Here is a 72,089-nt window from a genome sequence, read left to right as displayed (position 1 = left end):
TGATTCCTGTCGCACACTACAAATACTACTACACTTCCAAGTGTACACTGGACCCTTAGTACGTCTCCCTAAAACTCCATCAGATAACACCTCTTCTGGTTCTCTAGGCACAAGTTTCTCTTTTTCAATCGGACAACCGTCTTTCACTTCAGACGCTCGACCACTGGTGTCAACTGCATGCACTAAATCATTCTCCTGGAAGTAACTCTCCTCATTAAAAAATGGCTCACAACTTGAACTGTGCATCCATTCTCCAGAAAAAACTTTACAAAAATTAGTCTGATTAATTACTCTTTCCCATCTACTGTTTGATTTGAAAACATCAATTGTCTTGTTAAGTGTCCTAATTCTATTGATTATTAAAATTAATAATTTTTTCTTAACTTCAAAATCCTGATCAACAATCTTCTCTACACTTTTCTTTTTCTTATAAAAAGCAGCTCTCTGTTTACCTTTCCTAATGTTTTTTAACAAATTTAAAACCACCCTATTGCGAAACATTCGTCTACGAATGTCTCTAAACTGATTCTGCCTTCTATTCCTATACATATTATTCTCTCCTGCTCCAGTTTTAGGATTCTTTGAATTTCTCTCCTTCCTTTTCAATTTTACTCTCTCATTTTCTTTTTGTACATGGTGTCCATTATTTTTTCTGGATGTACATATGTTGCATTAAAAAGACTTAGTTGTCTTACCAGGAGCTTTGTTCCTGTTTTTTGAAGTATCTGTTGTGGAAGAATGCTGTAATTCCGTTGCTATTTTTGATTTTTCCCGATTGCGTTCTTTCTTTGTCCTTTCCTTTGTGGGCATCTTTGCTTTTTCTTCAAATAACGATTTCAATCTGTGTTAAAGAAAAACAGTACCACATTATAGACCACTATTACCAAACAACAAAGCAATGACAAAAAGCAAACGATCAATACAGGGTTTCAGATCAGGTGAGGATTCTCCAGTGGTGCACAAAAGGTGAGGAGTGTATAGAAAAATATAGTGGAAGACAGCTTTGTCCACAACTACAAAGAAGATCAGACCTATGTCTAACTCCACTGCACTCTTATACACAGGCTTCACCACCTATGCTTCCCAAGAAAATATTGAGTTATATAGTTATATAAAATTGTATTTTATAAAATTGTGAAGCTCCATGAGAAAGCGTTTGCCTCAGTCTTATTCCTGTTGTGAGGCAGGTGCAAGATTTTGCCTCAGTCTTATCCCTGCTGTGAGGCAGAGGATTGTAAATAGGATCTGTGCTGTGTTTCCTAAATGTGATGTCAAAAAGGATTTTGGAGAAAATTATTGGTTTTTACATTTTTGATTATAATGTGGCGCAGAGGTTTAAAAGTGACGCATCTACCTACATGCATCAATTTTTAAATATGCAGCAAAAATGTACTTGTTTGGGTTTTCCTGGGGAGCGTAGTTGGTGAAGCTTGTGTCTAAGAGTGCAGTGGACTAGGCTTCATGAAGCATATACCTGTCTGCATTCTTAGACGCAGGTGTCAATTTGACTCTTTACAGTGATGTTAGCTGTGTTTTAAATCAGTGTAGGAATCATATTGAGTTTGTTTGCATAGAGGAATTGTATTTTGTAAAATTGTGAAGCTCCATGTGAAAGCGTTTGCCTCAGTCTTATTCCTGTTGTGAGGCAGGTGCAAGATTTTGCCTCAGTCTTATCCCTGATGTGAGGCAGATGATTGTAAATATGATCTGTGCTGTGTTTCCTAAATGTGATATCAAAAACGATTTTGGGGAAAATACATTTTCGCATTTTTTCTTCTCCACCTCTCTCTAAAGTAAGTTGATAATTTGTAAGGGGCACTTTAAGTTAATTTGTAAAAACGTTTTCTGATAATTATTTACTGTACCTCTGCTATAGTTGTAGATAGAGATAGGCTCCTCTGTTATATTTATTGATTGACTGCTATAAATATGAATTTACTTACGCTTCTTCACAAGCACTTTTTTTTATTTCTACTTCCTGCCTGTTACCATACACTACCCAAAGTTAACTTAACTGTTAAAAAAACAGAACTACCTGTCTGAACTTAAACACAACACTGCCCTAAATCTACTGATATAGTTATTTTTTATGCAATTTACAGCAAAAAAATGGAAGGGAAGCAAGAAAATATCAATATTTCCTTCGAGATTACATCTGAGGAGATTCTAAATGAAGATTTTTTGGATGAAGATTTTATGGATCAGTCTTTGGATGAACAATTTATTGAATGTTTACAAGACATAGAAACATGCATGTTTGAGGAGATTCCAGATGATGTAATGCTGGAAGTTTTATTGAACTATGAAAATTCTGACCAATACATTTTTATTTAATAATTAAAAATTGTTTGAGACATTATTCATTTTTATATCTAATTCATGAAGTGCTACCAAAATAATTATGTTTATATTATAGTATAAAGTGAAACTTACAATATACTGTGCAATTTTAAAACATCATAAGGGAGCAGGGTAGACTACCCATGATCCCGTATGTCTTCTCAGGGAGTACTTAAAGGATCTATTTCTGCTTTCCTGACAGACTATGGAATGGATTCCATATACCAAAATAACTTCTATAACAACATGCAAATTATCTACAGAATAAACGGTGTACATTGAATTTAAGACTCTGCATTGGTACCTACATGTTGGTACTTAAATCACCCACACAACACAACAACTCTATTCAGAGATACCCTACCTCTAAGCACTTTAAATTATTATTTTAGTGTTTCACTGAGTTTTCCCCATGTGTGGGGGTGGGGGAGGTGTGTGTGGGGGATGTGAGGGGGGTGTCTGTGAGGTGTGTATGTGTGTGTCTGTGTGTCTAGGGGGGACGAGGTGTATAGGTGTGTGGGGTATATGGATGTGGGTGGGGATATTGGTATGTAAGGTGTGTGTGTGGGTGTGTGGGGTGTTTGAGTGCAGGTTGGAGTGTGGGTGTGTGAGGTGTGTGGGGGTGTGTGTGGGTGTGGGAGGTATGTGTTTAGGATGTGTATGTATGTATGAGATGTATGGATGTGTCCGTGATTTGTCTCTGTGTGTGTTGGGGGGAGATGTGTGTGTGGGATGTGTGTGGTGTGTCTGTGAGATATTTGGGTGTATGTGCATGTGTGTGTGTGTGTGGTGGAAGAGGGGTGAGGTGTGTGTTTGAGTGTGGGTGTGTGGGATGTGGGTGTAGCTGTGGATGTGTAAAGTGTCGATGTGGGGGTGTGGGGTGTTTGACTGTGGGTAGAAGTGTGCATGTGTGAAGTGTGTGTGGGGAGTGTGTGGGTGTGTGGGTGTGGGGTTGTGTGCATGTGGGTGTGTGTGGGACACACTTGTAGGTACCTAAAACAGCCACAGAACCCAAAAGCTCTTTTCAGAGCTACCCTACATGTAATCACTAAAAATGATTATTTTACACTATTATTTTCACTATTTTTCACCTAAATACGCTCCCTCGTACGCTCCCTGGTGCGCGTACCGGGCGCTCCCCCCGCGAAAATCGAAAAAAAAAAAAAATATTGTCCCACGGGACTCTTTTATGGCCCCCACATCAAACCTAGGGGGTCAGGGGGGTCTACCCTGCCCCCTTTTGCTTATTTCCCCCTTTGATTTTTGCCACCTCTTGTATCTCAATCCTACCGAGACACAAGATGGCGGCCGCTGCTGACTGTTTAGAATGTTTACAGACAACCGAGAACCAATCAGCTTGCCGTGCGCAAGTCGCGTGGCGCGCCCGGAGCGCTCCCCGGTACGCGTACCGGGGCGCGCTTACAGATATATAAATTTTTTTAAACCTAAATTACTCAAAATCCACTGGAGCACATATCTTGAGACATAGCAAAGGCACATCGGGCTACCAGTCCCTACAATTTTGCCAAGTTTGGTGAAAATCCATTCAGCCGTTCGAGCAAAAACTGCGACTGACCGCCCTATGGAAATTAACATGGGGAAAACACGTTTTGGGACCCCCCTTTTATCTCAGCCCCCGCTTGACGAATCCCCCCCAAACTTTCAGGGAAGGAGCGGAGCGCGGCGAGGCAAAGTTGCTGAATGCCTGATATGCAGTCTCCCAAGATGGCCACCAGAGACAAAAGAGCCCAAATGTAGCCCAAATATCAGCCAGATGTAGCCCAACTATAGCCCAATGACAGAATGTCCCAGAGTGTTCTAAAGAACAACTAGAACGCTAACAGTCTTACTTATGACAAAAGTATGGCACACCTGAAGGCATCTTGATTGGAATAAAGTGGTAACACTTAATACATTTAATTTGAAAAGGAACAAAATGAGGGGTTTCATTTTGCCATATATATATATATTCACTGAAAAAACCATAGTTATAGACCATATATAGTTAGGAATTAGCATTTATAAAACCTTATTTTACTTACACAAAACCATTGAAATTCGCATATATAGTTAGTTGCACTAACTATATATTTCGCGCACCCGCAATCCACTGCTGATGACGTCACATATTACATCATTCATGACATGGTCAGTGACATCACTGATGACATCACTGATGACATCTCAAATGACATCACTGATGACATCACTGATGACATCTCATTTGAAATGACTGATCACATCACTGATGACATCATTCATGTGATAATGTAAATGTAAATGTATGAAACTTATATAGCGCAGGACTTACCCTGGGGCATCTCCGCGCTTGCTTAGGGAACCCGTCCTGGTATTCCCCTGTGAGAAACCCCGGCAGGGTATCCACAAGGTGAAAGCCAGGCATCCCGCCGCGAGGGGCCGATGTGGAGATTAAGCAAGCTATTGCCCAGAGTCGCAGAGTGTGACCCCGTGAGTCGAGTAGGCACCGGAGCGAGAATTGTCGAGACCGTGGAATTTATGAGCCCGAGACCCGCCGAGGCAGGGAATCGAACCCTGGTCCACGGTCGATCTCAGATTCCGGGTCTGCCGCCTCTAACCACTGAGCCACACTTCTCCACTAATACGATGAACTTCTTCAGACTCTAATATAACCTTATATACACTCAGTGTAAACGGACACTCACAGACTGTCACTCATCCATGGAGTTACTCACACACCTAGTCAGTCATGCAAAGAATGAATCACACCTCCATTTCCTCAACTATACAGTTATACACACCTTACTTATTCAAACAGATACTAAGACATATTTACACTCATACAATCCCTGATACAATTTCATAATGATCCATACAGCCACTCACATATTCACTGGCTCTTATGCACAGTTATTTATATATGTCAACTCTCACATATACTCTGTTTTACATATGTCTTTACTTTGACATGTAGCACTGAGATATCCATTCACTCACCAATACACTCATGCACACAGTCAACCGCCCATACAGCTGTTTCCACATGCACTTTTGAACCCATACATCTAGTGAATCAACTGCTCACACATCTGTGCACAGAGTCATACACCTCTCAACCACCCACACACACACTCAGTCTCCCATACAAATACTTGGGCAACTAATCAATAACCCATATAGTTACTCATATAGCTACTGATCAACACATACAGCAGTTTACAGAACAACAGACATAATGATGCACAAATTAAGACAGTTTAGTCAGTAACCCATGCACTCAGTGAGACATATTTAATCACTCACTCATACAGTCAGTCATGCACCTACTAAATCCTTTACCCAGACACTTCTACATCCACTCATTCTTCAATATGTAAGACATATTTAAACTTTACAGAAACATAAAAACACTGGATGTTGTTTTCAGTGATGTCATCAGTGATGTCATTTGAGATGTCATCAGTGATGTCACTGACCATGTCATGAATGATGTAATATGTGACGTCATCAGCAGTGGATTGCGGGTGCGCGAAATATATAGTTAGTGCAACTAACTATATATGCGAATTTCAATGGTTTTGTGTAAGTAAAATAAGGTTTTATAAATGCTAATTCCTAACTATATATGGTCTATAACCTATGGTTTTTTCAGTGAATTTTCAAGCTTTGTAAATGCTAATTCCTAACTATATATGATCTATAACCTATGGTTTTTTCAGTGAATATATATATATATATATATATATATATGTATGTATGTATATATATATATTACCTACTGGCGGTCGCCAGTAGGTATATATAGTTAGGATTTTTTCTCTATGGGTTTTTTGAAAATTCTATGTCTAATAACTTTGGCGTTTGTGGACGGAATCGGCTGAAATTTTCAGGAAAATGGCACATTTTGTTTCTGAGCAGCCCTTGAAAATTTGGGGGGGGTTCGTCCAGTGGGGGCCGAGAAAAAAGGGGGGTCCCAAAACGTGTTTTTAACATTGAGTTTTCCATAGAGCGGTTGGCCTCACTTTTAGCCCGAACGGCTGAATGGATTTGCACGAAACTTGGCAAAATTGTAGGGACTGGTAGCCCGATGTGCCTTTTGTAGGTCTCAATATATGTGCTCCAGTGGATTTTGAGAAATTAACGTTTAAAAAAAGATATATATCTGTAACAGCGGACCGGTTAGCGCTCTGGTTCGCGGACTTTTCGCGCAACGGAGCTTTGTGAAGCGAAGCTGATTGGTTCTCCGGCGTCTGTCAACATTCCAAACAGTCCGTAGCGGCCGCCATCTTGTCTCTCGGTAGGATCGAGAGACAAGAGGAGGTCAAAACAAAGGGGGAAATAACTATAAGGGGGCATAGTAGATCCTCGCTGACCCCCTAGGTTTGATGTGGAGGTTTTAAAAGGGCCCCGCGGGGCAAAAAAAAAACAAAATAATAATAATCGAACGGCTGAATGGATTTGCACGAAACTTGGCAAAATATTAGGGACTGGTAGCCCGATGTGCCTTTGCTAGGTCTCAATATATGTGCTCCAGTGGATTTTGAGAAATTAACGTTGAAAAAAAGATATATATCTGTAACAGCGCTCCGCTTCGCGTACTTTTCGCGTTACGGAGCTTTGCGAAGCTGATTGGTTCTCCGGCGTCTGTCAACATTCCAAACAGTCCGTAGCGGCCGCCATCTTGTCCCTCGGTAGGATTGAGAGACAAGAGGAGGCCAAAGCGAAGGGGGAAATGACCATAAGGGGGCATAGTAGATCCTTCCTGACCTCTTAGGTTTGATGTACCATTTTGCCAAGTTTGGTGTAATTCCGTTCAGCCATTCAGGCTGTAGACGTATGTAAATGTCCTATGGAAAATTGCATGGGGAAAACACATTTGAAAGTGTTGAAATTTAGAACCAATTAAAATGTTACTTTGGTTTTGTATTTGTGTGTGATGAAAGTTAATTGGTTATGTATATATGTCAAATGAGAGGAAACCACAGCCATTTTGTGATACTACTGTCTGAGGTACATTTGTGAGGAATTTTTGGTGGTGAATTTCTGGTGTTTGATTTACACAGTACTAACACTTCTGCTACTTTTAAAAAGGTGAGTTGTTAATTTGTAAGGGGAACTATGTTGTACACTTGAAGATAATTTGAAAAATGTTTTCTGTTATTTATTTGCAGTCCTTCTGTTATACTAAATACTTGATGAAGTTAGTTTTATATTATGTATTACTAAAAACGATAAATGAAAGTGATTATTTTTTTCTGCAATTTACAGCAAGCAATTTCAAAATAAAATGGCTCACAATGAAGAGACCGTGGCAATTTCTTTTGAATTGTCCACTACATTGATTGAAATTGAGAGCACCAATAATGAAATATTGTCACAAGGAGGACATGACTTGTATGATTCCATTAGATTGATTGAAATGGACAGCACCAAGAATGAAATATTGTCACAAGGAGATGACTTGAATGATTCCACTACATTGATTGAAATTGAGAGCACCAATAATGAAATATTGTCACAAGGAGGAGATGGCTTGTATGATTCCATTAGATTGATTGAAATGGACAGCACCAATAATGAAATATTGTCACAAGGAGGAGATGACTTGAATGATTCCACTACATTGATTGAAATTGAGAGCACCAATAATGAAATATTGTCACGAGGAGATGACTTGAATGATTCCACTACATTGATTGAAATGGACAGCACCAATAATGAAATATTGTCAGAAGGAGGAGATGACTTGAATGATTTTTTTGATCAATCTCTTGATGGCGAATTTATCGAGTGTTTGGAGACCATAGAGTTACAAGAATCATCATTGCAGACTTTTAATGAGGAGATTCCAGATGAGATGATTGAAGAGGAAATTACTGATGAGGACATGTTACTAGTTGTTTCAAATTTAGAAAATTCTGAAGAATAAATTTATATTTAGAAATCAAAAATTGTTTGAGACATTATTTATTTTTATTTTTAATTTATGAGGTTGTAGCGAAGTGATTGTAGTATAAAATGAGACTTATAGTATAGAGTGCAACATTTTTATGTTACATGGTAAGTTTACTCATATTTACTTCCCTTCTGCCACTATATTATCTCCAATGTGTATTTGACATGTCTTCTTCATCTCCGGCCTCCTTTCTCTCACTGTGTGTCTCCGATGCATCTTATCGCTGGTATTTTGTGTAATTACAGAAGAGAGTAAAATAAAATAGTTCGGAACGTGAAAAGGGGGCAAAGTAGAGTACTCCTCACCCCCTAGGCCTTTTTAGGCGGTCCCAAAAGGATCAGTTTCTGCTTTCCTGAGAGATTATGGTATGAGTTCCATATACCACAATAACTTGCATTACAACATGCAAGATATCTATCTCCTATTACCAACTTTTGGAGATATTCGCGCTAAGCGCGAATATCTCCAAAAAGTAACACCTGCCCTGAGCAGTTCTTAGCCATGTTATCCAATGGGAGGTGGATAACATGGCTAAGAGTATTAGCTCGGTAATGCATGAATATCGCTGAGTTTTTAGCGATATTCATGCATTGCGGCCGTTTATTATCGCATTTGCGATAAACCTTGATAATAGTAAGGTTTATCTTCGATAATTTCTGACGATGCTTAGTGGTAAAAAATTGGTTGGTAAGCATCGTTAGCGATAAATATCGCTTAACTTTGGTAATATGCCCCAACGTCTGTTAACGTTCGATTCGAAGGAAATGAGGAAGTGTTGAAAAACATTGTCTGCGCCATCTTGCCTTTTTTGAAATGCCACACTTTTGTCGTGCACGGCAGCCATTTTAGATGTCTTGACCAGACCCACTCTCTGCACGCTGTCGATTCGTAGCATGGCTCCTCACCCTCGTAAGCATCTCCCCCAGGCACTGGTCACCACCGCTCTCTGTCTTATGCATGGGCAATAAACCTTCCCCCATCTGCGCTGCTCTTCCCTGAGAATCACACTCTGTGCCCGCCCGACACCTCCCTTTCGCCCTATTCACTACCGCACCCTCTGACACTCCTCTTCCTCTGTGTCCGAATGTCCAGGCCGGTCCTAGGCTATCAGCTAGCCCTGCAGATGTAGTTTATGGCCCCAGCTGTAAAGAATCACCCCTCTTCAAAGGAGTTATAGTAGATCAAGGCCCACACCCGATGTGATCCGTCACAGCACACGCGTTCCTACTATCTGAAAACCATCCTGTATTGTGATTGGGGAGGGGACCGAGCCTGAAGCGGAAGATTCCAGGAATGACTCTTTGTACATCAAAGTTTTTACAATTATGTGTCACATTAAAAATATATAGCACTCCAACAAAGTAGTAGGAATATAAAACTTTAATAACATATAAATATATACAACAAAACAAAAACAGTAAAAACATTTAAACAACGAAGAGACCGTGGCAATTTCTTTTTAATTATCCAATAGATTTATTGAAATTGACAGCACCAATAATGAAATATTCTTGTCAGTAGCGGTCTGTTGTGCAAATAGTTCCAAGGCAGCAGAACGCGCTGAAATCTAGATGGCACGAAAGTGATGTCTAGTAAGTTGCCGCCCAGCAAAAAACGGCGTGGGGCGCCGCGGGGGTGAGTGAGTCCAGTAGGCACCACAGCTATTCTTACCGGCATTGCAGAATTACTGCTGGGGACAATGCCTGTGCTGTAGCAGGGTCACAGCAGAAACAAAAAGGATTCTGTTGAAGATGTTGTTGGTTTCAATTTGAAAACAGTTCTGGTGTCAACTGCTATGCTAATGTAGTGGTTAATGTTTTGTTTTCTCTAGAAAATGTAAAAGAGGGGGAGGCAGTCCAAAGTTCCGTTAAAAGGGCAAAGGAAAGGATCGGTGGTTTGAACTATCAGTCAAAAAGGGGAGGGGGTGCAATAATTTTTCCTACCGGGTCACACTGTGCTTTCACCGGAAGTGAGGTCTGCAGGATTGTAGTAATTCAAAGTGAGGCTGGCGCCAGCATGGGAGCGCCGACGTCCCGCGGATACAGTTTCGTCACTCCACGGGCGATCATGGCAGTCATTCCCCATCGGGGGTCGGAGACTCCCGCGGCTCCTCTAGAATCTTCAAGGTCGTGGAGGACTACGGTGGTGGAGTCAACCAGTGACCGGGCCATTTCTTTATGTTGGGCCCGCTCTTGCCAGGTCGACAGCCATTTTGAGAGTTCGGCAGCTACCGGCGATCGCGGGGTCACATGAGCGGACGGGCTCCACCCTGCCGGGCGAGACGTTGCAGCATGGCCACAGTGGAAGAACCGTTATCTAGGTCGTTCCGAAACTGTGCAGCACTGTAGTTGTTAGGATGCCACCGCCTGGAGCGCTGAGGGTGCAGCTGGGAAGCCTCCACCTGGGGAGGCGGGAGAGGCCTGTTCGCACCGTCTCTCCCTCCCAGTGCACCCCACGGCGTCTCGCTTGAGATTTGTTATGGCCGGACCAGGCGATGAGGACGAGGGGGGGGTCGGAGGCATGTGCAAGACATCCCCCTCCAGTGTTGTCGCAGCCATTATAAAAGAAAGAAGTGTCCCGTCCGTCTTCGGGCCGGGCTTCCGGTGGATGTCGGCCGGACGCCCCTGGCTCTGGCCCCATGAACGGGTTTCTTGGTTTATCGGCTGCAGCCGGATCCCGTCGGCCTCGGCCCCCCGACCGTTGGTGGTCGGACCGGAAGAGCATGTGGCGGGACTACCTGCAACTCTCAAGGGCCACCGCGGCCGGACTGGGAGAGAGAGGGGAGGGTCGAGGAGACATTCCCCCCCCCTGCAACTGTTCAGCGTTGTAAAGGCAATCCCCTGGCCGGGTCCCGCTGGTCTCGGCCTCTCCTCCGGCTACACCCTACGTTAGGATCTCCTGGCCGAGGCGTGGCAGCAGGACCTGCCTTATATGGGCTGCTCCCGGCTGGGCGTAGCCGGAACCCTGCCCCACCTTGGAAGTTTCCAGAGTGGGGGTGGATGTTCTACTGACTTGCATTTTCCCTAGTCTATCGATTTTTTTGGCGTGGCAGGCGGTGGGACAGCGAGGGGTGATTTGGTTTCTCTTACTGTTTTTCTGGTCTCTCACCACTGGCATATTTTAACGTTTTCTTGTTTCTAGGACATTAATAGGTTTTATCATTACGTTATGTTATCGTTTCTTTGTTCGTTGTTTAATAAAAGTTCATGTTCATCAGTGGCCTACTGATTTTCGTTTTCCTATTTTTTTCTTTCCAGGTTGTTTCATGGTAAAGTTTCTGTTAACAGGATACAGTGATCACTTCGTTATTATTGCATATGTCCTTTTCACTAGGGGTGCTCTCTGGTCGGGCCAGATGACGTATCTCTAGTAAATGGTCCGGGTGAAAAAGGTGCATCAATCAGTGGGCAGTAGATAGGCATGACAGATTACAACGGGGGAGAACGGTCCGCATTACGTACCCTTTCACTACTTGCAAAGATTTTCCTACGTTTATTTGCAAACAGGGAATACCTCCAAAAAGAACTAATTCCCAAACAGTCAATGTTCGGACAATCAATCAATCAATGAGGAATGAAATAGGTACGACGTGTTAAAGGCTTGCGTTACCTACCCTTCACTATCTGCAAAGGGAGATAGAATATTCCTATTCTTCCTCGTTTGCAGGTAGAGAAGATCGTTAAGAGAATTAACTTCGAACAATTCAATGCTCGATTGAAACAATCAACAAGGGGTACTGTGAACACAAATGAACGCCGCTTATATACATACGCATTGCTATTTTCAACAGGTTGTTCCTAATGTTTCTATTTTAGCGAGGTCAAAAGAGATCCCATTAGTGGCCTACTGATTTTGCTCGATTCCTTTTGTTTTTTTACACGATTTTTCGCTATCTGCAAAGACTAAACAGAGTATTGCGACTCTGTGCTTGTTTGTAAATAGAGAATGAACCAAAGAGAACAATCAATCAAATGGAGAGAGAAGCAGGCACGACGGATTACAAAGGGGGAAAGGGCTGCGTTAACTACCCTTCACTATCTGCAAAGAGAGAGTACTCCTAATAGAAATGAGGGGTGGGGGGCAGCAATCAAAGCAGATCAGTGTGCATAGACATCTCAAATGACATCACTGATGACATCTCATTTGACATCAATGACCACATCACTGATGATATCATTCATGTGACAATACAATGCATCTCCTCACATTTTAATATAACCTCTGTTTCACCCAGTGTTAAAAACAGAGTATAATTTTTGAAACCATTGACACACCAATACTAGTTACTACATACGTACTCACTGATTCCTACGTCTACACACACATTCACTCATTCACCCATACAATCATTCATACATACAATCACTCATGTTTACAACACAATCATATGCACTCATACACCTATACAGACACTCACACTCTGCCACTCATCCATGGAGTTACTCACACACCTAGTCAGTCCTGTAAAGAATCAATCACACTTCCATTTTCTACTCTATACAGTTAAACATAGAGCACCTTACGTTTTCAACCATATACTAACACATACTTACTCTCTTATACAATCATTGATACAAGTACACATTGATCTGTACAGAGTCACACACCTCCCATCCAGCCACACACACACTCAGTCTCCCATGCAAATACTTGGGCAATCAATCAATAACCCATATAGTTACTCATATAGCTACTGATCAACACATGCAGCAGTTTACAGAACAACAGACATAATGATGCACAAATTAAGACAGTTTAGTCACTAACCCATGCACTCAGTGAGACACATTTAATCACTCACTCATACATTCAGTCATGCACCTACTAAATCCTTCGTCCAGACACTTATACATCCACTCATTCTTCAATATGTAAGACATATTTTAACTTTACAGAAACATAGTCACTGGATGTTGTCATCAGTGATGTCACTGACCATGTCATGAATGATGTAATATGTGACATCATCAGCAGTGGATTGCGGGTGCGCAATATATAGTTAGTGCAACTAACTATATATGGAATTTCAATGGTTTTGTGTGAGTAAAATAAGGTTTTTTAAATGCTAATTCCTAACTATATATGGTCTATAACCTATGGTTTTTTCAGTGAATTTTCAAGGTTTTGTAAATGCTAATTCCTAACTATATATGGTCTATAACCTATGGTTTTTTCAGTGAATATATATATATATATATATATTCACTGAAAAAAACCATAGGTTATAGACCATATATAGTTAGGAATTAGCATTTAAAAAACCTTATTTTACTCACACAAAACCATTGAAATTCCATATATAGTTAGTTGCACTAACTATATATCGCGCACCCGCAATCCACTGCTGATCATGTCACATATTATATCATTCATGACATGGTCAGTGACATTACTGATGACATCACTGATGACATCTCAAATGACATCACTGATGACAACATCCAGTGACTGTATGTTTCTGTAAAGTTAAAATATGTCTTACATATTGAAGAATGAGTGGATGTATAAGTGTCTGGATGAAGGATTTAGTAGGTGCGTGACTGACTGTATGAGTGAGTGATTAAATGTGTCTCACTGAATGCATGGGTTAGTGACTAAACTGTCTTAATTTGTGCATCATTATGTCTGTTGTTCTGTAAACTGCTGCATGTGTTGATCATTAGCTATACGAGAGGCTATATGTGTTATTAATTGGTTGCCCAAGTATTTCTATGGGAGATTGAGTTTGTGTGGGGGTGGCTGGAAGGTGTGTGACTCTATGCATAGATGTGTGAGCAGTTTATTCACTAGGTGTATGAGTTCAAGAGTGCATGTGGAAACAGCTACATGGGCAGTTGACTGTGTGCATGAGTGTATTGATGAGTGAATGGATATCTCAATGCTACATGTCATAGTAAGTACATATGTAAAACACAGTACATGTGAGAGTTGGCATATATAAATAACTGTGCATGAGAGCCACTGAATGAGTGAGTGGTTGTATCGATCATTGTGAACTTGTATCAGGGATTGTATAAGAGAGTAAATATGTGTTAGTATATGTTTCAATAAGTAAGGTGTGTTTAACTGTATAGTTGAAGAAATGGAGGTGAGATTGTTTCTTTGCATGACTGACTGGGTGTGTGAGTAACTCCATGGATGAGTGGCAGTGTGTGACTGTCTGTATACACTGAGTGTATCTAAGGTTATATTAGAGTCTGAAGAGGTTTATCGTATTAGCACAAGAATGATGTCAAATGAGATGTCATCAGTGATGTCATCAGTGATGTCATTTGAGATGTCATCAGTGATGTCATCAGTGATGTCACTGACCATGTCATGAATGATGTAATATGTGACATGATCAGCAGTGGATTGCGGGTGCGCGATATATAGTTAGTGCAACTAACTATATATGGAATTTCAATGGTTTTGTGTGAGTAAAATAAGGTTTTTTAAATGCTAATTCCTAACTATATATGGTCTATAACCTATGGTTTTTTCAGTGAATTTTCAAGGTTTTGTAAATGCTAATTCCTAACTATATATGGTCTATAACCTATGGTTTTTTCAGTGAATTTCAATGGTTTTTTAATAGCAAATATCATAAGCTGTCGAATGTCAAGTACGTGGTAAGTGAAAACATTTTCGTGTTTATGCACACTGATCTGCTTTGAATGGTGCCCCCCCCCTCATTTCTATTAGGAGTACTCTCTCTTTGCAGATAGTGAAAGGTAGTTAACGCAGGCGTTTGCCCCCGTTGTAATCCGTCGTGCCTGCTTCTCTCTCCATTTGATTGATTGTTATCCAAGTATTTACTGTTTTAGAATTAGTTCTCTTTGGTTCATTCTCTATTTACAAACAAACACAGAGTCGCAATACTCTGTTTAGTCTTTGCAGATAACGAAAAATCGTGTAAAAAAAAAGAAAAGGAATCGAGCAAAATCAGTAGGCCACTAATGGGATCTCTTTTTGACCTCGCTAAAATAGAAACATTAGGAACAACCCCTCATGACAAATACAAAACTAGTGAGATGAACTGAACTCCACACAATGATGGCTGCAAAACAGCTCGGCTCCGCCACCCACCCCGCCCAAAATAACGATAAAGAACGGCTGCCATGATTGGTTGCGGAATGACCACGACGGAGCTACGAAATGGTGCTGCTCTCATGCTAACCCCAGCTTCAATCTGAAACATCCAGAAACACTGTAGACTACCAATTCGATCAGTTGCGGTAGCGCCCCAATGTAACCCGGTAGAGAAGAACTAGCCCTCCCCTCTTTGACTGATGGTTCTTGTTGCCTGTCCCTTCTGTTGCCATTTAACAGAACTATTTAGCCTGCTGAAAGGGGTTGTGTTCCGACCGCTGGTTGGTGGAGACATTTTGACTATATTCTGTACCTGCATTGTCGCGTAATGCGTCATATGACGCGCCGCGTTAGCGCATCCGGAAGTCATCCGGGGCGCGCAGCGCGTAACGTAAGCATAACAAGTCATGTGACTTGTTAATAAAACTTTTCATTGGTTCATTTTACTTTTCTTATTGTAGTGATAAAGGCTTGGTCATATGACCTAAAAATTACGCTTTTCATTACTTCCGAACATTATTTTTTCTTAAATATATGTTATAATGTTCCAGGCTAATGTACTTTCCCGGAAATTTTACAACTGTCCTGCAAGTAAAATATATTCTTTTTTCGAGAAAAAGAGCGTTTCTTCGTCCCATGACGGAGCCGTTGAGCAAAAGAGGGTCGACCTGCTGTCTTAGTCGCCGATACGCCTGAATATGAGATTCTTATCGATCACTTTATGTTGCAGGAATAGAAAACACAACAGCCCTTGACCATTTATCTTTACTGCGTTCCTTCGTATTATACCTTTTACCCTTCATGTAATTGGTCTGCTTTATTTCACTTGCCTTTTAATGATTCTAAAACAGTCACTATTATTAAAAACTTTACCAATGTATATACTACTACCATGTTTTCTTTTAAAAACCTTTATTGTGAAAATGTCATTATACAAATACGAGCCTATAACGACGTGGGTCTGCCACAGAGCAAACTGTAATCGTATATGATGAATAGACATTTACACTGTAGAGGAACGTAACGGGCGGGCCATTAGGTTGCAAGAACTAAGGTGTCTAACAGTTACGGAATCGGTGGACGTACATTTTATAATTAAAATACGACAGGGCCAGTTACAATAAAATTATCTAGATATACATTTGCGGGCAAGTACCATGGGTGACGTTAATTCGAACTTTCAACAGTACAGTAATCAATAACACATCAGAACTTAATATCAATAGGGATGTCGAAATAGTCAATCAATTCTCGTCCCCGCCCGCCATGTGCTTCAAAACTGCATACGTATCTCGTGATTTCAAGGTTCTGCAACCAGTACACAACAAGGAGTTACGAGTCCCATTTATTCCGGCGCCATTTTGGGCGAGGACGGGCAGGTCCAGGATATAGTCAAAATGTCTCTACCAACCATCGACTATGATGATGTTCATATGCTGTATTTATTAGAGTAACACTCATCTGTCCACATGAAATTAATTTGCCACAATCTAAACATGTCATTTTAATCTTTCCAAAGTTCTTCTAAATATTTGGGACCGTTTCCCTTGCCTCTGAAGCTCTCAGTGCCACTTCTTTGATGAATGTACTAGCAGGTCAGGGGTTCTCCTCCAAATCTCTCTTTTATGCAGCACTATAATTAATTGGTGCCACCTCTCCATATGACGATGCATGGTATAGTTACCACAACTATATTTTTTTTCGGTTCCTCTGGAGAGTTCATCGTGGCAGATGAAGCGTGTAACGTACCGGGCATTTACCTTTTTTTGCATGTACAGGAAAATGAAAAAAAAATCGAGCGTCCGAGTTCTAAGGTGTCCCAGGGCCATTTTAGTGGACCAGGCCCAAATCCAAAGAACAGGCCGCCATTTTGAGAGTCCTCTTGCAGCCACCTGTCGCTGTAGCATCAAGAGCAGCCGAAACTCAGCTGAATGGCAACTGAAACGGTAAAGGGGCGCCCCACTACAGCAGACGAGCCTCCACCTAGGAAGGCCCATTCACGCCGGCTCCCCCCCCCTTCGGGCACCCCACGCCGTTATTCGGAGCAGTATTGTAGGATGGCCACACCAGTGCGGCAACTTGCTAGACATCACCTCGGTGGTAACCGAATCTCAACGCCTTGTGGTGTCTTCTATTCAAAAAACATTGTTATGCTGCCTTCGACCTATTCGCCGCAAGTGCGCACACAACTCAACTGCATAGCTTGCTAGACACCACCTCGGTGCCATCCGGATCTTGGAATGTCAGCACCTTTTGGTGTCTTCTCTTCAGAAAATATTGTTGCGCTGCCTTTGGCCCCATTCGCACATCAGTCCGCTACTGACGCCATCTCACAGGCTAATGGGGCGCCCCACGCCGACTTTCAGCATTGTAGAATGACCACACCAGTACAGCAACTTGCTAGACATCACCTCGGTGCCATCCGGATCTCGGCGCCCCACTGCAGATGAAGTGCCTCTCAACTATGAAACCACCACGGTGACATCCGGATCTTGGCGCGTTGTGCTGCCTTCGGCCTATTCGCACATCGGTCCGCTACTGACGCCATCTCACAGGCTAATGGGGCGACCCACGCTGAGTTTCAGCATTGTAGGATGACCACACCAGTACAGCAACTTGCTAGCCATCACCTCGGTGCCATCCGAATCTTGGCATCTCAACGCCTAGTGGTATCTTCCATACAAAAAATATTGTTACGCTGCCTTTGGCCCCATTCGCACATCAGTCCGCAACTTAGACATCACCTCGGTGCCATCCGGATCTTGGCATCTCAGCGCCTTGTGGTGTCAGTCAGAAAATATTGTTGCGCTGCCTTTGGCCCCATTCGCACATCGGTCCGCTACTGACGCCATCTCACAGGCCAACGGGGCGCCCCACGCCGACTTTCAACATTGTAGGATGGCCACAGAAGTGCGACAACTTACTAGACACCACCTCGGTGCCATACGGATCTTGGCGCGTTGTGCTGCCTTCGGCCTATTCGCACATCGGTCCGCTACTGACGCCATCTCACAGGCCAACGGGGCGCCCCACGCCGACTTTCAGCATTGTTGGATGGCCACACCAGTGCGGCAACTTACTAGACACCACCTCGGTGCCATCCGGATCTTGGCGCGTTGTGCTGCCTTCGGCCTATTCGCACATCGGTCCGCTACTGACGCAAACTCACAGGCCAACGGGGCGCCCCACGCCGACTTTCAGCATTGTAGGATGGAAACACCAGTGCTGCAACTTGCTGGACACCACCTCGGTGCCATCCGGATCTTGGCGCGTTGTATTGCCTTCGGCCTATTCGCACATCGGTCCGCTACTGACGCCGCCTCACGTGCCAACATATTTTCTACGCATTTTATACCCTATGCCGCATAACAGGTCATGTGACTTGTTTATAAAACTTTTCATTGGTTCATTTTACTTTTGGTTTCCTAATGATGGAAGGCTTGATCATATGACCTAAAAACAACACTTTTCATTGGATGAAAACTTTTTTTTTTTCCCAAACGATGAAAGCCCCACCTTGTTTCTGGATGTTTCAGACTAAACTGGCGTCAGCATGAGAGCACCACCATCTCGTAGCTCCGTCGTGGTCATTCCGCGAGCAATCATGGCAGCCGCTCCCCACCAGAAGCCTGCAGGAGTCGGGGCCCCCAAAACTTTTGATGAATTCTCAAGGCGGAGGGGACGCTTTCGAGAATGGGGTCCAAGACCTAGCAGACAAGCGTCCGATTTCCAAGGTGTCCCAGGGCCATTTCAGTGGACCAGGCCCAAAAAGGAAAGAGCCTGCCGCCATTTTGAGAGTCCTGTGACAGCCGCCTATCGCTGCACCGCAAGAGTGGGCGCAACTCAGCTGAATTGCGGCTTTTGACACAGTGGACCAAAAACGGACGGAATGGCAACTGAAACGGTAACGGGGCGCCCCACTACAACAGATGACAGTACACCTGGAGAGGCCCGTTCACGCCGCCTCCCCCGGGGCGCCCCACGCCGTTATTCGGAGCAGCATTGTAGGATACCAAAACCAGTGCGGCAACTTACTGGACATCACCTTGGTGCCATCGTTCTGCTGCCTTGGAACTATTCGCACAACAGTTTGCTACTGATGACCCACCCCCCGCGACGCCCCACGCCGTTATTTGCTGGGTGGCAACTTACTAGACATCACTTTCGTGTCATCTAGATTTCGGCGCGTTCTGCTGCCTTGGAACTATTCGCACAACAGTTTGCTACTGATGACCCACCCCCCGCGACGCCCCACGCCGGAAATCTGGACGTTGTGCTGCGTTGGGACTATTCGCACAGCCGACCGCTACTTCGTTGTTTTTCCCTAAAAATGTTTATATGTTATTACTATTTTTGTTTTCTTGTATATATTTATAAATTATTAAAGTTTTATAATCTTACTACTTTGTCGGAGTGCTATATATTTTTAATGTGACACATAATTGTAAAAACTTTCATGTACAAAGAGTCATCCCTGGAATCTTCCGCTTCACGCTCGGTCCCCTCCCCAATCACAATACAGGATGGTTTTCAGATAATAGCAACGCTTCTGCTGTGACGGATCTCATCGAGTGTGGGCCTTGATCTATTATAACTCCTTTGAAGAGGGGTGATTCTTTACAGCTGTGGCCATAAACTACATCTGCAGGGCTAGCTGATAGCCTAGGACCGGCCTGGACAATCGGACACAGAGGAAAAGAAGTGTCAGAGGGTGCGGTAGTGAATAGGGCGAAAGGGAGGTGTCGGGCGGGCACAGGGTGTGATTCTCAGGGAAGAGCAGCGCAGATGGGGGGAGGTTTATTACCCATGCATAAGACAGAGAGCGGGGGTGACCACTGCCTGGGTGAGATGCTTGCGAGGGTGGGGAGCCATGCTAAGGATCGACAGCGTGCACAGAGTGGGTCTGGTCAAGGCATCTAAAATGGCTGCCGTGCACGACAAAAGTGTGGCATTTGAAAAAAGACAAGATGGCGCAGACAATGTTTTTCAACACTTCCTGATTTCCTTCGAATCGAACGTTAACAGACGTTGGGGCATATTACCAAAGTTAAGCGATATTTATCCCTAACGATGCATTGCAAAGATTTTTTTACCGTCAGAAATTATCGCAGATAAACCTTGCTATTATCAAGGTTTATCGCAAATACGATAAAAAACGACCGCAATGCATTAATATCGCTGAAAACTCAGCGATATTCATGCATTACCGAGCTAATGCTCTTAGCCATGTTATCCACCTCCCATTGGATAACATGGCTAAGAACTGCTCAGGGCAGCTGTTACTTTTTGGAGATATTCGCGCTTATCTCGAATATTTCCAAAAGTTGATAATAGGAGATAGCGATGTTAGCGACTGTTTCCAGTCGCTAACATCTTGGCATGCCCACTTTGCATGTCATTAGTGATAAATATCACTCACATGCAAAGTGGGGCCCAAGATGGTCGCTATCTCCTACTAGCCATCGCTAACTGGTGTTAGCAACAGCTAGGTAATACAGATATAATTTTATCTCCGCGAAGCGGAGCGCTGTTACAGATATATATCTTCATTTTGAACGTTAATTTCTCAAAATGCACTGAAGCACATATATTGAGACCTAGCAAAGGCACATCGGGCTACCAGTCCCTAATATTTTACCAAGTTTCGTGCAAATCCATTCAGCCGTTCGATTATTATTATTATTTTTTTTTTTTTGCCCCGCGGGGCCCTTTTAAAACCTCCACATCAAACCTAGGGGGTCAGCGAGGATCTACTATGCCCCCTTATGGTCATTTGCCCCTTCGCTTTGGCCTCCTCTTGTCTCTCGATCCTACCGAGAGACAAGATGGCGGCCGCTACGTACTGTTTGGAATGTTTACAGACACCGGAGAGCCAATCAGCTTCGCTTCGCAAAGCTCCGTAACGCGAAAAGTACGCGAAGCGGTGCGCTGTTACAGATATATATCTTTTTTTGAACGTTAATTTCTCAAAATCCACTGAAGCACATATATTGAGACCTAGCAAAGGCACATCGGGCTACCAGTCCCTACAATTTTGCCAAGTTTCGTGCAAATCCATTCAGCCGTTCGATTATTATTATTATTTTTTTTTTTGCCCCGCGGGGCCCTTTTAAAACCTCCACATCAAACCTAGGGGGTCAGCGAGGATCTACTATTCCCCCTTATGGTCATTTGCCCCTTCGCTTTGGCCTTCTCTTGTCTCTCGATCCTACCGAGAGACAAGATGGCGGCCGCTACGGACTGTTTGGAATGTTGACAGACGCCGGAGAACCAATCAGCTTCGCTTCACAAAGCTCCGTTGCGCGAAAAGTACGCGTCCTGGAGCGCTGCCCGGTCCGCTGTTACAGATATATATCTTTTTTTAAACGTTAATTTCTCAAAATCCACTGTAGCACATATATTGAGACCTACAAAAGGCACATCGGGCTACCAGTCCCTACAATTTTGCCAAGTTTCGTGCAAATCCATTCAGCCGTTCGGGCTAAAAGTGAGGCCAACCGCCCTATGGAAAACTCAATGTTACAAACACGTTTTGGGACCCCCCTTTTTTCTCGACCCCCCCTGGACGAACCCCCCCCCAATTTTCGGGGGCTGCTCAGAAACAAAATGTGCCATTTTCCTGAAAATTTCAGCCAATTCCGTCCACAAACGCCAAAGTTATTAGACATAGAATTTTCAAAAAACCCATAGAGAAAAAATCCTAACTATATATACCTACTGGCGACCGCCAGTAGGTAATATATACATATATATATATATATATATATATATATATATATATAAAACCACAAGTTGCCTCCAAATGATGAGTTCACATCACAGCGTGTTGAATCCATTTTATTCCAAGGATTGTCTGAGCCAAGTTACAGCGCACAATTGTTGCCAAACGCGTTTCGGGCGTATGGACGCCCTTGATCACTGGCTTAAGAACCCCAAAGCAGAGCACATCACCTGAGCACCATAAATGTTCCGCCCATGTGGGCGTGTGCCGCAAAGAGTTCTGGTTACTGTAGGCCGCTTGTTATTAAACCCCAGTGGGCGCCAAGGGGTCCCCAAATTCAAAGTCTCACCCATGTGGGTATGCGTTGCAGCGAGGCCCAGGTACGATTCCATCCTCCTCGGAATGGACACGCTGTTCCAGGAGTGCTTCTTTGCGTATTTGTCAGGACCTCCGTGCAGTGTATCAAGAGGCCCGAGGGGGACAGCATGCCCATTTCAAGGATGACGTCATGGTGTGCAAGCTGGGCTGCAGTGCACATACCCACTGGGGTAAGATAAACATTTTGGGGATTGACGGCGCCCATTCATGGTTTTACTAAGAGCGGACTGCAAGAACCATAATCCCATTGAGCACACGCCCACATGGGCGGGATATTTAATTGTGCCTACGGTCTGCTCTGCTGTTACTCCCTTGCCAGTGATCAAGGGCGGTCCACGCCCGAAACGCGTTTGGCTGATATTTGTGTGCACTTGCCTACCTTGCAAATCCTTGAAATAAAATGGACTTTACATGCTGGGATGTGGCTTCATCTTTGGAGGCAACTCGTTGGTATGATGTATAGCGGCAGGCTCAGCCGCGATGAAGCCCCACTGCGTATTTGTCAGGACCTCCGTGCAGTGTATCAAGAGGCACGAGAGGGACAGCATGCCCATTTCAAGGACGACGTCATGGTGTGCAAGCTGGGCTGCAGTGCACATACCCACTGGGGTAAGATAAACATTTTGGGGATTGACGGCGCCCATTCATGGTTTTACTAAGAGCGGACTGCAAGAACCATAATCCCATAGAGCACACGCCCACATGGGCGGGATATTTAATTGTGCCTACGGTCTGCTCTGCTGTTACTCCCTTGCCAGTGATCAAGGGCGGTCCACGCCCGAAACGCGTTTGGCTGATATTTGTGTGCACTTGCCTACCTTGCAAATCCTTGAAATAAAATGGACTTTACATGCTGGGATGTGGCTTCATCTTTGGAGGCAACTCGTTGGTATGATGTATAGCGGCAGGCTCAGCCGCGATGAAGCCCCACTGCGTATTTGTCAGGACCTCCGTGCAGTGTATCAAGAGGCACGAGAGGGACAGCATGCCCATTTCAAGGACGACGTCATGGTGTGCAACCTGGGCTGCAGTGCACATACCCACTGGGGTAAGATAAACATTTTGGGGATTGACGGCGCCCATTCATGGTTTTACTAAGAGCGGACTGCAAGAACCATAATCCCATTGAGCACACGCCCACATGGGCGGGATATTTAATTGTGCCTACGGTCTGCTCTGCTGTTACTCCCTTGCCGGTGATCAAGGGCGGTCCACGCCCGAAACGCGTTTGGCTGATATTTGTGTGCACTTGCCTACCTTGCAAATCCTTGAAATAAAATGGACTTTACATGCTGGGATGTGGCTTCATCTTTGGAGGCAACTCGTTGGTATGATGTATAGCGGCAGGCTCAGCCGCGATGAAGCCCCACTGCGTATTTGTCAGGACCTCCGTGCAGTGTATCAAGAGGCACGAGAGGGACAGCATGCCCATTTCAAGGACGACGTCATGGTGTGCAAGCTGGGCTGCAGTGCACATACCCACTGGGGTAAGATAAACATTTTGGGGATTGACGGCGCCCATTCATGGTTTTACTAAGAGCGGACTGCAAGAACCATAATCCCATTGAGCACACGCCCACATGGGCGGGATATTTAATTGTGCCTACGGTCTGCTCTGCTGTTACTCCCTTGCCAGTGATCAAGGGCGGTCCACACCCGAAACGCGTTTGGCTGATATTTGTGTGCACTTGCCTACCTTGCAAATCCTTGAAATAAAATGGACTTTACATGCTGGGATGTGGCTTCATCTTTGGAGGCAACTCGTTGGTATGATGTATAGCGGCAGGCTCAGCCGCGATGAAGCCCCACTGCGTATTTGTCAGGACCTCCGTGCAGTGTATCAAGAGGCACGAGAGGGACAGCATGCCCATTTCAAGGACGACGTCATGGTGTGCAAGCTGGGCTGCAGTGCACATACCCACTTGGGTAAGATAAACATTTTGGGGATTGACGGCGCCCATTCATGGTTTTACTAAGAGCGGACTGCAAGAACCATAATCCCATTGAGCACACGCCCACATGGGCGGGATATTTAATTGTGCCTACGGTCTGCTCTGCTGTTACACCCTTGCCAGTGATCAAGGGCGGTCCACGCCCGAAACGCGTTTGGCTGATATTTGTGTGCACTTGCCTACCTTGCAAATCCTTGAAATAAAATGGACTTTACATGCTGGGATGTGGCTTCATCTTTGGAGGCAACTCGTTGGTATGATGTATAGCGGCAGGCTCAGCCGCGATGAAGCCCCACTGCGTATTTGTCAGGACCTCCGTGCAGTGTATCAAGAGGCACGAGAGGGACAGCATGCCCATTTCAAGGACGACGTCATGGTGTGCAAGCTGGGCTGCAGTGCACATACCCACTGGGGTAAGATAAACATTTTGGGGATTGACGGCGCCCATTCATGGTTTTACTAAGAGCGGACTGCAAGAACCATAATCCCATTGAGCACACGCCCACATGGGCGGGATATTTAATTGTGCCTACGGTCTGCTCTGCTGTTACTCCCTTGCCAGTGATCAAGGGCGGTCCACGCCCGAAACGCGTTTGGCTGATATTTGTGTGCACTTGCCTACCTTGCAAATCCTTGAAATAAAATGGACTTTACATGCTGGGATGTGGCTTTATCTTTGGAGGCAACTCGTTGGTATGATGTATAGCGGCAGGCTCAGCCGCGATGAAGCCCCACTGCGTATTTGTCAGGACCTCCGTGCAGTGTATCAAGAGGCACGAGAGGGACAGCATGCCCATTTCAAGGACAACGTCATGGTGTGCAAGCTGGGCTGCAGTGCACATACCCACTGGGGTAAGATAAACATTTTGGGGATTGACGGCGCCCATTCATGGTTTTACTAAGAGCGGACTGCAAGAACCATAATCCCATTGAGCACACGCCCACATGGGCGGGATATTTAATTGTGCCTACGGTCTGCTCTGCTGTTACTCCCTTGCCAGTGATCAAGGGCGGTCCACGCCCGAAACGCGTTTGGCTGATATTTGTGTGCACTTGCCTACCTTGCAAATCCTTGAAATAAAATGGACTTTACATGCTGGGATGTGGCTTCATCTTTGGAGGCAACTCGTTGTAATGATGTATAGCGGCAGGCTCAGCCGCGATGAAGCCCCACTGCGTATTTGTCAGGACCTCCGTGCAGTGTATCAAGAGGCACGAGAGGGACAGCATGCCCATTTCAAGGACGACGTCATGGTGTGCAAGCTGGGCTGCAGTGCACATACCCACTGGGGTAAGATAAACATTTTGGGGATTGACGGCGCCCATTCATGGTTTTACTAAGAGCGGACTGCAAGAACCATAATCCCATTGAGCACACGCCCACATGGGCGGGATATTTAATTGTGCCTACGGTCTGCTCTGCTGTTACTCCCTTGCCAGTGATCAAGGGCGGTCCACGCCCGAAACGCGTTTGGCTGATATTTGTGTGCACTTGCCTACCTTGCAAATCCTTGAAATAAAATGGACTTTACATGCTGGGATGTGGCTTCATCTTTGGAGGCAACTCGTTGGTATGATATATATATATATATATATATATATGGACAAAAGATTCTTCTCGAAGATAAGAAAGAAGGACCCAGCAGGGGAACAGTCGGAAGCCACTTTATTGCAGGAAACACACCTTGGGCGAATGCATTTCGGCTTCTCTTTAAGCCTTCGTCAGCGCCAGGAAACTGTGAGAACAGGTACGCAAGTTCATGGTTCACTGTGGGTGTTTTTCAAGTGTCCTGTCTGCGCCGCATTGGTTACTGCCAGACCCGTCCCTTGGCTGATGCTTGGATCCACCTGCTGTGCCTAATCGCAGTGCAAGCGGACTACAATACCCAGAATACTGTATCGATTCCAGGTAGGTCCAATGCGGTAGTAATGTCATTTCTGCAAACAGGGCCCCACGAAGATGTCCAATGCCGTTCTCTACCTGCAAAAGGTGCCCCCTCAGGCCCCCAGACCGCAACAACCACCACCGTTACATCAGAGTCAGATTAGCGGGGGCGAATGTGAGAATCACCTTGCCCAATGAGGAGCCGGATGGCGCCTTCACCGCTCGCTTCTTCCTTTGCTGGGGGATGGTGGGATTTCAGCCTATCCAGACACCTGAATAGCAAAAGTTTCACCGAAGCAAAAAACACCAGTAGGGCTGAATCCTCTTTAGCGTTGCGGGGGTTCCTTGAACGCGCATAACTGGCATCCGCGCTATGGATATGGACAAAACATTCTTCTCCGAAGATAAGAAAGAAGGACCCAGCAGGGGAACAGTCGGAAGCCACTTTATTGCAGGAAACACAGCTTGGGCGAATGCATTTCGGCTTCTCTTTAAGCCTTCGTCAGCGCCAGGAAACTGTGAGAACAGGTACGCAAGTTCATGGTTCACTGTAGGTGTTTTTCAAGTGTCCTGTCTGCGCCGCATTGGTTACTGCCAGACCTGCCCCTTGGCTGATGCTTGCATCCACCTGCTGTGCCTAATCGCAGTGCAAGCGGACTACAATACCCAGAATACTGTATCGATTCCAGGTAGGTCCAATGCGGTAGTAATGTCATTTCTGCAAACAGGGCCCCACGAAGATGTTCAATGCCGTTCTCTGCCTGCAAAAGGTGCCCCCTCAGGCCCCCAGACCGCAACAACCACCACCGTTACATCAGAGTCAGATTAGCGGGGGCGAATGTGAGAATCACCTTGCCCAATGAGGAGCCGGATGGCGCCTTCACCGCTCGCTTCTTCCTTTGCTGGGGGGTGGTGGGATTTCAGCCAATCCAGACACCTGAATAGCAAAAGTTTCACCGAAGCAAAAAACACCAGTAGGGCTGAATCCTCTTTAGCGTTGCGGGGGTTCCTTGAACGCGCATAACTGGCATCCGCGCTATGGATATGGACAAAACATTCTTCTCCGAAGATAAGAAAGATGACAATGCATTGTAATAGCATATGCGTTGTGATAACCACATTGTAAGGCCATGTATTGTAACGTGATACATTCTCCAGCACTCCCATCTTTGCCTTGATGGCTTTAATTCTCAGCCCATCACCAGAACTAAACAACATCAGTACAAAAGACACCCTTGCTAAGCCAAGACCCAACTCCTAATAATCACCTCGCAGACTGGTATAGCAAAGATGAGTGATGAGGCAGGTATTTTGAGAAACAAATATATGTAGTTGTATCATAGCAGTTCAATCAATCAATGAAATCGGCTTTATTCGATTTATATTAATCAAAAAAGTGCAGAATAAATATTCACATCATAAAACATCTAAGAAAACATTATATTCTGAAAAAAAATACTCCTATAAATAAACATTACAGCAACCCCCCTCATTAATTTGATTCCATAAGAATATTTAATTTCATTTATATGTCAGTCCCCCTCACCCATATCTCTTTCTGATTACAATTGATCCTTTTATGGAGTTAAAAACTGCACAGCAGGTACCCATTGAATCCAAAGACAGTAAACACCCAGAAACTTCTAAATAAGAACAAGGACATAAAGGTTTTAAAATTGGGAGCAAGTATCTAGCTCTGGGCGACTTTTACAGCGAGCAAAACGGGATAACGCGCAAGGTGCTCTGTAATGTAAAAATATCACAAGGACAGGGGCATGATGTATTGGACCAAGTACATTGCTGGAGGTAAGCTGTTAAAAAAATAATCAAAGAAAGGAAAAATCTACCCAAAACCTATGTTGAGAATTCTTCAAATAGATCAAGTAGGAGCAAGGAAGATTAAACGAAATAGTTAAATCTTAACTACTCACAGATTTTAACTGCTCCACTGCACGTCCATTAATGGAATTCATTTGACTTGTGTAAGCATTTTCTATTATAGTTTTAGCTTTACTGTATATTTATTCCTTGCAACTAGACTCATGCAATATTCTACTCACTCCTCCATACTCATCTTTACACCCACAGTAATCTGCCAATTCACCTCTTTACTCATACATATCCTGCCATACACTCAACTATTTTTCCTTTCAGTCACACACATCACCCACACCTATGCATCCATCCCGTGGTTTAACTAAACTTGTGGGGGCCCACCTGCAGAGTTCACGGAGGGGGCCCACTATGCTCGGAACCCAGTCAGGAGCTCTCACACAGGGGCCCGTCAACCCTGTGCTCAATGCCAGAAGTGGCCCCCTGCAGCTCAGGCCCCCTTGCCCCAGGAGGGGCTGTGGGGGCTATTGTTACGCCCCTGCATCCATCCACCCAACCCCATGCGTTCCCATCCACCCACACTCATGCAATCATCCCTCAAATCACTACCAACCATTTATCCACTCAGCTTTGCCACAATGCTCACCCATCCTTTCACTTGCCTACCATTGTTTTCACTCTCAGTGACTCAATCATCTATTCAACTTTATATATTACCACTCACCCATCAACCCATCCAGGCATTTTACCAACATCCAGAAGGAGGGTGGGATCACACTCCTTCACATCCCAGCACTCAATTTGCTCCAGTGCTTCAATGTAAATGAAGTGCATGATAACACTTACTTCAGTAGTAGTCCTTAATTTTTTACCCTTGTTGCAGTGAGTGGTACGGAGACCTGAGAAGACTTTGAGCAGCATTTTCAGCACCCCCAAAATGACATGTTGCTCTCTTCTCTCTAGGGAATGTGGACACCTACAGTTAAACAACCCTCAATCTGTGCATGAAAACCAAGCTGGTAGGGGGTGCTACTAAGTGCTTATTTTTTCTGTGAAGCCTCTGTCAAAGTGCACACATTTTGAAAGATCAGGGGACAGAAGTCCAGTGCTTACTTTGTAAAATGAGTGCCAGTGCCCACAGCACTGCTCAGAAGCCCACAACAGGCACAAGTAAATGTCAGTGCCCAAGGCTGTGTGGTCCTGAAAACATCTCAAGCATCTATAATCCACTGTCAGACGCTGCCTGCCCCTTTATTAATCTCTGTGCAGGTTTTCCCTTGGTAATGTTTTTCCGTCTTTCTCTTCTTCCTGTACTCTCTTGCTCTCCGGAAATGCCTGACAAGGAAAAATAAGTGCTAGTCCCCAAAAATGAGTGCCTGTGATTCCCACCGGTTCAAAATACGCACTGACAAGCACAGGGAAAGTATAATTTGTCTAAGATCAAAATGTTTTGTAAAGTTGGAGAGCTGATATTGAAAAGGAGTACTGCTTGATCCAAAGGCTTGTTCTTTACTGTTATTGTACAATTTGTGAATAAACCATGAGAATAGACACTGTCTACCCACCCTCCCACTCAGGAATAATCTTTTCAGATTTTTTTTAATTCACACACTACAAACACCTTTTAGATTTAGTCAGCATTCTCCCAATCTTGGATAAAAAAATATAAGAAGAGGAATGAGTTCCAAGGGTCATTATATTACCCTCCGTCTTCCACTAACACAATGAATGCTTGCATTCTGCCCCCTCAGACACAAATGCAAGCATTTCTGTCTACTTCTTTTCGGTTCCTCTTTCACACTCTTTTCTTTTCACAACTCACCCCTCTTCTCTTCTGTTTCTACTACACTTTTTCCTTATTCAAAATTATGTTATGTTTTCCTTTTAACATTTTCCTCTCTACTATGACTCTAGTCTTGCAGTCTCTCTATGAACATTTTACACCAATACTTTTTCCTCACTCATCTCTTCATCTCCTTTACCCTTCCCTGTGAAATGTATCTCCTTAACCTATGCCTCTCCTCTTTCTTCCTCTGTTCCAGTATTTCAGTGCCCATTTATCCCATCTCTACACCTATTCCCCTCCTGTTCCAATCATCTACCTCTTCCAGTTCTCATTTGAGATATTCTCTCCTCTCTCTCTCTTTTCTTTTCACTTTTGCTTTTCCCTTCCTCTCTCCTACTTCTTTTTCCGTGATTCTCCTCTCTCTACTCTTTTCTGTCTCTTCTCTCCTACACTTTGCTTTTCGTTTCTCGTCGCCCTGCCTTCTCTGGCTCTCTCCTCGTCTTCTACGTATCACTTTCTTTCTTGTTTTTCTACCTCTGACCCCCTTTATTTTTCTGTCCATGTAGCGGGCACCGAGAGGCCCCCCCGTGCCTAGGGGAGAGGGGCCTTTAGTGGAATTACGGGCAAGAGGCGGCAAGAAAGAGGCTGGTCCATTAGGCATGTGGACATGGGTAGTGGGAGGGGTTAAAAGGAAAAACGAGAAGGTAGGGCGAGCCATCAGTGCGTCACCTAGGGGGTGCCTATAAGCAGCAGGGGGCAGTTTTGGGAGCGGGTGCCTCCATCAAGGGATATTAAACATGCATTGCGTTGCAGCATAAATTAACCAACAATAACAGACTGAGGCGAGTACAAAAATAGTTTTTGCAGTAGTCTCCGGTGATAAGGAATGCTGGGTGGGTATAATCCAACCACACTAAATTGGGGGCTGTAGAGCCGGAAATGGAAAGGGAGCAGCTACTGGGGGGAGGGTGAGAGCACCAGTTGGCTCCTCGCCCTGTGGCGGGGTCCCGGCCAAGAAAAATGTCATGGACTCCTTTTTGGCGGGCACTGCCTCATCCTGGAACAAGGAGGGCAGTCAATGGGGCTCCGGGCTGGCAGGAGAGGGGGACGTCCTGCTGGTGGTCCTGGACTCTCCGTCCCTACCCGAGATGCCAGTGCCTGGGGAAAGCTGGGGCGCAAGGAAAGGCGCAAAGCAGTACCAGGTGGCCGCGTCTAGGGGGTAGACGACTGGTGGTCACCTGGAATGGAATGGAAGCAATGGCGATGGGCTGTGGCCTGCTGGTACAACCCACATCCAAGGTGGATCTGGAGATACTGAATTGTAAATACAATTGTAAACGGTGGTGCAAACGAATACTGCATGAACCTATGTTTATCAATGTGTGTTGGATTGTTTAATAAAGTTGGTCTTATGTTGACAATGCATCAACAAATAATAAAGGCTATGCAGTGAAGACCAGGCACTTTGTATGGTGCCTTTTGTGGGGGCAAAGTATGGTGGGACGAATTGCACGTTATATGCCTACTATACCCATTCCCCAACTCTTCTCTCGTTGCCCATACTGGTGAGGGGAAGGCTCCGGCTGGCGAAATGAGCACTGTGCTCCCGTTCACTGTGGAAGAAAACACAGGCCGCAGGTGCACGAGGGCGAGAACCTGCTCTTTGTAGACCGACAAGGGGGAAAGAAAAACAACAAAACACCCAAATCAACAATGGCAGTTCTGAGTGAGGCTTGGGCTAAGGAAGGGATGGGGAGTGACCATGACAAGAGGCAGATGAATGTGCTGTGAACGCTACTTAAAGGTGGGGTGTCATTTGATTAGCATCTTTAAGCATGAGATTAAAGATTTGAACAAGAGGATAATCCGTGTGTAGCTGTCGGTATCCGAGGCTAAGAAAGGATCAGACACTGGCTGAGATAATATCCGCACAGAGCCCAGCCGTGAATGAGGGGGCGGGAGGAGCCATAGCACTACCCCTCTCAGCAGAAAACAATCCATTGCAGATACAGCCTGCAGGGCAGCCAACCCTCTGCCATGAGCGGGAGTGGCAGCCCTCCTACCCCCTCTGGGCAGAAGCCGAGCAGTTGCATGGGGCGATGGGGGCTGCCGTCTCTGTGTAAGAAACAACCGTTGCACGGCAGAGGTCAGTCAGGCCATTTGGGCTGGAAACCAGTGCATGGAGCAAAACAGGCGCATCGCTTCTGCAATTCCCCATCGGTCACTACTCTTACGTCCTCGGTGCATGCATATACGGGGGCATGTAGCTCAAGCACAATCTGTAATCCCTGTGTTCAGGGCAGCTGGACCCTTAATTCACTATGCAAGAATATAGCCCTAACATGATGGGGCAGTCAGACCTCTCGACTCTTGTGGGGCAGGATAAACTACACCCTACATCTCAGGTTACTTACAACTTAGTCTCCGCTGTAATGAAAGCAGGTGCCAGACAGGTGACCCCTGTTACAGGGGGCTCCATCCTCTGCCATGTAGTGAAATGCTATGCTTCTCTGGCCTCTGGTTGGAAATAGGACTCTGCAGATGAGGGCTCATAATGCCTTAGCGACATGAAAGATGCGGTAAGTAAGCACTTCAATGTGACCCCACGGTGGCATACCACATCCTAGAAATCGCCAAAACAAACAACATAACTACGTCCTCCACACATAGGTTTGGGATCTGCGGTTGACTGGCAACATATTTATATACATGTAAATATTTCCTAATTTCCAGAGCGTACAGTGCAAGAAATTCTCTTGTTTCCCCGACTCTTCAGCTGACTTGATGTAGGAGGATGACGGTGAGTGCCACTGACAACCTCGCCTTAACCTTCCTAGTCTGTCTTCTGACCATCAGAGAGGAGCTGGGAGCACGGCCCCGCCTCGACTGCTCATGAATATTTATCGCTGCAAAGTCAGTGCTCACAGAAGGGAGGTGCGCCTGCAGGGCTGGCAGAGTCAGGCAGCAATGAGTAGATGCATTTTTATACAGCGCGTTCCTGCCTTTGGTATGGTCCCTGAACACTTAGGAAATCTGGGTGCCCTTGACGGTTCTGGGAGTCTCATTTACCTGACTCAAAGTGTACACTCAGAGCCATTAATACACCCCAAGCAAACAAGCGGAGATAAGGAAGACCACAGTACCTCCTGTTAAAGATAAAGACCTGGAATTGACCATATATAGAGTTTTTGCCATGTCTAGCAACGTTTTAAAGGAACCCATGAACTGTGACATCCATATTTGACAAGGCCCCCGGGACCTGGCCCACCCAGGGGGCCTCATTAAAATGAAGCGTGGCAGCCTGCGCTTTGTTTTTTTTAAATTTTCTCTGCTGGATTTGTGCACCCAGCGCAAACAAAAAGCTTTTTGGGGCCCTGGGCGTCCATGTGGGACCCCCTGAGTAGGCCTGGGGGGTCAGGGTGTTTCTACCCTGCCCCCTTTTTTTTGTTTTTCACGTTTGTTTTGCTGTTTTCTTGCGACTCGATTCTTCCAAGTTACAAGATGGCTGGCAACACTTCCTGGTTTGGAGTGTTGACAGCTAATTAGAATAAAGCTTGTGGTCGGAAGGTCCGCGGATCCACTGCGCCTCTAGATATCAAAACTTACACACCATTTAAAAAAGGATGCTTTCTGAACCAAGCACTACCTTTTTGCCAAGTTTGGTGTAATTCCGTTCAGCAGTTCGAGCTGTAGCCGTGTCTAAAGTTTCCTGTGGGGAAATTGATTTTCTGACCTCTTTTTTTTATTTCTCAGGAACTACTGAACGGATTTACACCATTCAACAAAAAGGTCTCTTTCTGAACCAAGTGCTACATTTTTGGCAAATTTGATGTAATTCCGTTCAGCAGTTCGGGCTGAGGCCGTGTCTAAAGTTTCCTATAGAAAATAACATGGAGAAAAAATGTTTTTAAGAGCCCCCTTTTTTCTCAACCCCCGCTTGGTGAATCACCCCAAAACTTTCAAGACAGGAGCTGAGCGGAGCGCCCCACTAGTTTTGAAAATTTCGCGAAGATTTGTCTACCGGCACCAAAGTTATTAGGAGAAAAAAAAAAGGCTATTCCTATGGAAACTAGGTCCTAACTATAACTATCTCCTGGCGACCGCCAATAGATTATATATATAGAGAGAGAGGGGGATTTACTACTAAAAATTAAGTTTAGTTGACATTTAAAGTTAGATGAAAAAAGGCAATACTATAGGTTGTATTAATAAACAATTTAACAGCTTTAACTTATTTTTTAAAAACATATGAAATATTTCAGCTAATTAAGGCCATACCTTTTAACCGAGTTTAATTCAAATTAGATAAAAAGAAAATTGTTAGTGAGGCTGCATATTGTTTAGAAATGTATCTTCATATATTAAAATATTATATGTAAATTGTTTTAATATTAGAGATAGAGTTTAAGGAGTTATAGTGGTTTAACTTTAATTTACTAGTTACTGGAAAGTTTTAATTATTCCAAATAATTTTTCTTTTATATTTTAGAATAAAGCATATTAAAAAATATATTTATTATACTAAAGTTTACTCAATTTCCCTTTTCTTCATGATGGGGAGATCTCCACCCAAGTGGAGCATTGTTACTTGTAGTCATTTTACACATGTAAATTAATCCATAGGCATCCACCTCATCATTAGAGCGGGTAGAGACATACAAATCTACACCTAGTTGTAAATATCCACTCAGAAGTGCTGGATAGAAAATAAGTGGCGAGTTACTCCTAGGTGTAGGGGTTAATCTACACATGAGAAACTCTCCTCTTGTAAATGTAACTTTGCTAATTATGTCCTATGTTTTTAAGCAACGTCGCTAAGTTACATTGAATACATTACATAAAAGAAAGAAATACTGCAATTTAAAGTACATAGGTGCAAGATTATTGACCTGGCATGCAGCAATCCACAATGCCAGTTGATAGTAACAGATTCTTTAAAGTCTTCTCAGACACCAACTGCTCCCTCCCAATACCATTGCAGTGTGGGGTGCCACAGGGTTCTTCCCTCAGCCCCACACTGTTTAATGTGTACATGGCACCCTTGGCAGAGGTAGTAGCCCCTTTCCGAATCCAATTGGTGAGCTACGCTGACGATACCCAGCTGGTAGTCTCACTCACCCAGGCAGACCCCCCTCAAAACAATCTCTGTAGCTGCCTGGTTGAAGTCGCAGGATGGATGGATGCCTCCCAATTAAAACTGAATGGAGGAAAGACCGAGCTGATGTTGCTCGGAAGAAAGGCCTCCTTTGACACCCCCTCCATGTGGCCTCCCTGTATGGGACCCGGACCCACCCCCAAAGCGGAGATAAAAAGCCTAGGGATCTGGCTTGACACAGAGCTCTCCTTTAAAACTCAGGCGAAAAAGACAGTGGCTACGTGCTTCGGTCTAATAAAAACAATCCGGAAAATTCTCCCCCAGTTGCCGGAAACTGCGAAGAAAACCATAGTCCAGTCCCTCATTCTTTCTAGGCTGGACTATGGGAATGCTCTCTACCTAGGAGCCCCCGCCTCAGTGATCCGCCAACTGCAGATAGCTCAAAACTCTGCAGCAAGGCTACTCACCTTAACCAGCCGTCGTATCACCGCAGCCCCTGCATTAAGGGCCTTACATTGGCTCCCCATAAAGGAGCGAATCCATTTCAAGACCCTCTGTCTGGTCCACAAAACACTTCAGGGGAACGGCCCCCCCATTTTGAAGGATATGATCAAACCATACATTCCAACCAGGCACCTTCGGTCCAACCATCAAAACCTCCTCATAACGCCCAGGACCAATAAAGCCCGGTCTGGGGACCGCCTTTTCTCCCGAAATGCAGCAAAACTATGGAACGCCCTACCATTATCACTCCGTCTAGAACCCAGCCTTCTGATGTTCCGAAAACAACTAAAAACGTCATTGTTTCCCAGGCCATAAACCATCCTTCTCTTTTTTCTAGTCTCTGCATCAACTTCCATCTTTTTTTAAGCGCTGGGATGCTCCCGAGTAGCCATGCGCTATATAAGAACCTTCCAATTCCAATTCCAATATACCAGTCAGTAAGTCAAACTCACTTTATTTGAATATTCAAAATCATAAAAGCATGTTAAAATACCCAACATGTAAAAAACATATAACACTCAAAATCCATCATTAATAAAATACAACTCTAAATATCCAGCAGTGAAATATAATATACATAACATAAAGGGGGAATCCATTATACAGAGAAATGAGTAATTACAATTTAATTTCTTTTTCTCCTTGCTCTAACTGCTGCAACTATAAAACTAGCGATATTAAAAAATCTCCCACGGGCTATTCAACATCTGTAGATATGTTAAGGCTGGTCTAACCTGCACAAAGCCTTTATCTTTTAAAATGGGAAAAATAAAACACTTCCGAATCTGCAAGTAGTGGTCACAAAACATTACGAAATGCAGAGTTTCTTGCCTCGAAAAACTATCACAAGAACAGGGTCCCAGATCCTCTGACTTGTTCCAGCCCAAGGGATCGGCCAATAAAAAGTGTAAAAAGTTAAACCTAAACCTCATCAGGAGAAAGCGATGTGGAGGCTTAGTGACTATATCCAAATAAGGCTCCATCATTAAAGAAGTTTTTAAGATCTGATGGGCACGGACTGTTGGTTTGGATAGCTCTATTGCCTCTCTTTCTGCGGTTGCCAGAAGCAAAAACGAAGTCTTTGCCAGATCTTTTTTACATATTATTTCAGGGTTGTCAAAGACCTCTGATGAAAAACAGTTATTGATTTAGTCAGTGGTTTCCTGGTAACAGAGGAAAAAGGCTGTAACTCACACAAAGTCTGTGCTTCAAAATGAGTTTTGATTCTTTAGGTGGAGAAAGTGAACAGTACTACCGTAATGCTAGCACGACAGCTGCTGGCCCTTCACAGAGGTATTTTTATCACTGTCTGAAGGAAAGCCTAAGAAAAGGTTAAATTCGATCACTACCATCAACAATGTGAAACCCACGCAGATAACACAGTATTTGGGCAGGTGATTCATTAGCTACGTTGGCACGCATTTATCAGGGCTCCAATAAACTCAATGACGTGAGTAAGAGAGCCTTGAAATGCAGCAGCAGAGGCATTTTAATATTATTTATCAGGTGAGTCAGAAGATTGAGTACGGCCTGGCCTTGATGCATTTTGATGCTGGCAGGGAAACAACAAAGGACAACAAACTGCCTAGTGATAGAAGCAATTGGGCTCATGGTTTCCATCATGCATCAGCTTCTCAATACAAGGTAAAATAGTTCTCTCAACCCAAATTAAATTGCTACTATTGTTTGCTTCAGAGAACAGGAACAATGCACTTTGCCATGATTTGAGGATGTTACATGGATGTCAGAGATTCCGGTGTAAGAGCTTTGCCTTAGACAACTATGGACATATTTAAAAAAGGCTGGCACCACCTCTGTGTCACCAAATTTGATGCGATGGCGATGCAGGTGGTACTGTATATTTACAATCTGATGCATGTGGCCAAATTACGTCAGTTTTTAAATGTTTGCCTTGAAAATTGCTGCGCCAAAACTAGCTGTGTCACGCACAAATTAAAATATGCACGGTAGGCATTGCGCTGAAAGTTTAACGTAAAACTAACACATCGATAATTATGGTTTTGTTAATGTGTGATGCTTCATCGGCAAGCGGCACACAAAGCCTGTATTGTGTAAAACTTTCTGTGCATCGGCAGCCCAAGTGTAGGAAATGACGCAGTGGCTGTGGCACATAAACCCAAGCCACACTAAACAATTTGACAAGTATAACTATGCCATGCAGGTCGTCATTCTGCAACTGATAGCTGCGAGGGGACCCCCACCACATAGGATGAACTGGAGAAGGGAGCATGTATTTTGCCAGCGGATTTGACAGCATACTTGCATGTTGTCTAAAGTCTCAGGAGCAACAGAGGAAGAAGTTTTTAGAAAGGCAATGTGGGGTATGCAATGTCATTGTAGGCCCCAAACATGTGTAAATGTCAATACTAGACAACATTGTGACACCAACAGTACAAAACACATATATGTCTCAGGCATACTGACATTTAAGGTAGAAACATACACATAGGTTTCAAGCCACATTGACATATGTAATTAATGTGATAGATCACCAGTTTTGTGGTGTAAGTTTCCCAACTTAAAAGCACATATTTCCAGCAATTATTAAAATCGTCAAGTCTAACACAATGCAGTCAACCATGTCATACATCAATCATGAACATAGAGTAAAATGCAACCTGGCCAAGGCAGCAAAGGCAGCGTGGTGTACTCAGGATACTAATCTCTTTTTTTTCTTTCTTTTTTTTCTTAAGCAGTTCCAGAATATACAAATGTTAGAAAGTATAGAACAATGATAAAATCAGCAAATTAATACATTAGAGATTAATGATAAAATGCAATTGTGCTATATAAAGAAGAAGAAAAAAAGCCGAAAGGAATCTCTTAGAAAAGATACAGTACTTTGAAATTTTAAAGGTCAGAAGAAGAAGCAATTAGATTCAAAAGAATTGTTGGTAAGCCAGAAATGGACAGTGAGATTTAGAATATTTACAAACAGGTCAATTCATTAAAGGTTGCCCCCGATGATGCTAATCAGTATTCTTATTGATACCCTCTTATGGCCCCCTTACATTTCTGGTCCAAGCAGCAATAAGTGACCAGACCTTATGGCCACGAGTTCCCGCCTGTCTACCCCTGGGGGAAAAAATTGCTTTTTCTTGATTATAAACTCCCAGAAACCTGGCGAGCGACATCTGAAAGGTTGGAAGTTTCATATCTTTCCATCTTGCTGCCAGTAGTATCCTATATACCGCGGTCCCCAGAAAGAGACATGATTCCGTTTCTAAACTTAGCCCCAATGTACTATCGTAGCCAAGGATCAGCAGCGTGGATGATTGAGCTACTCTATACCCAAATCCTTCCACCCAAAACCTTGACAACTCCTTTTTTAGCAAGGTTAGTTTATCACATTCATAAAACATATGAACAAAGGTAGCTGGCCCTAGCCCACATCTGGGACAGTAATCATCTATCCTTTTCCCCCATGAGAACAATTTGGCTGGGGTAAAATATAAGTTAAAAATAGTCTTATATAATTCGGCTTTTAAGCTTGAGGATAGAAGTATTTTAGATGTTAGGGAAAGGCTCATATAAATGTCAACATTGGGATCAGCAAGCTTCAATGCCCAAGATGACTCCGTTTGTTCCAAATCACCGGTGGTCTTATCCAGAACCAAGCTGTATACATTTCCAATTCTAGTAGATTTCCTAGCTATGGTATCTAAAAGTGGTATCCTTTCAAGTATGATCCTAGGGGTCATTAGGATATTTTTAATCTGAACACATTTTAAATAATGACTGTTAGGGATTTCAAAAGCACTCTGTAGCACTGAAAACTGAAAATCTGATTCTCCCCAGAAAAATCCCCAATTGTTCTTAGACTCATACTTTCCCATTTTTTAGCAATATCATCATTAACCTGTAAAGGCAATAGTGATGAATGCCAAAGGGGAGTGTACCTATTAAACTTCGGGATTACCATGAATTTAGAGACCTTCTTCCAAACTTTCCATACACTAGTAATTACTATAAACTAAACCTTTTTATAGTAGCTTGGCTCTACCTGTTTCAATAAAAGCCCTTGGGCTTTCTTTCCAATTGAAAGTTCATATATGGTGGGTATTTCTAGATCTGGCCTGTTTCCACTAGCATTCCCTGTAATAAACAGAGGGGTCATTTGATAGAGAAGGGCAGCCCAATAATACAGAGTGACGCCTCATGAGAACAGTCCAGCCAGAACTGCCAAGCCATACCTTCCCTGGACCGGAAACAAGCTTCCGAGGACCGGTTTCTGGCATTACAGCCATCTTCAGCCCGGCTTACTTGAATCCAGTGGCAAAGTGAGCAAGGGACTCAACGTCTGAGCATACCCTGCCAATTTATGGCGAACAAAGCAGGGTATGCTCAGACGTGAGTCCCTTGCTCACTTTGCCACTGGATTCAAGCAAGCCGGGCTGAAGACGGCTGTAATGCCAGAAACCGGTCATAGGAAGCTTGATTCCGGTCCAGGGAAGGTATGGCTTGGCAGTTCGGGCTGGACTGTTCCCATGAGGCACAGGGTCTGACTGATTTGCATATGGCCATGTCTGAACTGGGGTGGCAGAGTGGGCTAAAGAACGGTGATCGATATCGATTAAACCCAGATCTGTTGACTGGGTGTGAGTGTTTGATTGGTTCAGATGCTCCGTCCATCACCACCCCCTTTTGTACCGCTTTGTTCGCCATAAGTTGGCAGGGTATGCTCAGACGTTGAGTCCCTTGCTCACTTTGCCACTGGATTCAAGCAAGCCTGGCTGAAGACGGCTGGAATGCCAGAAACCGGTCCTAGTAAGCTTGATTCCGGTCCAGGGAAGGCATGGCTTGGCAGTTCGGGCTGGACTGTTCCCATGAGGCACAGGGTCAGACTGATTTGCATATAGCCATGTCTGAACTGGGGTGGCAGAGTGGGCTAAAGAACGGTGATGGATCAAACCCAGATCTTTTGACTGGGTGTGAGTGTTTGATTGGTTCAGATGCTCTGTCCATCACCACCCCCTTTTGTTCCGCTTTGGCCGCCATAAGTGTGGCATGCTATGCTCAGACGTGAGTCCCTTGCTCACTTTGCCACTGTATTCATGCAAGCCGGGCTGAATACGGCTGGAATGCCAGAAACCGGTCCTCGGAAGCTTGTGTCCGGTCCAGGGAAGGCATGGCTTGGCAGTTCGGGCTGGACTGTTCCCATGAGGCACAGGGTCAGACTGATTTGCATATTGCCATGTCTGAACTGGGGTGGCAGAGTGGGCTAAAGAACGGTGATGGATCAAACCCAGATCTTTTGACTGGGTGTGAGTGTTTGATTGGTTCAGATGCTCCGTCCATCACCACCCCCTTTTGTACCGCTTTTTTGTTCTAGTCGTAAAACTAATAGTTTCCCTCTAAGAGTAGCTTTAAAACAGTCCCAGACAACACCCCTGGCCGCACTAAAGCGGTTCATATCGAAATATTTTTGTGTCCAATTCTTATGAATTTTATGTAATCGTCATTCACAAGGAGCTTTCTATCAAACGTGCATTTAGTGCAATGTCTATTAAAATTGGTTAAATCTATTACTAAAATTAAAGGGTTGTGATCTGAAATTATTTTGGGGAGCTTCATAATTTCCACTTGTCGTAGTAAGTTTCTTGCTCTGAGGAAATAGTCAATCCTAATGTATTTGTTATGCGGATAAGAAAAATAAGTATATCCAGGGTCGGATTCGTTTTTTAAGTCCCAAATATCCTGTAAGTCATGACTATTTTTAAGATGGCTTAGGGCCCTAAATACTCTAGGCTTCAACCGGAATATCTACCCTGCATTTGTTTCCCTGGTTCAAAACCTAAGGAGATATTTAGCTCACCACAAAAAATTTGGGACTTTGGCCAAGAGGCAAGTTCTATTTCAAGGTCCTCAAATATTTGAGGGTCATCTTGGTTTTACCCGTAAACCGAACAAATAGTAGTGCCTGATATCAGTTCTACTATGACCCACCTCCCCAAAGTATCCATTGTCTTGCGCTTAGTTAACCCTAATGATGCTTTGGCTAGGATAGCTACCCCTGGAATATAGAGGTTTGAATTCTACAGGCAAGAATATTATAGCCCCCGACCTTTAGTAATTCTCTTTTCTCCCAGGGCATGCGTGTCTCCTGAGTGCAGACTATGACCATAGAATTTAACCTTATTATTTCCGTAAAGTGAGCCCTCTTAGTCCTATCGTTCAAACCCGCCCCATTCCAGGAGCAGATTGTTATCTTCCCCATTAAAGTCTACTACACAGCCCCGGAGATCCCTTTATCAGCATCTTAAAGCCCTCATGTTCCTCCAAAGTGTACCTTGCCTTCTGTCTATCATTATTCTCTCCAAACTGTTTCTTTCTTTCAATAATAAATCTGGAATTGGTTATTTTTGCTTTTTGTGCCCCCCACCCCCCAAACACCTCCCTCCCTCCCACCCAAAAGCACACCCACCACCCCTTCTTAGGCGTACAGACTCTAACTAGAGTCTGTTGATGATGAACGTGCAACACATGACCAAAGCTCTGTCGCTGAGATATTCACCTTAATATATAGTAGATGCTGAGCTCCAACCTCACACGGGTCTTTTTTTTCTTTTTTTCATCTTTCTTCCCTCTTTCCCCCTTTATTTTCACCCCACCTTAACCGTGAATTAGTTTCATTGACAAAAGAGAGAAAGAAAAAAAAGGAGAGAAACTAACAACAAAACATATTTCTTTTTTTCTATTTTTGTTCATTTCTTTTCCTTCCGCTGCCCCCTACGTCCGCTTCCCCCCACTTAGGGACTTTCCAACAAGCCGAAAAACAAAAGTACCCATCGGCCCATTAAAGAGGGGGGCCTAACATGTATCAAATGCTACCTTAACTCGTTGTACCCATTATGGTAAGAAAAAAAAAGGGAGGTAACTCTAATCCTAGCCAGATAACACATCCAGATACTCTTTAGCCGTTATTTCAGAAAGAAAATTTGGTTTGCCCCCCCCAAATCTCTTTAAGCCGAGCTGGGTTATTGAGGTAGGCCTGGGCTTTCTTATCTTGGAATGGCTTGAATAATTGGCGCAACCTCCACCGCCTTTCGACGGTGGAGTGACAAAAACCTGGTCGTATAAAATTGGAGATCTCGTTTCTGGCCCTCCTTGACTCCGGTCTAGCCTTCTCAAACACCGCCTGACGCAATAGGAAATTACCAAAATAGACCAGGATAGGACGGGCAAAAGCCCAAGCTTTTGCTGGATGTTTTAAAGTAAAGGGAACACGATGAGCGTGTTGAACTTCTAAGGCCTAGTTCCACCCAGTGAGGTCTGGCATAGAGTCATGGAAGAGATCCACCATATAAGATCAAACATCCTCCCCCTCTATCTCTTCCGGGACCCCGAGCACCCGTAGGTTATTCCTCCGCTGGCGAATTTCAAATTCCTCTAGTTTCCATTTGACATACGCCAGCTGTGCCTCATGGGAGTCCACTCATTCTTGATTCAAAGCCATCTCTGATTCATTAGAGACAATCCTAGACTTTTAATCTGTAAGTCGGTCCCTAAATGCGCTACATGTCTTAGTTAAATTGCGCACAACCCCTCGCACTTTACGCATGGCGGCTTGAGCCTTGTGCCCATCTTGATGTGTCTCTTCACGGTGCATCGAGATGGCCCGAAGAATGGTATCTAGAGTTGGGGCAATCAAGTCTGAATGCTCCTAATATTCCGAATGTTCAGGGTTTGAGGTGCGAGGGGGATTGATAAGCTGATTTGTGGAGGTATAGTCCCAAGCCAGATCCTTTGCTCCTTGCTTCTTCTTTTTTTTCTTTATGATAGTTTTAATTTTAGACCCAGGATCCTCCCCCTGATTGCTGCAGCTCTCATCTGTCGTGGGTGAGATGTCTTCAGACCACTCACCCCTATCAGAAAAGGAAAAGAAGTCAATGGAGTCTTTTTCAATTTCAATGATATCATTAGTGGTTTCACTGTTTTCAATAGCTTGGTCTGCTCCATGATTAATTCCACCCTGTGGTGTCTGTTGTGTTTGAGGGGTCTGAAGGGGAGTATTGTATTGTATTGTATTGTATTGTATTTATTATTTGTAACGCGCAACTGTCACCCTACGGGTATCCTAGCGCCCAAACAGGAAGTAGTCAGATGGTACCACAATACACTAGCTGTCATGACATATAAAACAGCCGCCCGAGCTATTAGATAGAATCACGGGGATTAGACTTTGGCGAACAGCCATGTTTTCAGGCTCTTTCTGAATCCCAGTAGGGTGTCAATTTGCCTGATGTTCTGGGGAAGCTCATTCCACAGCCTGGATGCAGAAGTGCAGAAGGCTCTGCCTCCCATCCTCGATCTCCTAATCCTGGTAGGTGCTGCCAAACCCTGGCTAGAGGAGTGCAGGGACCTGGAAGGCTTATACCAGGTGAGCCTTTCCTGTAAAGGAATAGGTCCCGTGTTGTGCAGGGCTCTGTACACAATACATAGGGACTTAAAAGCGACTCTACTCCCAATTGACAACCAGTGTAGGTCTCTGAGCGCCAACGTAGTGGAGGAACTGCGAGGTCTTTTAAGTGCCATCTTGGCTGCTATAGACTGGACCCTCTGGAGCCCCTGTAAGATGTATAAGGGGGCCCCTAAATATAAGGAATTACAGTAGTCCAGTCTGGCCAGGATCACACTCCTAACCACCAGCAGTCTAGACTCATCAGACAGAAGGGGCAAGATCTGTCTGAGCGCTTTCAGCAGTCCAAAGCAGACACTGATGGTTTTATTGGTCTGAGAGGTCATTTGGAGATCCGCATCAAACAGTACCCCTAGATTGCGCACGGTCTTGACTGGGATGCAAGGATCAGCTCCCGGCGCAAGCCTGATCTTTTGGGAAGGTTGTTGATTCAGTTTGGCTGACGAGCAGTAAACTACCTCTGTCTTCCCCTCATTAAATTGAAGGGAGTTTATTGTCAGCCACCTGGAGACCCTGCTCATGCAGTTCTGAAAGGTCTCCATGGTCACCGCCTGTCTTCCTTCTAAGGAGAACACCAGTTGGGTGTCGTCGGCGTAATTTCTCAAATCTATACCATAGGATTTAATCATGGGGATCAGGGGCTGCAGATAAAGATTAAAAAGAATAGGGCTGATCGAGGAGCCCTGAGGTACTCCATGACTGACCAGGGACTTGGGAGATGAAAAAGGTGCTAGGGTCACCACCTGTTGTCTACCTGTCAGGTAGGATTGTATCCACCTGAGGGCCTTGCCCTTCACGCCCAGTTTTTCCAGCCTCCTTAGCAGAACTGCATGGCTAACCGTGTCGAATGCGGCCGACATGTCCAACAGCACCAGGACTGAGGAGTTGCCATTGTCGGCACGCATTCGATGGGTGTCCAACATGGTTGCCAATGCAGTTTCTGTTCCGTGGCCTGGGCGGAAGCCAAATTGGTCCCTGTCCAATAGGCAGTTGTCTTCCAGATATCCTGACAGGGACCTACTGACCACCTTTTCCACGATTTTTATCGGGTAGGGCAGGAGGGATATGGGTCTGAAGTGCGCCGGAATAGTAGGGTCCAGCGAAGGCTTTTTAAGCAGGGGGTAACCACTGCCTGCTTCCATGCTTCCGGCACTATGCCTTCCTCAAGAAATTGGCGACAGATCTGATGCATCCAGGGGAACAGCTCTGGCCCATATTCCTTCCAGATCCTATGCGGAAGGGGGTCTAAAGGTGACCCAGATGACACATTATGGGCCAGACTAAAAAAGAGCTCCTCTGTAAGAGGGGTGAAGTTTCCCAATCATGACAATATTGGTAAAGGTTCCTCTTCTTCTATCTGTGCCACTGCATCTTTGCAGCTAGCCCTTTCTACCTTCAGCCCCCCCCACAATTTTAGCAATCTTTTCCTCAAAATAGATCGCAATCTCATCAAATAGTTCTTGAGTAGCAACCACCTTATTACTCGTACAGGTGGGGTGTGAGAGATCCCTTATGATATTAAAAAGGGTTTTAGTACTGTTAGGGGACTGAAGAATATTAGTGGCATAGAAGAGTGCCTTAGCTTTAGCAATAGCTCAATCAATCAATCAATCATGCCATTTGTATAGCGCACTACTCACCCGGGAGGGTCTCAAGGCGCTTCCTTTATATTTTGCCTGTTCCACTTTCAGCAGCTTTTTATCCGGTTCGAAATAGCATCTACGCCATTTCTTTTCTGCCTGTCGGCGTGCATTGCGTAGGGATTTCAGCTCCTCATTAAACCAGGGAGCAGATGGTTTCTTCTTATTCTTTATATTTTTCAGAGGGGCAAATCTATCCAGGGTATTTATGATGTGATTACAATACTTTTGATAGTTCAAGTCTACCGATTCCTCTGGATCATAGGAAGCGTTGCTTATAAAAATAGGCTTTGTTTTATCCTTTGGTAATTTAGACCAATTCCGTCCCTTCCTATAGGTCACCGGGCGCTCACTTCCGTTCCCCTCAGTAGGTATGGAGATCTGGAAGTGGATTAGGGAGTGGTCGGTCCAGCACTGAGGTAGGATATCAATCATCTTAGTCTCAGTCTGGTTGGCGAAGACCATATCTAGGATATGTCCCCCTGAGTGGGTTGGTTTCTCTACAAACTGATCAAGACCCCAGTTTCCACAGTTGTCCTTCAGATCCCTCAGGTGTCTCCCCAGGGACCCATTATCCCATAGATTAAAATCTTCCAGGCTCAACATTCTGGAGTGGGACAGGGCAAGGGCAGCAATGGTGTCAAACAGCACCTTGTATTGAGTATCCGCACCAGGTGGTCTATAACATATCAATCCAGTCAGGATCCTACCTTTTGGTTCTTGTAGGGAGAACCCCAGTAGCTCCACCCCCGCCACCCCATCTATCTGTAGAGGGGAAAAGTCCCACTTGTCTTTATAGATCACTCCAAGCCCCCCTCCTCTTCCCAGTGGCCTAGGTTTATGGAATAACTTGTACCCTTCCGGGCACGACAAACCCAACTCAACAGAGGTGTCCACACTAGTCCACGTCTCCGTGATGAATAGGGCATCTAGGTCCATGTCATTTAGCAACTCTGACACTTCCTGGTGATGTTTTACCAGGGATCTACTATTGATCAGCCCACAGTCCAGCAACACAGAGGACTGTGGTAGAGTATTTTGAGATGTTCTCTCTACACTCTTACCTATGGCCAATAGCTCGTCCTTGGAATACCTACAATCGGCAGCGGTCTTGGCCCTAAGCCCATCCGGGACACGGACGGGCACAGACGGGCTTTCCTCTGGCGCTCCTCCGGCGCGACGCTGCGCGCGTGCGCTGCGCGCCTGCATACTGATCTTTAAATGAGGTGTGGCAAAGGGCACTCGCAAACACTAGAGCGCTAGCCCCTAGAGCGTTTCTAAGCCCACACCCAAAATGGCGGTCGGGAGTGAGGCGGCGCTGAATTCACCCGATTGGTGAGTCCTGTAGGGTCTTTATTAATTTGTGGGCAATGCGAACATAGGGGGAGCGTGGGATACAATTATGAATTAACACAGAGTCAGTATTATTAATATTTTACCACAACACAAACAATTTAAATTTTTTTAAAAACGAGCAAGTACTCCTAAAGACATTTTTAGCAGCAGAAGTTCTAAAAGAGCAACAACAGCGTCCTATTCATAAGTAGATATAGTACTAACCCCGCTGCTCCACCCATCTTATCCAATGGCCTCCCTAAGTTGTTAATACAGGGGGGATCTCAGACTGTATATCTCCCACAGGTTTAGTCAAGCTCCCCCCCGCATCCATCGCAGTTACAAGCTTTGGTAGCCGCCGCAGGTGCCGCCACTCTCGCAGCCACTTTCGGAGCCATCCCGACAAGTTCAGAGGGGCTCCTGCCCCGTCAATCGTGGATGGCAGGTAAGATTCCCAGTGCTGGTTCTCTTCTGCCTTGAGAAACGCTCTCCCCAAGTACCTCAGGACCGCAAGCCCAATTATCGTTCCAATGAAGTATAATTGGTTCCTGATCGGCTTCCTCTCTTCGTCACAAGCCCCTGCATGCATTTCTTTATGCTACGATATCTCTTAGCTCAGCATTGTAATTGTATTTCTCAAGAGCTCTGGTCATTCCGTGTGCACAGCAGTCTCACACGACCGCTACTTGCCTCTCTGCTTGAGGATACCAATCTCAACATTCAGTTGCCACAACAAAGAATAAAGAACCATCAATGCACAGAAGTACAAAATCCCTTACCAGAGTCATACACTGACATGTGAAAAACCAAAGTATTTGTCCAGGTCTGTGGCAGACATCTATTTGTAGCAGCTATATAAAGATGGTCCACATCACAATACCCATGTGTCAATCCAAGTGCACCATGACAACTTGTCTGGTGAAAAGCAATAGCTGAAGGCTCACAAGAAATTGTACAACTATCCATGTAAAACTCCACCTGTATGCACCAAACTTGCCATGTAGGACAGCAACACATCAGTGGTTCCATAGTGCCATATGTATGTGTGAGTGACAAACATGTTGGTACTGTCACAGCCTACCTGGTATGACAAAAAGGCCAACAATCGGATCAATATTCTGTCACTTAGCATATGTAGTGAGTGTATATGACATAGAGTGGTCAAGAACCTCTCAAAATACCTATCACAGTCAGCTACTGGCCAAACATGAATGTCTGCATATAAAAGTGTCCATAGTATCAGGGCATACTCACCTTTTGCTATTACACAGAGAACTGGAAGAGAAATGTGTAAAACAATGCCCTAATGTATATGTATTTACAACAAGGGGTGGTGATGGACAGAGTCTCTGAATTAAGCAGAGTACTCTCACCCAGTCAAGAGATCAGGGCTAGATCCAACACCGTTTTTTAGCTCATTGCACCATCCCAGTTTCAGAACCTGGCTGTATGCAAATTAGTCTGTCCCTGGCCCAGTGCATCATGGGAACAAGGCAGACCAGACTACAAAAGCCAATTCTTACACTGGGAAGGAAACAAGCTTCCGGGGACCGGTTTCTGGCATTACAGCCGTCTTCGGCCCGGCTTGCTTGAATCCTGATGGTGCAATGAGCAAGGGACTCACATCTGAGTATACCCTTCCACGCTTAGGGTGGACAAAATTATTTACAACAAGGGGTGGTGATGGACAGAGTCTCTGAATTAAGCAGAGTACTCTCACCCAGTCAAGAGATCAGGGCTAGATCCAACACCGTTTTTTAGCTCATTGCACCATCCCAGTTTCAGAACCTGGCTGTATGCAAATTAGTCTGTCCCTGGCCCAGTGCATCATGGGAACAAGGCAGACCAGACTACAAAAGCCAATTCTTACACTGGGAAGGAAACAAGCTTCCGGGGACCGGTTTCTGGCATTACAGCCGTCTTCGGCCCGGCTTGCTTGAATCCTGATGGTGCAATGAGCAAGGGACTCACATCTGAGTATACCCTTCCACGCTTAGGGTGGACAAAATTATTTACAACAAGGGGTGGTGATGGACAGAGTCTCTGAATTAAGCAGAGTACTCTCACCCAGTCAAGAGATCAGGGCTAGATCCAACACCGTTTTTTAGCTCATTGCACCATCCCAGTTTCAGAACCTGGCTGTATGCAAATTAGTCTGTCCCTGGCCCAGTGCATCATGGGAACAAGGCAGACCAGACTACAAAAGCCAATTCTTACACTGGGAAGGAAACAAGCTTCCAGGGACCGGTTTCTGGCATTACAGCCGTCTTCGGCCCGGCTTGCTTGAATCCTGATGATGCAATGAGCAAGGGACTCACATCTGAGTATACCCTTCCACGCTTATGGTGGACAAAATGATTCAGAAAAGGGGGTGGTGATAAACAGAGTGCCTGAATTAAGCAGACCACTCTTACCCAGTCCAAAGATCAGGGCTTGATCCATCACCGTTTTTTAGCTCACTGCACCATCCCAGCTCAGAACTTGGCTATATGCAAATTAGTCTGTTCCTGTCCCAGTGCATGATGGGAACAGGGCAAACCAAACTACCAAGCCAATTCTTATACTGGGAAGGAAACAAGCTTCCGGGGACCGGTTTCTGCCATTTCAGGCGTCGTTGGCCCGGCTTGCTTGAATCCTGATGGTGCAATGAGCAAGGGACTCACATCTGAGTATACCCTTCCAAGCTTATGGTGGACAAAATGATTCTCTGTATCGTTTTTGGCCACTATAGGTGTGGCAGGGTATACTCAGACATGAGTCCCTTTCTCACTGCTCCATCAGGATTCAAGCAAGCCGGGCCGAAGAGGCTGAAATGCCAGAAACCGGTCCCCGGTAGCTTGTCTCCTTTCTGGTGAAGAATTGGCTTGGTAGTTTGGTCTGCCCTGTTCCCATGATGCACTGGGCCAGGGACAGACTAATTTGCATATAGCCAGGTTATGAGCTGGGATGGGGCAGTGAGATAAATAACGGTGATGGATCAAGCCCTGATCTTTGGACTGGGTAAGAGTGGTCTGCTTTATTCAGACACTCTGTTCATCACCACCCCCTTTTCTGTATCGTTTTTGGCCACTATAGGTGTGGCAGGGTATACTCAGACATGAGTCCCTTTCTCACTGCTCCATCAGGATTCAAGCAAGCCGGGCCGAAGAGGCTGAAATGCCAGAAACCGGTCCCCGGTAGCTTGTCTCCTTTCTGGTGAAGAATTGGCTTGGTAGTTTGGTCTGCCCTGTTCCCATGATGCACTGGGCCAGGGACAGACTAATTTGCATATAGCCAGGTTCTGAGCTGGGATGGGGCAGTGAGATAAATAACGGTGATGGATCAAGCTCTGATCTTTGGACTGGGTAAGAGTGGTCTGCTTTATTCAGACACTCTGTTCATCACCACCCCCTTTTCTGTATCGCTAATGTATATGTAGCATCACATCAGACCCAACATTAATTTAGCAAAGTAATAAAAGAGTAACTGGGACCACTCAATGAATGAGTTCTCAATTTAGATATTACAGACAAAATGCTAAATATATGCCATGAAGTCTTAAGTAGAGAGTACTATCAAATGCGTGGGTTCGGGAGGTGCTCTGTACAAAGAGGCTTGTGTGTTTCTGATTTAATGGCTTTATCAAGTTACAGGTCCTGTTTTTACGAGCACTAAACATACGCAGTAATCGTATCCGATAGTTTAAGCCTCATGTAACGGTTTTCCTTCCATTCAAAAAGGGAACCAGGGGCGCTTACGTCATGTCCTCGCGGTGTGAGCGAAGGTTTCACTTTAAACCCGCAAAGGACGGCCTGCTTCTCTGGTTCCGTGATAAAGCGACACTATCCCAAAACGGACATATGAAGCAAACACTCCGTGGGTCAGATCATATTTTAAATAATGGAAACCTGACAACATCCAAAAGTGGATTCTAAGGGAGACTTTATTGGCCCTTGAACTACGACAGACAATAATTATAGTCTTGACAAAGGTGGATAAACGTGTGAGAAACCACCGAAACGCGTCGACGCACTCTCCAGTATAATTCTTGTCTCGGATACCCCTGTGGATACACTGTATTGCTGTGTACATAACATTGGTGTCAGAAATAGAGCCTGGAAATACGCTTAGTATTGTACAAGTTTTTGTCTTACTGTTTTTCTGTCTTCATGTATCAATCTTGCTGGTCAACATTGAATGTCAGTTGTTTTATGGTTTTTATTGTTTAAATCGTTTTAATTGTGCTAAGTGGTCCTCTGTCCACTTTTTTAATTACTAAATGTTTAATAAATTGTGGTCATTATTTCATATGAGAATTGTGTAATTGTTTTCGCCCAAAAATAAATATTTTGCACTATAAATTGTATTTTTGCTCAAGGGAATTTCTCCTTTTAATTGGTTTGGTAACCCTACTTCCCTTGATTCTTATTAAGGGGTACCTCTCACATTTTCCTTCTAACCTGTATAAATACAGTAGGCAATCTCCTCACCAGTCTAAACACATTAGACCCTACCTCCTAAGTATAACTCACATTTAGGGGCGTAAATCACAGGGTGAAACATCATCTCACTAGCATAACCACATGAAATGCAAAATAACCTCACAATGATAAACCACAGTTTTAGAGGTATCAGATACAGGGTGCGCAAAACATACTATAAACAATAAATTTCCTAGCACCACATTTAGAACACATCAATCACATTAGGGCCTTGCGCCCTATCACCATACCAGCCCCCTGGCCCACTGGCCATCTCAAGAAGGGGCTCAAATGCCCCATGTCCAGAATGTCAGGGCGCGCTGCCATTGCAGCGCCAGTCAAGGGTGCGCCATCTGCGCAAGCCTAAACCTTGCAGCTGCCCACTACTTGCTGGGCAGCTGAGAACAACGAGCGCAGGCCTAAACGCTGCAGCTGGCACTAAGTGCTGCGCAGCTGGGGAAGGCCAAGGTAAGGGCAAAGGGAGTGCAACTCACTCCTAGGTTCACCAAGAACAGGTCCCCTGAAATAAAAGCCTAAACGGTGCAGCTGCCCAATACTTGCTGGTCAGCTGGGAAATCAAAAACTGCGACATGGGCCTTCCCTGGCCCTTGGAACATTGACTGCGCCAAACCGTTGGAGCCATCTGGCTCTGAAATCAACTGCGCACCCTGGAGCCCTCTAGGCTCTAGATCAAATGGACAGAGTGCGGGAGCCACACAGGGCTCTGAACAAAACATGCCCCGTCGTTGGAGCCCTATGGCTCTGAAATAACTACTGCCCTCACGGAGCGCTCTATCGCTTTGCCAATAATCGGGCCCCCAAATAATGAGGAACTTGCCCCCCTCGGTGGAGCACATGGGCTCCTAGAAATACTGTAGGTGATACCAGGCCCTTTAAACAATTATGGACTGAAAAGTAAAATATGCCTCAAGCCCCCCCTGGGGACTTTTAAAATAATGGTGGCCACACGGGGAGTGGCCCGCTGCAAGACGGGCCGCTCTGGGAACAACAAGAAAGACACTGGCCAGGTGTCCTGCACAGCCCTTACTCACCGGAGCTGAGGGGGGCACACCTCCAGTTGCTGGCGATCCTTTGCAGGTCTGCCTCCCCTTCGGGCAGGTGGGGGCAGGCTGAATGTCAGCGGGTGGAGCCCAGGAGGCTCGGAAGCCTCTCACTCCACTGGGGCTCTGATCGCTTCACCATGGAGCTAGCACGTCTCCCGGCAGACTCCCGGTGGCAGGGTGGGTCTTCCTCTCCCCGCTCCGCCCAACACCAGGCAGAGCTGCTGGACTTCCGGGTCACGCTAGACAGCGGCCCGGGGGAAAGTTCTCTTGAGGCTCGGGACGCGGAGGAGAGATGAGGGGTAGGCTCCCTCTTTACCAAAATAACAGAAAGCGGGGTGGGCACCCGCTATGACAATAAGGTCGGAAAGAAAATGCAATTGCGTCTCACGGGGCCGGCGGCGGTGATCAGGGCACAAGCCTCCCCAGTCTCTTCACGGCCACGAGGAGGAGAGAGCAGACAGATGGTGCCCATTAACCCTACATTTCCACCAGTGGGGGAAATTAAAAGAAAGGCAGCACAGCAATCCCACGCTGCAAAAGGAGCCAGGTGCTTTTAAAGCAAGGCAAGCCCTCCCAGGGCCAAAAGAATTAAAGTCCAAGATTTCTAGGGCCAGGAAATGGAGCATACAGCTCCCTGCAAAGTAAGTCCCCCAGGGCATCCAGGGGCTTGGCAGGGCCCTGGGAGGCAAGCCTTCCCCTGGGCCCCAGCAGCAGCACGCCCCTGTTACTTTCAAGTACAGGACAAGAACCTTTTACATGAGGTCACAGCCTCTTTTTATACACACAAATCCTTTGTTTCCAAAGGTGCATGCAAGGGGCTAACCAGACGCAACTGGTTCTTGAGCATTTTGTTTTGCTCAGCCCCTCTGCTTATTCACAGGGTGGGTCAGGGACATAAGACACACCACAGGGGGTGGAGCCAGCATTGTGGAGAGAAGGCCCAGCCCTATTCAGGTCCCAGGTGCACTCCTCCCTCCTATCAACATGCAGATCTCTCCATTCACCACCGGGGCAGACCCATCCTGTCTCCAGGAGCGAGGCACACCAGCCAGCTCCAGCAAATAACAAGCCAGACAATCAATTCACATTTACTGCACAGAGATGCCAACTTCTAGAAGTGGCACTTCCACACTAGACACAATAAACCGGTGCACATCATCGCGCAGCATTTAATCACACGAGTTTGCACATACCAAACTCGACCCTGCACTCCCCACACATCAGGAACTACCATGGTCACACATATTCCCCATGCATTCCTATGGGAGGGCAGGCCACTCACCACACATACACAGAGAGCTCACGCACTTACACTGGACCTCCGTGAAAAAGTGCGCAGAGGCCTAAAATCACCAATTGTGCTGGTTTATACTTACAAAGGTGTGATACGTTAAGCAGCAGGACCTCATCAAGTTGACAGTAGTGGCCGGTTTAGGGAGCCGGTAATTGAGTTGATGTCTGAGTCGGTCTCCTTTCTACTAGGCAGAAAATCTTTGTGAGGCAGCAGTTTAATTGGAGGACTGAAGGATTGAAGCATAACTTCACTGCCTGCCTGCAAATCCTAATGCCTTTTTGTTTGAAGGTGGGATGGAACAGGGTGCGTCTGATGTCCAGTAGACTTGGGCAGATGCAGATTATGTGCACTAGATCCTCGCTTCCCTTTCTAGAGAGACGGCAAGTATGCACTCCTGGTTTCCTTTCCCAGGGGTGTAGATGTGGGAGTAAGGGAAGGATGCCCAGGTGGTGTCTTAAGAATGTCTCCTTCTTCTTCATTTTAAATCCTGCACTTAAGTATGGTTGGGGTTTAAGGACTTTGTAATCATTGAGAACAGATCAATTGTGTGCCCTTGTTGCCAAAGTGTCTTTGTCTTTTATTATAGATATTTTTTTTTGCTTTTGTTACTGCCTTCTTGCAACTCTGGTTGGTTACAGAGATGTCCTACAGGTTTTGACGTACCATAAAAAATAGCATAAGGAGCTTTACCTACCAATAGCCCCAATACCAATTACCAAATAACCAGTCAGTTGGCAGTGAAGAAAGTTCAATCGTTTATCATGCAAAATACTCTATAGAGGAGCCTCTCCAACCCTCACCCATCAGGTGCGTGGAGAAGACTGCTGGCTTACATTCAAAACAGCACATATATACTTTCAGCACAGTACATGAAGTCACCGTTAATGGGAAAACACTACTTGGCTCTTGGGCCTCGAGGAAGGACCATATATGGAACACATGACTAGTTCAAAGCTCTCCTTAGTTATTATTGGGGAGGTCAGAAGGGGTCACTCCCTTTCGTCCCGGTGCCCGGTAGTGCAGGGACAGAGCCTTCAGGAATGTACTTATCACACCCAAAGCCAGATGCGACCTTGAGTCCCAGGACAGAGGAAGAATGGTGTGCATTCAGCTGCTCTCAGTAACTCAACTGAACTGGGGCCTGACAACTATTGGAGAGTAGGAAACAGGGAGGGAGCACAATCCTGACCTCTCAGCCCCTTTGCATTCTGGTAAATGCAGTTCACACGATTCAGGACAAAGTTCGTAAGTATTACACCAAGGTTGGTGCAAGCAGGTTGTGGTATCTCCCACATTTTATGCTCCCCCGGAGACTCCGCATAATGGAGCTGCTCGCGGTGACATCACTTAGAATGTCACCGCGACCAGCGTTCCAAGGCGAGCGCCGGGGGCTAGAGGGAAGCTGACTCCGTCGAGGGAGGCTGTGGCTTATCGTTAGGTTACACTGTACCTAATAAACGTTATATGTTAAGCTCCAAGTATCGTCCTGGTATTTGAAGCGGCTTTTACACTGGCGACGAGGGTGTTTCGAGATCTGCGACCTCAACACGCACAGAAGAACAGAAGGTACAGCTGGAAGTAATAGAGCATCTCTACGCTCTTGAGGCAGACTGAAGTAAAGAGGAAGTACGGAAATGAGGAGTGACTGCGGGTCAGACTGAAGAAAAGTACCGGTCCCGGATAAATAGAAGTAAGCTAACGCCCACCAGCTGTCCATAGGCGCGCTGCGTTCACCCACTTGTAACTATCCGACTGTGGTGGACTGCGACAGGAGAAAGGAAGCGTGTGCAGCGACAATCGTAGCGGGGGGCTGACGAACTTCACAGTGTAGAGCGAGGAAAGATTGTGAGGAGGAGCGACAGCGGGTCAGAGGGTTTAAAAGCAGCTGTCCATGTTCAAGGAAGAAGGAAGGTAACGCCTGCCAGCTGTCCTTTGGCGCACTGTGGTAAACACACGAGTATCGAACTGTCTGCGGTGAACTTGTGACAGGGGTCATGAGAGCGAGTGAAGCGGCTGCAGTAGCGAGTGTCTGACAGACATTACTGTGAAGCGCCAGCCGGATCGGTTCACTAACCAGCGTGTGACTGCCAGTTGACTCGTAGAGCCAGGCGCGCTGTGCCCTTACCCACAAGGGGTGACTGGTGTGAGTTCTTGACAGGCAGTCACAGAGGCGTGGTGGGCGTACACTTTAAACCTATGTCCAACCTATGTGCGTGTAGCGCCAACGTCAGGAAGCAGGAGATGCACAGGATGGCCTGAGAGGTCTGCAGGGAGCTTAACATTATGTGGATGTGTGGCGGTGACGACGTGATTTGTTGCCTGACTACCCTCGATTCTTCAGCAGCGTTTGTGTTGCCCTCATCAGGAAGCGGTCAGCGCGCCAGGACGAACTTCCCATGGTCATCACCTTATCCTGTATTACACGGTGAAGTGACTGGCAGCGTAAGCAGCGCTCTACCTTTGGGTGTTTTGTTCGGTTCAAAAGGAAAAACTTTTGCGCCCTCTCCGTTGTGAAATTCATTTTGGCGCAACGCTTTCGTGAATCCCAGTCGGTGTGCAACCCTGAAACTTCTCCTCACGAGCCTGTGACATCCTCCTCTGAAGGGTGCTGGCTGTGCTTGACACTTTTGACTAGACGGGGAATCATAACTGTGGGCCCTCCACTGCGGTTTGGGAGCGTACTGTGCAATATCAAGGGAAAAGTTATCCTCTTGTAAACAAATTGGTATCCACGTAAACTGGCGCACTCGCCACTGTGCCTACAAATGTGTTACATGCTTCTCAAAACAAAAAAAATGTAGAAGTTGAGTGTTAGTTGATTTTATGCACCCTGTTACATTTGTAGACTGAGAATAGTACTGTGCCCAACTTGTACACCGTAGTCTAGCTAAACTTACATTGTTTACTTGGTCTTTCACCTTGCCTTATCGCTCAGTGACACTATACCATGCAGAGTGTGACACCTCCACCCTTTTTCCTGACTAACCCCGGTGATCCCACTATTCAATGGAAAAAGTGGAAGAAAGTGTTTTTGAATTATGCTACTGTGTGTGGGCCAAACCTTGGACTAGAAAGGAAGGTAGCATTATTGGCGTATTACCTAGGAGCAGAAGGGGAAGAAGTTTTAGATCACCTCCCAGATTTAGGGATGCAGGAAGCGAGGGGTCTTAATGAGCTAGAAGTAAGTCTGAAGAAATTGGATTTACACTACCTCCCTAAGACGAGCACCATAATGGAGAGGTATCATTTTGGGAAAAGAGCACAGAAGGAGGGGGAATCTATTGAAGATTTTGTCTCTGAATTAAGGAAACTAGCTGCGACATGCAAGTTTGGTGGGGCAAGTGAGGAAAGGATCAGGGATCAATTTGTATTAGCTTGCAGAATGGAGCATGTACGGGAGGAGTTATGGCTTAAGGATGACCCACCCTTGAGGGAGGTTTTAATTATAGCTAAACAAGTTGAGCACATGTAACAGTGCGTCAAGGAAATATAGCAAGACACTGGGGAGAAAAGAGGCGAAGAAAAACCCAATGTGAGTGAAGTAGTGGCCGAGTGTGAGGCTGTTTCTGTGATCAAAGGCCAGAAAGTAGTGAGTAGGGAGCAGAAGGAGAGCAAAATGGGAGGACAATTCAAGGGCACCTGCTATAGATGTGGTAAGCAGGGGCATCTAGCCAATGACAAAGAGTGTCCCGCCCTCAGGTTCACATGCAACAAGTGCGGAAAGAAAGGACATTTCAAGCAGTATTGCAAGAGTGGACAAGGATTCAGTAGACAGAGTAGAGACAGGACGAACGTGGGGTGTGATGAAATTGTAGTGCAAGTGAACGGAAGTCAGATCCAATGCCTTAATGACTCCACGTGTGAAGAAATTGTAGTGCAGGTTGATGAGGGTCAGGTCAGCAGCCCCAGTGACACCATAAAAGTGGGGAGTCCCGAGTTAGAAGCATTATTTGATTCCTGTTCTAGGATAACTATAATTAGTGCAAAAGAATTCTCTCGAGTATCCAAGGGGAGGATAATCTTGAGGAAAATGGACCTGAGGCCCGGGGGTATGCGGGTCGTCCCATCTCAATGAAAGGTTACTTTTGGGACAAAATTGAATACAGGGACAGGACAACTGTGTCCATGGTGTATGTGTCTACAGTCAGGGATAACATTTTGGGTTGGCGGCACAGAAGGAGTTGGGGGTCTATCTCAACCCTAATAGTAATCCCAAGATCTTGATACAGGAGATACAGGAACAAAATGAAGACCTAGTGACTGAGTTCAAGGAAGTATCCAGAGAGGAACTAGGATGCTTGAAGAACTACTGTCACAAGATAAAGTTGTAAGAGAACGCAAAGCCGGTAGTGGCGAAGGTCAGGAAGCTCCCCATTGCCATCCAAGAAGAGGTGAAGGCAGAACTAGAGAAACTGTGCAAGGCAGGAATCATCGAACCAGTGGAAGCGACGGAATGGTTGGCGCCCATCGTGGCCGCAAAGAAAAAGGATGGGTCGGTTCGGCTCTGCATCGACCTGAGAGCGTTGAACAAGGAGGTCGTGGTCGATCGATTTCCACTACCGAACATCACCCAGATGATGAGCATGCTAGAGGGGGCAAAGGTGTTCTCCACACTCGACCTCACCTCAGCTTACTTTCAGATCAAACTGCACGATGAGTCGCAAGAACTCACAGCGTTTGTGACACCCATGGGGGCGTATAAGTTCAAGAGGATGCCTTTCGGGTTGGTCTCGGCGGCAGCCGTATTTCAGAGGCTCATGGGGAACATCTTGAAAGATATCCGTGGTGTCGTATGCTATCAGGACGATGTGCTTATTTTTGCAAAAAACCATGAAGAGCACGATGAGAGACTGAGACGCGTGCTGGGAAGATTTAGGTCGCAAGGACTAACAGTAAATGGAGAAAAGTGTGTTTTTGGCTGCGCAGAGCTGGATTTCTTGGGACACAAGGTAACAGCTGAAGGAATCCGTCCCAAGGCCGAGCTCCAGAACACTATTGTGAATTTGGTGCCCCCCACGAGCAAGGATGAAATCAAGTCATTCATGGGAATGCTGGAGTTCTATGGAAAATTCATACAGAACCTGGCAGGAAGGACATACGCCATCAGGTTGCTACTGAAAAAGGAGACGGCGTTCAACTGGAGTCAGGAGTGCCAGAGAGAGTTTGAAGACATGAGGAAGGCACTTGCAGAAGCCCCCAGCCTTAAGTCCTACATACCCAACCGTGCGACTGTGGTTACCACCGACGCAAGCGCAAAGGGGCTGGGAGCGGTCCTCACTCAAGTAGGCAAAGACGGAGAAGAAACAATAGCCTTCGCCTCAAGGTCACTCTAGAAGTCTGAAAACAACTACTCAGTGATCGAAAAGGAAGCTTTGGCAGTATCCTGGGCATTGGGGAAATTCAGAGACTTCTTGTGGGGCACACAGTTCACTCTTCGTACTGACCACAAGCCGTTGGTAGAAGTCTTCGGCAAGAAAGGCCTGGATGCCATCTCCAGCAGGATCAGGCGTTGGGTGGTCGGTCTACAAGAATACACCTTCGGTGTCGAGTACGTCCCGGGAACGCGTAACCTTGCGGCGGACTGCTTGTCAAGACTTGTAAATGAAAAGGAGGCAAAGGAAACACACGACAGGGGGGAAGATGAAGTGGAAGAAAATCAGATGGAAAATGTCTGCGCAATCCAGAGAGCAGTAGGAGAGGAAACATGGAAAAATGCACTGAAGGAAGATGAAGTCTTGGAGGAGGTGTGCAAAAGGGTAAAAGACAGATGGAAACACGAAGATAAACACAAGGAGGCTCTGCGGCCATACTGGATTGTCAAAGACGAGCTGTCCATAGTCGATGAATGTTTGTTCAGGGGGACGAGACTGGTACCACCCACGTCTGTGAGAGAGAACCTTGTTGAGATGGCTCACGAAGGCCACATGGGCATCACCAAGCCAAAACAAAGACTCAGAGAGAGCTGTTGGTGGCCGAGCATGGACCTGGCCATTGAAAGAAAAATAAGAGACTGTATTGCGTGCAGCAACAGCGATAAAGTCCTTAAACAAATGACACCTCCAATGGTGTGCAGGCCGCAACCCTCAGGACCCTGGGAGGAATTAGCACTGGGCATTGTGGGTCCGTTGACTGGAGAAGTGCGCACGCCGTACATTCTGGTGCTCATGGATATGTACTCTAGGTGGCCGGAGGTGAAATTAGTGAGTGAAGTCACAACTAAGGTCGTCATCAGGTACATGCAAGAGTTGTTTGTCAGGGAAGGATTACCCAGCAGCCTACTCATGGACAATGGGGTGCAATTATGTTCTAAAGAGATGGAAGACTTCCTTGAGGAGAGAGGTATCACACACAAACGTTGTGCTCTGTATCACCCCGAGACCAACGGCATGGTCGAGCGATTTAACAAGACCCTCAAGGAGAGCATCCAACTAGCCAAGGCCAGTGGCTTAAGCTGGAAGGAAGAAGTGTGGAGGCTGGTAGAGGCGTACATGTTCACCCCGTACCAAACAACGGGAGTTACCCCCTTCGAGTTGCTCCGGGCAAGGATACCAAACACCAAGCTATCCCCAGGGTGGATGGGGTGGCACAAGGGATGGTCGGATCACTCCAAAGAAGCAGAAAGTCGGGTGAAACAAGAGGGAGCTATGGTGGGGAGGAAAGAAAGATACAACAGGCTCAAATCTACACGGGAGGCCGGGTTCAAAGTAGGGGACGACATTAAGACCAGGACCCCCACTGGTAGAGCAAGTTGGTCAGGATACAGTACTCCAACCAAGATAACCAAATTGTTCAGGAATGCTGTAAAGACTCAAGAGGGGAAGATCTGGAACCTGGGAAGAGTAGTGAGATTTCACCCACCCGGGCAGGACTCCAGTAGTGAAGGGGAGGGTGAAGGCAATGTGGTGGGGAGCAAAGGCCCTAACACAAAGAAGCTGTTGCCGGTCCCCCACCCAGGTGGAAGGTCTAGTAGGTGAGTGACCAGACTCCCCAGGTATTTTGATCAATATGTTATGATGTGATTCTCTGCAATGCTTTTGTTCTTTTGTTTAATCCTCATGTTTCAGTCTGCAGGGGAGGGGGATGTGTGGTATCTCCCACCTTTATGCTCCCCCTGAGACTCCGCATGTAATGGAGCTGCTCGCGGTGACATCACTTAGAATGTCACCGCGACCAGCGTTCCAAGGCGAGCGCCAGGGGCTAGAGGGAAGCTGACTCCGTCGATGGAGGCTGTGGCTTATCGTTAGGTTTACACTGTACCTAATAAACGTTATATGTTAAGCTCAAAGTATCGTCCTGGTATTTGAAGCGGCTTTTGCACAGGTGCTTAGTAAAAGGTGTCCCTAGACACGAGACATGGCTCGTGTTTCTGGATAGTGTCCTTCATCAGTAGAGATCAGTTTGGGGTGGCTAAGAGGCTGCCAAACAATCCAGGCTTCGTTGCCTCTCAGGCGCGGAGGTGCTTCGCCTATAGCTCGTCAGCTATGGAGGCTCACGGGAGCCCTAAACAGGAAACAGGGAGGGAGCACACTCCTGACCTCTCAGCTGGGTCGCCCCTTCGCATTCTGGTAAATGCAGTTCACACGATTCAGGACAAAGTTCGTAAGTATTACACCAAGGTTGGTGCAAGCAAGTGCTTAGTAAAAGGTGTCTCTAGACACGAGACATGGCTCGTATTTCTGGATAGTGTCCTTCATCAGTAGAGATCAGTTTGGGGTGGCTAAGAGGCTGCCAAACAATCCAGGCTTCGTTGACTCTCGGGCGCGGAGGTGCTTCGCCTATAGCTCATCAGCTATGGAGGCTCACGGGAGCCCTAAACAGAAAACAGGGAGGGAGCACACTCCTGACCTCTCCGCCGGGTCGCCCCTTCGCATTCTGGTAAATGCAGTTCACACGATTCAGGACAAAGTTCATAAGTATTACACCAAGGTTGGTGCAAGCAGGTGCTTAGTAAAAGGTGTCTCTAGACACAAGACATGGCTCGTGTTTCTGGATAGTATCCTTCATCAGTAGAGATCAGTTTGGGGTGGCTAAGAGGCTGCCAAACAATCCAGGCTTCGTTGCCTCTCGGGCGCGGAGGTGCTTCGCCTATAGCTCGTCAGCTATGGAGGTTCACGGGAGCCCTAAACAGAAAACAGGGAGGGAGCACACTCCTGACCTCTCAGCCGGGTCGCCCCTTCGCATTCTGGTAAATGCAGTTCACACGATTCAGGACAAAGTTCGTAAGTATTACACCAAGGTTGGTGTAAGCAGGTGCTTAGTAAAAGGTGTCTCTAGACACGAGACATGGCTCGTGTTTCTGGATAGTATCCTTCATCAGTAGAGATCAGTTTGGGGTGGCTAAGAGGCTGCCAAACAATCCAGGCTTCGTTTCCTCTCGGGCGCGGAGGTGCTTCGCCTATAGCTCGTCAGCTATGGAGGCTCCCGGGAGCCCTAAACAGGAAACAGGGAGGGAGCACACTGCTGACCTCTCAGCCAGGTCGCTCCTTCGTATTCTGGTAAATGCAGTTCACAGGATTCAGGACAAAGTTCGTAAGTATTACACCAAGGTTGGTGCAAGCAGGTGCTTAGTAAAAGGTGTGTCTAGACACGAGACATGGCTCGTGTTTCTGGATAGTATCCTTCATAAGTAGAGATAAGTTTGGGGGGCTAGGAGGCTGCCAAACAATCCAGGCGTCGTTGCCTCTCGGGTGCGGAGGTGCTTCGCCTATAGCTCGTCAGCTATGGAGGCTCACGGGAGCCCTAAACAGGAAACAGGGAGGGAGCACACTCCTGACCTCTCAGCCGGGTCGCCCCTTCGCATTCTGGTAAATGCAGTTCACACGATTCAGGACAAAGTTTGTAAGTATTACACCAAGGTTGGTGCAAGCAGGTGCTTAGTAAAAGGTGTCTCTAGACACGAGACATGGCTCGTGTTTCTGGATAGTATCCTTCATCAGTAGAGATCAGTTTGGGGTGGCTAAGAGGCTGCCAAGCAATCCAGGCTCCGTTGCCTCTCGGGCGCGGAGGTGCTTCGCTTATAGCTCGTCAGCTATGGAGGCTCACGGGAGCACTAAACAGGAAACAGGGATGGAGCACACTCCTGACCTCTCAGCCGGGTCACCCCTTCGCATTCTATTGGAGAGTAACACGTGATCACTGCTCGGGCCTGGCACAGGCAGAGAAAAGATGGCGTCTGTATGGTTCTCGGCCTACTCGATGTAAACAGAACACACAACCAACATATACCCTTATCAACTAGCTAAAACAGATATAGGTTAGGCATTATGCATATAAAACGCTAAGAGTATATAGATACATCATGCTAACACAATATATAGATATGGCTAATACTGCTAATATAGGGGGAACTGGATTTTTATCCCTCAGTTTGTTAGACCTAGTTTTGATAGGGAGTCTAAAAGGTACTCTCTGGTGGGTGAGCTTCCCAGACATGTCAGTACAGACCAAAGGTGTGAGTTAAGTGAGCATTGCTCAGCTCCCCATATCTTGTGCCAGCTTTTTAAGAATGTCCCCTCCTGGCCACTGTCTGCTTCTGAAGGCCAAATTCTAGCCAAATTTGGACAGGATATACTTAGGTCAGGAGGTGGAAGATCGCTCTGTAGGCACAGATGATGATTTTGACCAAAGCAATTGCATCCCTCCCTCGCATTTGGTTCACTTCCATAAAATAGCATTGGTTGAAGCGTGCCCTGGATGACCTGTAGCAGTGGATCTAAAGTTAGGCCTGGTAGTGCTTTTTTAGGGGCTTCATTGCTAGTGTTGTTGTGGTGCCTTTCCGGTGCAAGGCCTCCATCTGGGGTTTATGGGAGCTTCTGGTATCTAGTAAGACTCCAAGATATTTATGGTAAGTTGCTGATACTAGGCGGTGCCAGTCCAGATACCAGCACAGCTTTTTCTTTCTGGAGCAGTTTATTGCCATAGTTTTTTTTTGCCTAAATTAGCACGTAGTGTGTTTGCTTGCAAACATTTGTTGATGGTATCCAGTAGGTGCTGTCGTCCAATTGGTGTTCTACTTATTAAGACCTGGCCGGCCGCATATAGAAGGTTGGAAAGGGACAATTTTTCTAGTTTTGGGGCGTGTGATATGCTTTTGTCCAATTCCCAAGGGAGGTCTACCATAAAGAGATTGAAGAGCGAGGGTGCTAATACACACCCTTATTTTAGCACTTTAGAGGTGTTGATTCACCTAGAAAGGTGTGTCCCAGCTCCCAGCCTAATTTTGACCCCGGTGTCCGTGTGGGTGCTCTCACCCCCAGCTCGGGAGCTGGGGGTGATAGCGCGAGTACTGCGTCAATGATATCAACTGGGTTGAGCCCTGACTAGTCATTAACAAACTGTTTCCACGTGACCCAGTGACATTGTTGGGACAGCAGGGCAGGAGCAGGTGTGAGAGTGGTGAGAGAAGAAGTAGGGCCCACTACCCCTCTCCCACCTCCCTGTTACCCTGCTTGTACATAAAGCTGTGCTACTCTGCCGGACCATTTGCCCCTTGCCCCCCCCCACGGTCGTAGGAAAAGACTCCTGGGCCACCGGCTTGTGGGAAAAGCAGGGGGGGTGTCAACGTCGATGAGAACTCAGGGGGCACGAGCACTCACGAGCCACATCAGACCCACAAGGACAGGACAGGACAGGACAACCGTCGGACTGGAGTCACCACTCAAATCACTCAAATTTGACTCAAAGCTCTGCGATACCACATCCCCCAGTGTAGTGGTATAAGCATAACAGAAGAAGGCAAAGGAACTCAGAAGCAAAGATCGATATGAGATCGGGGAAAATCAGACAAACGACGATAAGTAAAATATCTAAAAAAGTCAAACCGAAACAATCCTTTGAAGAATCCCCGTATACAAGTCATAAGGGAGTAGCCGTAAAAGCAAGTGAGAGACTGGTTTCAGTACCCACTCCTGACATCACAGTGGTGAGTCCAAGAAGGAAAACGGGATTCAAAAATTTTTTTTCTTAAAAGACCCAATGGCAGCAATCTACGCTTCTACAGCAGAGGCCACCAAACTCCCAAGCCCTATTTTCCCAGACAGACTAATCGCCCCTTCCGCACATGTCCCTGCAATCATTGACAAAGGAAACCAATCTTCATTAAAATCAATGGCGGATCAGCCAGTGAGTAACCTTGTAACAGTGACAGCACAGGTGCACCAGAGTAAATGCATTACAACTACAAGGGAATTAAACAAAAGTGAACTAAACAAGGGAACTAAAGAGGAACATATGGAGGCACAGCTAAATTTGAAAGAACAGCCCAGAAGTACGAAACCTAGAGGGAATCTAAATGAAATGGAACGCAGAGATGACCCAAGGAGGATAAATCAAAAATAAGTGAATCTCAAAGGCAGGTAGTTACAGGGGCAGACCCCTGGCTAAACTCATTCTCTATATCCAATGATCCAAATCTGTTAGAAATTATATAAACTATTACACACAAAAAAGAAACTCAAAGGAACGCCACGCTACCAGATACTCGCTCAGAAGTACAACAGAGTAGGTTGGGAATGGCGGCATCAACCCCACGAAGCCAGCCACCCAGCTCTGATCAACAATGGATCATATTAGATGATAGTACTACTCCAGCGATGAAAGCAAACCAACTGAATTTGTCAGCACCAATAACTATATCATCCGTCAGTATGACAGATCACGCATCAGGTCATACAGGGAATTGCAGCGAACAACACCCAAGCACACAGTGGAGCCAGTCCTTGCTAGGCTCTATTAGACCAAGCAATAAAGGTATTGAACTTTCAATCTGATAAAATGGACGTATAAATAGATCTTATAAACCTTATTGCTACCCACATCTCCAGCATAAACTCCAAGATGGATTTGATTACGTCCCTACTAAAACAAAGGGGAAATTTGGACCAACAAAGAAACAAAGATAAACAACTGCCTGATTGCGGCTGTGGGAATATAATTGAGAAACTGGCAAGCCTCCCCGTCATTTTAATGGACATTTTAGGGGGGGTAAAATCAACAAGTAACAAAAAACAGAATATGGAAATTTTACATAGGTCAGACATGAAGGCATCCTCAACATGTAAAAAAGTAAATACAAGGTTAAGTAGTGAAGGCAAAGAAGATCACGAGCAAGTGGAACTCGATGAGCAAGTAGATAACACAGTAATCCGAATGGAAGCAACACAAAGTTCCTCTGAGATTTCTCCTCCTGCAAAACACACAAAAAGGCAAAGAAAACGTGCAAGGAAGGCCAGGCTTAAGCATAAAAAGCAACAAAACCCAGATTCAGAAAAGATCTTTCCAATATTCGCAATCAAAACATCACGAATGAGAAAAATCAATTCGCTGAATTCATCAACGGGTGGGCCAGTCGTAATGGACATAGCTCAAGCAAAGTCCCCACAAGAAATTAAGAGAAAGGAGGAAAGCTCACGCATCGCTGTTCTTTCCATCTCCAGCTTGCAAAAAACAAGTTAAAGCAACGTCTTGTCACAGAAGCAGAAATCCTGCAAATAAAGGAAATAGATCAGAACAACGCTCCTTGTAGCAACAAACACCAAAACCCAGACAGAGGAGAAAAAGTCCCACATTGGGACGAGGAAGGCATAACTAGAACCGAACAAGGAAGTATGGACGATCCAACAACTAAGAGGTGGATACAGGAAATAAAAAACAGTTCCCACGCTAAGCACAATCTGATAAAGGTTACCACAAGAGGAAAGGAACGAAGATGTATGCTCCCCCCAAGGAACCGCAAGTCGAACAAACAGGGGCAAGGACAATAGAAAATTTGGACATGAATATGAAGAGGGCTCACGGAAATTACTTGGGTTAAGAAGCCAGTAAAGAACGTACCTCATCGACAACTAACAACTTGTCATCACCAAAAGAAGAAATCTCACAATTTCCCAATCGTTTTCAAATCCAGTTAGACGCATTTGAATTAAAACTGACATTTGTGCCGGAATATTCAACCAAGGGAAGGCAAGACATTTTGAACCGAGGGAACTTGCTAAAGTTGCTTAAAGCAGTCCCAGAATTAAACGGAATTACCTCACAAGACTTAACAGCTGTTGAATTTCAACAAAAAGGATCAAACTCTGATATTGAACAGTCAGTGACAACTTGGTCCTCAAAGGAATTAGTTGACAAGATATTCGCAGCAAAAGCAAGATTCGGAGCCTGGGGAATCACGCTGATGTTGCATAAACGTCCAAGATATCCTTATCCCCTCTTAGGCAGTCCAAAACATTTAAAACAGGAAGACTCACTCGGGAAATTCCAGAACATATGCATACGAGGAGCTCGATCGACCACACCGGTTATGACATTGACAGAAAAGGGGCCCACAACATCGGCAAGTGCACCCGACGAGGGAAGTAGAAAATTGGACAGGCTGGATTGGTCGTGGTTGCCAATGGTGCTAAGTAAAAAACATACCTAACAAAGAGTCAAGGTTAAATGTAAGAGAAGAGAAGCAGGCTGATAATACGGAGGGAATGAAGCATGACAAACTTTCGATCTGCTCCTGGGACGTCCACGGGTTTAAAGATATGGACCAGGACCATGAAACACTAGCTTTCTTTCAACAATTAGATATAATCATCATGCTTCAGGAAACTTGCAAACTTGATTCCATCCGCAATTCCTTGATTTAAAGAACATCATATTCTCGCAGAAAGATTCTCAAACTTTGGGCACACGCGAGGAGGCCTGTCAATATACGCCTCACAAAAGTATAACTGGCTAACTGAAGAGCTGGACGTGGGGGCAAATTGGGTACAAGTGATTAAAATCACCGGAACGTCCCCTTTAAATAACCTAAAGTAGCAACTCTTACTGATTAATGTTTACGTACATACTGAGAGAAAGACCCAGAAAGAAAGATACTCCATTTTAATGGCCCTGATCAAAACTTTGTAAGGATCTTACGAGCAATGCCCCATGTTCATCTCAGGAGACTTTAACAGCAATCTCATAACCAAAGTTCGAATAACAGGAAAGAGGTTAGGGAACTGGGGAGGCCGAATATTAACGAATAACCTAAAAGATCTGGGATTGACTATCTTGAATGGAAATGCAAAGGGAGACACATCAGCGACAATCACGTATTTGAGTGGTAATGTTCGCTCAATAATAGATTTTACCATCGTTAGTAACAGGTTACTCCCTTGCATCGAATCTTTTTGTATCATCCAGCGCATAGAAAGTGATAATTTCCCTCAAATTACGACAATGTCCAATCCCATCATATGGGCCGAAAAAATCAACTCCCTTATACAACCATCCGAAAGGTTTAACTTGCGGAAACTAAAATGGCGAGGGGGAAACCTGAAAGTTATACAGGAGACAGTAAGGGAGCTTGTGAGCAAACTGGGGATACAACCAGACGAAGAACGTGTAAAAAACTGGGAATATCTGGTCCAGGAAATTACCAGGAAATTTCCAGCACCACCTGGCAGCCAAAGAAGGTTTAACTCGAGGAGGGAACCCTGGTTTAGCAACAATCTAAGAGATCAAAAGAGAAGGATCTCAAGAGAGGTACGAATTCAAACCCAGGCGACAAGACTGGGCAAAAAACCAAACAAAAGTAAATTGAAAGAACTAAGAAATTACTACAAGAAGTCATTGAGGCGCGCAAAAATGGTTTATAGGGAATCAATTTGGATAAATCTATTGAGCGCAAGTATATTGCCAAATAGCAGGGACTTTTGGGGCATTATAAATAGCCTGAATAAAGGAGCAAGACTCCAACACGAACCTGGAATTGGAGCGGAAGCGTGGGTCGAACATGTGCGGGACATGTACAGCACTACGGCATTAGGGTCCATTGGAGGGTCTCAAGGGCCGTCTTTGATAGTGGAAGAAAGGAAAATAAAACCTAAGCAGGATAAATTGGTTCTGCAAAATCCACTACAAGTGATAGATGGCATTGATCAAAATACCCTGACCACCACAAAACTACTACGAGGTATAATACAAAGGCTTAAAACAGAAGGCGCGGCAGGTCTGAATAGCCTACCCAACGCATTTTTCAGGAATTACCCAGATTATTGGTCGAACAACTTAACTCCGCTCTTCAACCATATTTTTACACACAGCGATGTCCCCGATTCATGGAAAGGGACCATAATCCATCCTATATTTAAACAAGGCGATCGTCGTAATCCAGGGAATTATAGGCTCATATCTCTAATCGATGTTGAGGCCGTGCTCTACGCCTCTTGCCTCCTTGTTCAGTTGCAAGAGTGGATGGATGACAATAATATAATTCCAAATTTTCAAACAGGTTTTGGACAAGGGATGGGTACAATAACAAACTTGGCAATCCTGGCAATCCTAACTGAAAAGGCACAAAAAAGGAGAACGCGTCTGTATGCATGTTTTATTGATATAAAATCTGTCTTCGATCGAGTGAACAGAAGGAGACTCTGGAAAAAGCTAAAGGCATGGGGCCTACCGAATCAATTATTAAATGCAATAATTGCCCTACATAGTGACACCTGGGCGAGAGTAAAATTGGGCGAAGGATGCAGTACGACAGCGAGCATCGACACGCAGGAAGGATTAAAACAAGGCTGCGTGTTAGCACCAAGCCTATTTAATTTGTTCCTCTCAGATATTAGTAAATACATGGAAACAGCTGATTGCCACCCGCCGATAATGGCCAATAAGCATATCTCCATTTTACAGTATGCGGATGATATTGTATTGTTAAGCCAAACTCCTATCGGCCTACAAAGAGCGATAAATAATTTAGCAACCTATCTGGACCAGGAAAATCTGGAACTTAACAAAGGAAAAACAAAGGTTGTTCGTCTGGTGGATCCACACAAAATTAAGTTCAAATGGACACTAAAAGGGACGAAGGTTGAAGAGCAAGGGTCATATAAATACCTCGGTATTACAATAGGGCAGGGTACATTCCACAAGGAGCACAAACTTGTCACTAAAGCAAAAGCCCAATCATTAATCTTTGCTTACCGACAACTAAAATCTAAATTGGACTGCCCAAATTATAACCACCTTTTAAAAGTGATGTCAGCGCAAAGTATGCCTACTCTGTAATATGGCTTAGTCACTTGGTGTGGAAAGGAGGCGGAGTTACTCAATGATCTCCAGACAAGGATCTATAAAGCCGTTTTTAATTTGCCAAAGTCAGCCTCTCCATCCCAAGTCCGGCTTGAATTCGGCCTCCAAAATCAAAAATTTCGGAGCATGAGCGAGTTTATAAAGCTTTGCCACAAATTCCGTTCTGCAGAACCAGACTCAATGGATAGCCTATGTTGGGAAGAAATCAAGCTCCAGATGGGCTAAGAATTATCAAGCTTATGGGGAAGCTATCTGAGAACTTGTTTGGCTGACTTGGAAATACAAGCAGACTGGGAAAACAGCCTAGACAAAGCAACTTTTAGTAAAGTGATTAACGACGCAGCAAAAAAGAAATCCTTTCAGGAGGACAAAAATATAGCTTCTAAACGCAGGCACGGGTGGACGATCAACTCTTCTTATAAATTATTGAAACCGCAAGCATACCTAACATCTCACTTTAGCTGGCAGCTAAAAAAGTCGTATATAAACTACAGGCTGGGACTGCACGATTCGAAAGACCTACAGCCGTCCTGGAAACAACCCAAACAAGTACCTCAGTGTCGCCTGTGTGGCTATCAAAAGGAATCCCTAATCCATCTTTTTTGCGTTTGTCCAGCAGTTACGGCTTGGAGGAGATACTACTTAAGAGCTATTTTTAATAAACTTAAAATCCGCACGTGGAGGCAAGCCATTATACGCTGGATGGACGGTTCCTCCATAATCCTGACCTGCCGAGGCGTAAAATACCTGGCAGAAGTAAAAAAAACTATTACTCCAAGTTGATCAGGAGAAGATCAGAGAGGTCTGACCAACAGGACACTGTTTAATTGGAATAAGTTGTGCAATAAACGGACTGAAAAGTAGATTTATTTAGAATTTAATTGGTTTGTTGACATAGATGCTGGACTAAATTTTACCTGTTGTTTTTTTAGTATTTTATGCGTTGGTAGAGTCCCCACACTGTAATTAACAGGATATACTATTTAATGTAGTTTGGTTTTAACCGTGGATGCAAAGATATTTAATTGTTTTGGATATTTGTAACAATTTTAATTAATCATACAATAAACTTGAAACGGATGAGCTAATTTAGAAGGGCTGATGGGATTCCTCATTTTTCCAGTTTATGCCATAGTTTTGCATGGTCTACATGATCTAATGCTGCACTGTAATCTGTGAAACAAAGGACTAGCGGTTGCTTTGCCTCTTTGACTGTGTCAGTCAGCAGTGCCAGGTTCATGATAGTGGTGGTGGTTCCCATTTCTCCTCAGAAGCCAGTCTGGTGTACAGGGCTGATGGATTTTGATGAAGTCTAGGATTTTAATTCTTCCAGGCTTACTCCTGCATTGTATTTGGCATCAGTATCGATTAGGGCGACAAGACGATGATTTTTTGTGTTGGCCTTGTCTCCCTTCTTATAGATGGGAGAGATTGTGGTCCCTTCCAGGATTCCGGGATAGTTTCTAATTCCAGTACCTCATTGAAGATTGGCGCCAGGGCTTTACTCCAGTACTCTAGATTGTGATTATTCAAGACGGGTCTGATTTGTAGCACTGATATTCCGTGATGTTCCTCATTGCTATTCTCAAGTGCCTCTGAGCCTGCTGGTCCATCACCCATGACAGGTTTGGAGCAGTTTTCTATTGTCCCAGGCATGTATCCCCGCTCGATTTGAGTCCAGGCTCTTAACTGGACTTTTCTCCTCCGTCATCTTGTTTTCTGCTGAATTCCTCCCCAGACTGTTCAGCCTCTGGATTCCCACTGTTAAAGTGGTTGTATAGCTACTTGGCCCAGTCTTCCTCTGAGATATGAAAGTTTATACCTAGGTGGCCTGGCTACCAGTGGGAGTTGATTGTCCACCAAAACCAGGCACTATTCTTGGTTTTTTAATCGTGCTACAACCATGCCCACAGTAATTCATTTGCATGCATTTTTTTTGTCTCATTTTGTTCTTTTTAGGGCTACCTTCAATTTCCTCAGATCTCCTTGCAGGGTTGGGTTTTGAGAGGTCCTGCGTAATTGCCTTAATATTTCGTTTACAGAATTGTTCTCATCTGGAAGATGATTGCATTTGTGGATGGGTTGTTTACTGTTGCTCTTAGTTTCGCTCCTGCCCTGGAGGCAAATTTGCCCCTGAGGGCCTTCGTGAAATTCTCCCATGGGGTTAATGGATGTGTCATTGTGTCCTTTTCTTGGAGAAGGAGGGTCTTTGCAGATTTGAGTAGAGCTGCACTTTATCCTCTTGTAATTTGTGGTATATTCTGTGCCAATACTATTACTTGCCTGGA

Source organism: Lissotriton helveticus, chromosome 2_1, assembly GCF_964261635.1.
Source record: "Lissotriton helveticus chromosome 2_1, aLisHel1.1, whole genome shotgun sequence".
Lineage (NCBI taxonomy): Eukaryota > Metazoa > Chordata > Amphibia > Caudata > Salamandridae > Lissotriton > Lissotriton helveticus.
Note: the sequence above shows the minus strand (reverse complement) of the source record.